This window comes from Desmodus rotundus, chromosome 5 (genome assembly GCF_022682495.2).
Source record: "Desmodus rotundus isolate HL8 chromosome 5, HLdesRot8A.1, whole genome shotgun sequence".
In the NCBI taxonomy this organism is placed as follows: Eukaryota; Metazoa; Chordata; class Mammalia; order Chiroptera; family Phyllostomidae; genus Desmodus; species Desmodus rotundus.
In genome coordinates, this window is record NC_071391.1 from 147,572,862 (window position 1) to 147,644,950 (window position 72,089).

The window sequence follows — 72,089 nt, forward strand, 5'->3', positions numbered from 1 at the left end:
ACAACCTATTGTCCAGAACTCAGTCTGATTAGTCATACAGCAGCTAAACATAGATGATTTCATTTCTGGGAGAAAGAAGCAGAGAATAGGCATTGAGGGACAAATGTTGATCTCTATTAATTTCCATTTTTACTAGAAAGTGGTTTGTAGGTATGCGTATTTCTAGTTTCCAGAAATTCAAGGGAGATATAGAGGAAACCAAGATAGAAGTATGGCTTGAAAATTCCCACTGCTGTGTACGATGGAGACTTCAGTCATTGACTCCTAAGACATCTACTCCTAGTAGGTGCTCATCCTTAGCTGTCAGGAATCATTGACGTGGTCCTAATTACCGCTAGTGCTCCGATAAAACACTATTTTGCTTTGTCCCCCAAAGCTGCCATTTTTTTATTTTTTCTATTCACTGTTACAGAGAATGGCACTTTTGAGTTCTTTATGGTTCTCACGGAAGGGGGATATGTGTTTCCTCCTCCAGAGGCATTCCCTGTGGCTACTTGTTTCCTTACTGGAATTTTTCCATTTAATTATTTTCTTTCCTCTTACAACTAATGTCTCTCCACCCCACCTCTCTCTCTCTCTCTCACACACACACACACACACACACACAGACAGACATACCTCTAGTTAGTAGAAGTATCAAATAGTTACAATTTTTACTTTTATGTTATTGAATAAACCTGGATAGAAAAGAGAGAGAAATAGAGAGATAGAATTATTAGCCATTTATAATTCAAGAAGCCTCGCATGAGTCCTGGAGTTGCCTACAAGTGAAATGTTTAGTGATGAGAAGTCAATTTTCTGCATCCCCACCTTCTTCTGTGCATTCGTAATAACCTTAAGCATTCTTTTAGTCCATTCAATGTAGTGAGAAGGTACTAGAGTGATAGTTTAAAAGATGTCCATGTTTATAAAGTTTTTAACCTTAAATAAATATAGGCCTATACATTAGAAAAATTGGCCAGCAAAATATGTCATAGAAAAATATCCAGGGTTAACCCAGTTCTAATTTATAGACACCACAGCGTGGAGAAAGAACTCCAAGTACTTTGAACATTTAAGAAGAACCTACCACAAGCAAGAAACCTTGAATCTGTACCTGCAATTGTACAGAACAATCCATCTTCAAAGTGTCCCACAGAAAAGCTGGTGTATTCTACATCTTTTTCAGAGAAAACTGCAAGAAGTATAGACTGTTCTCAATATCAAAATCAGTTTCAAGCTTCTAGGTATGGCTTCTGGACAGTGATTTCAATTCAACAATATCTACTTGGGATATTTTTAGTATACCCAAGAACACGCGATATCAACTTCTGAAAGAAAAATGTTATATGCTTTTAAGAGATATGGCTTTATAAGTATATTTCCAACTTATAAAATAGTTAAATTACAATGATTCACTGTATCTACTACAAACAGCTATGACCCAAGCCAATACTGTAATTCATACGGGGTTGAAGACTTGGTTTTCTATAGGCGGAACTTGAGTCAGGATCCAAGTTCACAGGACTTAGTGAGGAAGTGCATTTTGGGAACGTCCTTCAACAAAGTGAGGCAAGAGCAAGAATGAGATCTCGTGTAAAGTATAGCTTTGACGTGATCTCTGAAGGACTCAGCACTCTAACAGTTCTTGCTCTGTAGGTCAATGGATGAGTGGGAAGGTTTAGAAATGCTAAGTATATTGCAATTGTACATGTAGGCAACCAGGAAATGACCATTGGATGTGTCCACACACCCAGCGGACCTACAGTGAGATGAACCTGAGTCATGAGTCTATCCCCTGACTCATCTGTGCTTGCTCTAGCAGAGGAGTTTTGAAGATGGTGTTTCGGGTCCCTGAGTATCACAGTCAATTTAGAACCCATACCCAACGACTCTTGAAAGGTCCAGTTAGCCCTCTTCTCTTAGTGTGAGACTTTTTGGCAAGGACGGGGTGAATCGTCAGCATGTACACCTGCCTTGTTGCTTCATGATCTGTCCTCCTGTGTCCCGGCCAGTCCTTTAGGTGGTGGTCTCTGGGTCTGAAATCAGAATCAGTCTTTAAAACCAGCCAAGAGTTAGTGACTTTCCATTGAGGTAGCTGACCTCAGCCTTCTGCTCTCCATTGATCTATTCCTGAATTCTTTTACCTATATATTTATATTAAGCAATATCCTTATTGGCTGATGATGGGTTTTCCCTTGCAACACCATTCTCTATTTATTATCTATTGCCACAAAGTCTTGTGACTTCCATTCCAGCCTTTCTTCCCATTTTCTTACCATTATGGTAATTGTGGCCACCTTGCTTCAGAATTTAAAAGTTGTTGATCAGCCTCTACTACCATCAACTGTGCCTACAGAGAACAGGCACAGTCCACTCCTAGGTGTCCGTGCCCCCACCAGAGCATCACGCATTGCTGAAGTAAATGGGGTGTTCCCTGGGGACCAGCTCAGGTCCACAGTCAGCTGTTAGGTCTACCAGGCTTACGTAGTAGACCGCAACCACATCATGCATGTTTCCCTGAGCCTTTTGATTCCATTCCTCGCCGTCTGCCATGGCAGGATACTAGAATCCTTTTTCCAAGAATCCGTGAGATCTCACAGTAGCATACTAAAACTGGCCCTCAGGGGCCTGGTCAGGGTGTTAAGTCATGTGTCACAGGAGATTTTTTCCATTTTGACAAACTTCTCCTTACCAGCTATATTCTGCCTTTCTTGACTTGGCACCCTCAGGTTTTAGCATCTACAAGTTTAATTGCTGTCGGTGCCTGAATCACCCATGACGTTTTCATTCAGTCAGCTTTCATTCAGTGGTACCTAGAAGTGTGAGGACTATGCTAAACATAACCTTGGTAAGAGCTGGCAGAGTAGCATCAGATCATATGCACGTTGCTGTGAGGGTTTCTGTGCCCTCAAAAGACTGTTCAGTAGTTTACTTTGTATTCACAATGGATAGTCAGTTTATCACAGCTATTAATGCAAACCCCTTTTCTATTAAGTTTAGCATATAAATCTTATTTTTCTATTTACAAACCTAGCAAATTTAATTAATTACTTTCAAGGGACCTTGAATAATCTTTGACTTCTTTCACAAATTTTATTGCATACTCTCAAATATTTCAATCACATTTCTACATTTAATTAAGTGAATTTCTAGTTTAAAGTACTTTAATTGTATGATTTACCCCCAAAAACAGGTTATAGTATTGTATGATCCACATAATTTAAACAAACTTTATAAGTACTGTAAATATAAATACTCCAAAGTAGTGCATAAACTTAGTAAAATTTCAACTTGAAATTATGAATCCACAATTATAATTTTTACTCAAATATATAATTTATACTTTGAATTGGCATTATACAATTATCACACTAATATATTAAATTACCTTAAAATTTTTAATGACAAATACCTATTACATATCTTCCTAAACCTTAAAAAAATAATGCTAACATGCCCTGGCTGGTGTGGATCAGTGGACTGAGTGCTGGCCTACGAACCAACGGGTTGCCAGTTTGATTCCAGGTGTACAACACATACCTGGGTTGCAGGCCAGGTCCCCAGTGGGGGACACGCAAGAGGTAACCACACATTGATGTTTCTCTCCCTGTCTTTCTCCCTCCCTTCCCCTCTATAAAAAGAAATAAATAAAATATTTTTAAAAATAAAATTAAAATGCTAACAATTTTATTTGTACTTAATACTAAATACCCTGCCATTGAAACATGTATACCCAGTAAGGAAGATGATTATCTCACTTAGGAGGTTATCTAGCCTCTTGAACATGAGACATAGAACTTTCAGCCTCCTGAGAGATTTGTCTCAAAGCCTAGATAATGAGGCTGAGCCCTTTTTAATACTTCAAACTTCTCAAAATTTCAAACTTCTAAATACTTTGAAACAGTATAATCTTGTAGCTCACGCAGCTTGCTTTTTTATTTTAACTCTCACTCAGGCTGATCACTTGATTGACTTTTGCTTTTGGGGTGGGAGGTAAAAAGATCTAAATGTTTTCCTGCCTAACGCTAAAATCATTTGAAGTTAATGAAATCCTAGGTTATAGGTATATGTTTGTCATTTTTCTTTTAATTTAAAGATCTTGGCTGAGTCTTGGAAGCCTGCAGTCCTCTGTGTCCTCAAGACCACACAACTTGTTTATATATTACAATACTTCCTAATGTATTTTGGATATTTCACGTAAGTTTTACACGATTGTAGATGTAACTTACACAGTCCTTCTACTGACAAGTAATCGTGCATCACTGCGCACTCAGAAAGCAATATTTCTTGATCTGACAATCCTGGTCCTGCCAATTTGTCCAACTATCTATCCCTTCATCCATCCAATGAACACTGACCAAAGCCTTATTGCTGTGGAATGCCACTGCTGAGAATGAAATCAAGTAACTGAGAATTTACGGCCTCTTGTGGAGGAGGAATATGTAAGAAAAGAAGCAGTCTAAGTCCCCTCATCTATCCAGTAAGAATAATAGTGAATATAAAACTCTGCACAAGGATGAGAAATGTGGCCAGCCTTGTAAAAACACTGGGGCAGGCACACCAGTGCCCTGAGGATAGAACCGAACTCTGTGTTGGGAGGTGTACACCTGGGAAATGTGCCTGAGGATCACGCTGCCTTTTAATGAACACTCAGGAATGTGCTGAAGTTGTCTGTTACTTTGGTGATGGGAGTAAACGTAAGGCGTGGTAATTCACTCTCAGCAGTTTTCTAAATGACAGTGGAGCTTAGGGCACCGCGGCGTCGAGCTGCGGCCTGAGACAGAAGAAAAGTATTCCTTAACAAATACCCACTGAGCATCCACTAGCCATCCATTACTCAGCACCGTTCTGCACGGCTGAGGATGCAGGAGTGAACACAACAGACAGACCAAATCCCTGCTTCCATGGAGGTCACATTCTGGTGGCTGCAGCCTCCAGACAACTAGCGTAGACAGGGAGCCAGGAGCATCAAAAAGCTGTCTGCCAGAAGTGGAGAGGGAGCTTGTGGTGTCCGGCACAACCCACTTTGTGTGGCGGTCTCAGGAGTAGCCACGTGTCCCTACAGCGACCTCCGGGGCAACTGGGAGTACCCCATGTTGTTTCTCATTTCGCTCTGTTTTAGCAATTCCAATTAATTTGTATTCATTTTTCTTTAAAGAAAATGTATAAGAGTTTCTTTTGGCACCTTTCCCTTACTAGGCCATGATAACCACAGAGCTCATATGTGAGAAAAAAATTAATTGTGCTTTATCACAAATTATTACTATGCTATAATTGGTGTTGAATTGCACATTATAGTAAAGTGCAATTCAAAACTTGATGCACTTTCGGGCATCTTGAACTGATTTCTTTGAATTTTTTAGTTTCTTTTAACATTTTATGTGAATCGTTAAAGGCATATGATACAAAGTGACTTGAACTAGAATTTATTTAATATTTAGTTAAGTGATGGGATTTATTCTAATGGATTACGAGAGTCATAGTCTAGCATCGGACTCTCCTCACGTCACGTCATCATTTTGTCGGTAAACAGAGTGTTTCTATAATCCTCCTCGGCAGACAGCTGAGCTACGAGGCTGATCTCTACCTCTTCTAGAAGTCGCATCTCTCTTTCCCCAGACAGTTCATACAGCCTCTATATGGTGGGTGCCACCCATTGTAGATTTTCACTTTTAATTTCTGTACGGAAGAGTGATTCAGCCTGGTTGCCCATGGTCATTGCATAGGGGATTTTATTTTAAGTTTTCGGTGAGAACATTTAAGTTCTACTCTCTCCACAGATGATTTCAAATTTCAAATGTAAGTCAGTGAAGAAGCTTAATACCAAGTGTTATCACGGACTCCAGATGCGACGTTCTTCCTGGCACACAGAGCTAAGGAACTTCCAAACTCGTAGAATTAGCAGAACTATTAGAGCTCTGCATCGTAAGCAGGTGGTTCCATCTGTGAATTTTAAGTTCACATATGTGAATAAAATTGATTTCGTTTCAGGAGAAACCACTTGTGAATGTTCATGGCAGCATTACTTTCAATTACCAAAAGCTGGAAAAAACACAAATGCCCACCATCAGGTGAACAGAAAAACAAAGTGTTGCATATGCAGAATGAAAAGGAATTTGGCGGCGAAAATGAATGTGAACTACTGTTACCACAGATGACCTGCAAAAATGTTATGCTGAGTGAAAGAAGCTAGTGAAAACCAGAATACATACTCCATGATTCAATCGATGTAAGATGCAGATTAATCAACAACAACACAAAGCAGATGAGTGGTCACCTGGGGCAAGGGTGGGAGGAGAGATCACCTGCACAGGGATAGGAGGGATATTTTGGAGGCAGTAGGGAGGTCACGTTCTGTGGTGTGGTGATGGTTCCACAAGTATATACAATTGACGACACTCACCAAGTTGTATACTTCAGATGAATACATTTACTGCATGTAAATTACTCCTCAAAAAAACTGATGAAGAGAATAATGTTTTGAGAGAGTAGGAAAAAGAGAAATCACATAGTTTAACACTAGAATGATTTTCAACATTAAATTCTCAAATTCATTAGTACTTCCTCAAAATGATGAAGAACAGGGAATTTAGCTTATTGCAGAAGTCCTATTGAAACGCCTCTCTCTTTTACATTACACACATGTACATACACACAGCATTTCAAAATTCAAATGCAAAGATAAGCACTTCTGCTATTTCCTTTACAGTATTAACCCAGGTTCTAAAACCAGAATATTAAGTCAATTTATGAGACAACTGAAAATATGGGAAGTTAACAAAGAATAGAAAATTTGGTTCCCCTAAATTTTCCACCCCCACACATAGCACTGCACCCCTTTCTGTTTTATATTGTATTTGTTCTTCTATCATATGATGAAGTTTGTATTTTACTCATTTATTCATTTTCCTTATTCTCCTTTCTCCTCATCATGTGCCACAAGACTTTTTTTCTCTTTTTTTTTTTTTCTGATTTGTTCACTACTATATTCTGAGGTCCAGAGGAGTATCTGGAACACAGTGGACACTAATTAGTTAGTGATGAATGAATGAATGAGTGAATGAGTGAATACAATACAGGGAAGGGAGGATATGTCCAACACAGAGATCAGAGTCCAATTTCTTAACACACTGGTAGGAGTAAGCAATAGCTTGCCTTATGTTTTGATAGGAAACCTCCGTGAGCCCCCATGCACAGAGCATCTAGAATTCAAACCTGAAGAATTTTCCAGACCATTCCAATCATTGTTGCATGAGATCTTGATATGTGTTCATTATTAAAGTGTCTGAATAATTATATTTTAGCAATATACATTATATTGATATCTCAGAGAGGCATAAAGCACATTTTATTCAGAGCTCTGAGAAGTGCTGCAATAAAAATCAAATAATAAAAACATATCAAGAAAATAGTTTCCTTTTTTAACCCACTTTCTTAAATTTACTTGACAATAATATCCCCTTTCCCTTTGAAACATGTTAACATCTTATTGAGCAGTAGTATCCAGTGAAGCAAAATTTATGAAATTCTGCCATATTCAAGCTATTCTTTATCTCTGAGAAAAATGAAAAACTCTACCAGTTATTTATGGAATCAGTAGGTATAACATCAATACCTACCTTCTTAAAAACATTGTTAAAGAGTTAATTTAACCAAACAATAAGTGAATCATAATAATGAATCAAAAGGAGGGCAAATATTTTCTAGAAACAGTGTTCACTATGTATTTATTGTTAAGGCTTAGCAATGAAATGCTATTGCTTGGAGCTAAGTCCATGTAATTGCTGATTAATTTTTTGAAGATTAGCACAGTGTAGAAAGGATTTTGAAATACAATCTGAAATACAAAAATAAAATTTGTAATACATAAGATAAGAATTTAGAAAATAATAAAAGTTACACTTACAAATATTGGGTATATTCTTCATTAAATTTTGGAGCAATTAACCTTCCATTTGGTGTGGGGGGATGCCCACCATGCACACAAAAAAGTTAACTACTGATTAATTATAGGTTAAATTTAACATCAAAAAATCATGACAAGATAAATAAGAAAGAGGGCTTCTGGTCAAGATGGAGGTATAGGTAGATACAGCTTACCTTCTCACATAACCACAGCAAAAATTAGAACTAAACTACAAAACAGTTATCACCCAGAATGGCCAGAAAATCAAGCTGTATAAGTCTGAAAACCAAGGAATTAAAGAAGTCACATATATCCAAATGGATAGAAGGGGCAGAGATGTAGAGATGGGAGACACAGAATCAGCAGTCCCACGTGTGGAACTGCTGATTAAAATAAAATAAAATAAAATAATTGGTAAATAAATGTGGTAAATAAAAATTGGGAGGGACACCTCAGGAGTGAGAGATTCCATCCCCACACCAGACCACCCAGCCCCGGGTTCTGGTGCCAGGAAGATAAGTTCCCATAACTTCAGACTATAACAACCAGTGGGGGTTGGGGTGGCAGAAGAAACTGCAGGATTCTCAATTGTCTCCTATTAAAGAGCCCACAACAAAATTAGGACATACACAGACTCAAAGACTCTGGGCTCTAGCACCAGGGGGAGCAGCTGCAAGGACACCAGTGGCATATGAAACTGAAGTGGCTGGCATCAGGGTGAGTGCCAGGGGACAGCTTCCTCCAGGGCAAAACTCCAGAGGCCCAACAGCAGACATTGTCTGTTTTCTGAGCCCTATCCCACACAGATCCACAGAGTGATGACACTATATCTGAGACTCCATTACCTGGTTCCCATGGGTTGTGCCACCTGGCAATCACCTAAGACTCTGCCCACTCCACCTTACCAGTGTGCTTTTCTACAATAGCCCTGCTACTAAGACAGGGAGTTGAAGCAGCTGTACCTAATACGTAGAAACAAACACAGAGAGGCTGCCAAAATGAGGAGCCGAAGAAATATGGTGCAAATGAAAGAAAAGACCAAAACTCCATAAAAAGAACTTAAAAAAAAGGGAGATAATCTATCAGATATAGAGTTCAAAATACTGGTTATAAGAATTCTCAAGGAACTCATTAGGTACTTCAACAGCATAAAATAAACCCAGGTAGAAATGAAGGTTACACTAAGTGAAATGGAGAAAAATTTATAGGGAATCAACAGTGAAATAGATAAAGATGAGAATCAAATCAATGGTTTGGAACATAAAGAAGAAAAAAACACTCAATCAGAACAACAAGGAAACAGAATCCAAAAAAGCAAAGAATCCAAAGAGTTAAGGAGCCTCTGGGACAACTTCAAAAGTACCAATATTTGATTCACAGGGGTACCAGAAAGAGAAGAGAAAAAGCAAGAAATTAAAAACTTATTTGAAAAAATAATGAAAGAAAACGTCCTTAATTTGGTGAAGGAAATAGACATACAAGTCCCAGAAGCACAGAAAGTCCCAAACCAGTTTGACACAAAGAAGGTCACACCAAGATACATCGTAATTAAAATGCCAAAGATTAAAGAAAAGGAAAGAATCTTAAAAGCAGCAAGAGAAAAGCAGAGTTACCTACAAAAGAGTTCCCATAAGATTGTCAGCTGATTTCTCAAAAGAAACTTTGTAGGTAAGAAGGGACTGGCAAGAAGTCCTTAAAGTGATGAAAAGCAAAGACCTACAACCTAGACGACTCTATCCAGCAAAGCTATCATTTAGAATGGAAGGGCAGATAAAGTGCTTCCCAGACAAGGTAAAACTGAAGGAGTTCATCATCTCAAGCCATTATTATATGAAATGTTAAAGGAATTTATTTAAAAAAAGATCAAAACTATGAACATTAAAATGACAATAAATTCACAACTATCAACAATTGAATCTAAAAAACAAACTAAGCAAACAAGCAGAGAAAAAGGGAATCATAGATATAGAGATCATTTGGAGGGTTATTAGTTGGCAGGGAGAACAGGGAGAATGGGGAAAAAAGTGCAGGGATTAAGAAGTACAAACTGGGCCCTGGCTGTTGTGGTTCAGTGGATTGTGTGCCAGACTGCAAAGCAACGTACCGCTGGTTCAATTCCCAGTCAGGGCACATGCCCGGGTTGCAGTCCCACTCTCAAGTAGGGGGTGCACGAGAGGCAACCACACATTGATGTTTCCCTCCCTCTTTTTCTCCCTCCCTTCCCCTCTCTCTAAAAATAAATAAATAAATTCTTTTAATAAAAGAAGTACAAATTAGTGGGTACAGAATAGACAGGGAAATGTAAAGAACAATATAGGAAATGGGGTATCCAAAGAACTTACATGCATGACCCATGGACATGAACTAAAGAGGGGGAATTGCTTGAGGGAATGAGAGGTACTGGGTAGAAAGGGGCAAAGGGGGAGAAATTGGGGCAACTCTAATAGCATAATTAATAAAATATATTAAAAATAAAAAGATGAATAAGAAAGGGAACATTTCAATAATTGAGCTAAAATCTTTCTAAGCAGAATGCCATGGTCAGAGGACAAATAAAAAATAAGTCACAGGTATGTCTCCATTATACTTAAACATTGTGCTGACTTTGAAAAGAGGCTTGAATTCCTTTAACTAGCACCTAAAACTTTACCAAAATTAACAAGATCAATAATTCTTAGAATCAGCAAGTGTTTGGGGAACAGGCACTCTCAAACCTACCATCGGTAGGAGGGCTTTTGTCTCCTAGTAAGAATCAGAATTGAAACATTCTTTCACCTCAACAACTCTACTTCTAGAAATTTATCCAAAGAAAGGAACTGAAAATGTGCAAAACAACATGTTTATATTCAATGGAGATTTTTCCCCTTTTTTTTTCTTTTTTTATTGTTGTTTGATTACAGTTATCCTCATTTTTCCCCCATTGCTCTCCTCTGCCAACCCTCCCCACGTCCAATCATCCCCCCTTTGTTGATAAATTAACAATTAAAATGTGGGAGCATCTGTAGCATAATTTTAAATATGTGAGCTATGGAATCAGGACCCATCTATACTCATATTTTGAGCAGTCTCAATTATCTTAAATCTTAATTTCTCATGGAATACACACATGCACCCCTCAATATACTGATTCATAGGACTACTGCTCAGCTCTTCAAACGAGTAACAAAAGTTACACCTTGGCATGAAACATGTTCATGATACATTGTTAAGTCAAAGAAACCAGGTCCAGTGTACACCTATTTCTGCATAAGCCCAACTATATTTCATTCAGTACATCATGAAAAAATATATATTAAACTATGAGTGATGATTATCTCAGAGGACAGGGATATAGTAGGTCAGGGAAAAGGACTAGGTATAAAAGGAGACTTTGGTTTTCTAACTTTATATACCCTATAATCTTTAAATATATTTCCAACAAACAAGTATTGCTTTTATAAATCAGCAGCAACAACAAAACTACCTCCAAAAATGTCAGCACCAAACAAGACTATTTGATGCAGCTTCATAACTCTCGCTTACGCTTTCCCCATGAAGGCAGTACATGGGCAATGTTATTCAGTGTCTTCTTACATTAACGTCAAAAAGTCTGCCCCTGAGCTCAGAGGCATGTATACCTGGGAGGCATAGAATCTTCACCTACTATTTATTTTTTAATTTTTAAAATAAACTTCCAAGAATTTATTTTTGAATCCTAAGAATTGAATTCTCCACCAGTTAATTAACCCTATTATAGGATTAGAATTAAGATTTAACAGTGAACTCAGGGAATGCCATTTAAAAATCATTCTTAAACTCTTGTCGACTTGAAAGTGAGGTAAGACACTGAATTGAGACACATAGAGCAAGCTAATCTCAAAATTAGAGGTTAATCCTAGGATTATGAATTTCAGCAGTTACATATATAACTTCACCTGAATGAAAAGTCTTAACTGCTGATTTCATGTTTGCTTAAATAATCTCTCACCACAGCAATTCCCTGAAATTTAATTACAGCCTGGATGGCGATCCTCCTGCCAGACCTGGAACACTGGAATAGACTCATCCGGTGTTCATTTCACACTGGAACGCAACTCCTAGGGTATCTGGAGCTGTGCTCTGGGTGGGGAAAGAACGCTGCGTTGTAGGAAAGACACCTGGGGACTTCATTACTCTACAAAGAGTAGGTCTGTAAAAACACCTTCCGGGGATAATTTTCCAGCTAAAAACAGCTAGTTCACCATCCACTTAGTAAAATAAACTTATTCTGGAGCTACACCAGTATTTCTGCAGTTCATAGAATCAGAAACCCATCATCTTCAGAAAGCCTTTTTATAATTTTTTGAGGAAAATCTTTGTAACGCTGTGAAAATTCTCACTGATTTAAAACAGATCATCATTCAAAGCAAATAATATATTGGAAATGTACTATGGGAATATATTGTGAATTTAAAAAAAAAAAACTGTTTTATACCTGAAGAGGGGACCTATTGTGCTTTACTACACAGTATAAATAATCAGAAGCCATGAAATTAAGATACATTTTTAGAACTCCTAAAGGTCACTTAGGGGTAAAGTTACCCCTAACCTTTTACACTTTAATTCAATTTCTATTTCAGGAGAGATGTCAAAATACTCTGCATACTATTAATCCTTTTCAGATAGTGGAAATACACAGCAAATCCTCTCACAAAGGACACCAGTAGCTGCAGGGCAAACCAATACCTCCCTCCCTTCCTCATCCAGCACTTCCTGTGGTCTGTTCTCCTAACAGCAGCCAAAGGGAATCTTTCAAAATGTAACTCTCATCATAGCACTCTCCTGCACAAAACCTTCCAGTGATCCCCGCCCTCCCCGCCACTCCCAGTCATTGACTAAATCCTACCTCAAAAGGTGTATTTAACAACTAAATGAGTTTATTTATGTAAAGTTTTTTAACCTGAGTCCTGCTAGGTAGAAAGTGCTCAATAAATGTTAGCGACTCTCATCTCTAAATTTAAAATGAATCTGCAAAATTAGCGTCCTTCCCATTTTTCAAAGGAGTATATTCAGTCACGATAAGTAACTTTTCACAAATTACAAAATAAGTCGCAAGCCTGCAAATGAAGCTAAGTGTGTCAGGTTCCAAGAGTTGTAGGGTATTCCTGTCGTGACAATGATCCCATTTTATCTGAGCCAATGGCCTCGTTCCACATTCGACAGAGGCCCAGATCATAACACTGAATACGTAAGTTCCTCCCTCCAGCACCCAAACTCTGTTTAATGTTATCCTTTCTCTTCTCTCTTTATTTCCTTAACTACATCATGTGTCTTCGTTTTTACTACTTTCCTTCTCTGTTGGATTCCCTCTCTTCATAAATGCATTTGTCCTCTCCATTATAAAATAATGAAGAAAATAGACACAGAAATAAACTCTTTTACTCCTTCATGAAACTGTCTAATTTCTCTCCTTTTTATATCCAGTTTTTTAAAAAAATTAATCTTACTTCCCTAAAACACCCATCCACTAGTAAATCCTTATAATTTATCTTCCATTCCTACGATGGGAACTGCCCTCTTAAGCCTAAATTTCCAAATCAGTTGTTGTTGCTCCATTATTTATCAACGACCTTCCTGAAAAATGTGCTGGCTCACATTCCCCTATGAACAATTCTGTTGCTTCTTGTGGTTTTGAACTATCGAAGATGCCTAGCTTTTTCAATTATTTTGTATTATATAACCTTTTTTGAGATTTTCAAATATTCCACCATCCTCTAACTGATGGAACTTGGCCTTGCTCTCTGAACTAATCATTCTCTCTCTCTGAATTTGTGGTCACGTGCACTCCTAAACCTTTGCTATACGACATGTAGGTATTTCTAAAACCTTACCTTTGGACCTTTGTCTCTACCAAATCCAGTCACATGTTCGACTGCTTAGAGAATTCTTCAATTATGTGTTCTTCCAATCTTTAACCTCAACGTAAGTCTTTTAGTTTACAAACTATTATTAATAAGTGGAAGTAGAATCTAAGCTTTCTTATTCCAACAACATTCATTCTGTCTTGCTCAAAGCTTCCTGTCAACTTTGTTAACTCTGCGGGAACTCAGACACACAGAGCCAGGACTTGAGGTAATGTATATTGTCTATGTGAGAGAGCTTTAAAGATTATAAGGATATCTCCTTACTCCTTATGTTCTTAAATTTGCCACTATTTAAGGCAGATTTCCTCTTTCTGTTTTGATATCAGCACAGAAGAAAAATCACCACCATGTAATTTTAGATGATGATTTTCCACAACTTACCAAGTCACCCTCTGTTTCCCTTTCTACTCCAACGAGTGGTAAACTGTCAAACATTTAACAACAAGCTCTCTGGAAGTGGGAGATCCGGCATAGATTATGTGGTAGGTAAACTTAGAGTATGGGGAACACCTATCAGAAGACAAACAAAATGCTGCTCCAAAAAGCTTATATTCTCCTTGGGGGAGACATATACGAAAGAATGCAACATAAATGAACAAAGATTTTTCTTATGATAAAATTGTGTAAGCAGGAAATGAAGAGACTTATGAAATTAGAGTCATAGTGGTTTATATATGAGAAAATTTCAATCCATTTTCTGTCTTAAATGTCTCATTTAGTAAGGACCCAATGCCCTGACTTACTTTGTATAATTATAAAAAATAAGTCATTTTTTTCACTTGTTCCATGAAGTTTGATGTCATTTTCAGAACTTCCAGTAATCAACTGACCATAATAAAACATGGTAGAATTTAGTGGCATATACAGAGTAACCGGCCGTATTCTCCCTTTCCCCCCCTTGTACAGTGCCAGAAGGGAAGGAGTATTTTCAGAGGCACGTGATCATTGACCTTTAATACTGAAAGGAAATGAAAGGTGGTCAAGTGGAGAGAAAGTAATTTCTTTTATGGCTTAAGGATGCCTTAGGCTTTGTGTGTGTGTGTGTGTGTGTGCCTTTTAAAGGAATTATTTCTTAAGAGCTTTGCAGAAATATTCATTATGCCATTGACAAGACTTGAATTAGTAATAGAACCATAATTTATTATTGAGCAACATTTAGCAATTAGGTTGAAACGACCACCAATTAGCTTCCATATAATATCATCTCCAAGAAATGATTACAGTCTTTAGTCCTTGATCTAATAACTATATACAAACAGTAAAAGAGTTACTTATCTAAGCAATACATATTTATAAATGCATTACAAATCCACAGTCGTGGGCTATGTTTATACTTTGTATTTCAGATATTTTCCATCATGACTTAAGTGGGAGGGTATGAAAATATTTTCTTATTTAGATAGCTACATTTTGTACAGCTTTCCTTCGACTTCAACACCTAATTCAGGCAACTGGCTTGGGGATGTCAGTGCATGCATTATTATTTTCATTACCACATTATTCATTTACATAGCACCTCTCCTCCTCAAGGATCTCCAGGTGATTTACAAGTATTAATTGCCAAATATCCACTGTGTTCCTTCGAGATATGTAAGCCTGAAGTTGGACTAATTAAAAAAAATTACAATCAAATCCCCATCTTACACACACACTCCACATCTTATTTTCTGATTTACAAAATAACCCCTCCTAGGCTGTGGAAGTGTAACTTTAAGGGTGAACAATAGGGAAACAGTGGCAGCAAGCTGCTACAACCAGATGGCAGCTGGACTCGTAAGAATCTGGTCCTTCTCTTCAAAGTGACTGGCCTACGTGGGAAACCAAAAATAAGAGGATATGAAGCTAAGTCCATGAAAATGTTGCTTATACCAACACAGTTCTAACTCCAAGGTTGCATTTCTGGGAGGGAAAGAAAATTCCATCTCAGTCATTATTGAAGTCCCTTCCCCATTCTGGTTTGCATGAGAATCTCAAAGACCCATGAGATTTGTCAGAAGAGGGACTCTAGTATCTAACCTCTCTGCGCTGCCCTGATGTCCTTTCTAACGCTGGATCATTGCAGTCTAGGGGCCCTACTTCCAAGCTCTGCTCCTGGCACTCCGCGCCCCTCATCGTACTCTGAAGCCAGCCTCCCTAAGTCCGGCCACCTTATTAGAATAGTGCTGTAGAGAATAGCAACAAAACCAAAAACTGATTTTTGAACAAAGTTGATAAATCTGATGAAACTCCAAAGAGACTTGATCAAGGTAAAAAAAAAAAAAACAAAAACCCACACACATCAAGCCAAATAACCAATATCAAGAATAAAAAGGAAACATCACTATAGATCAGACATTAAAAAAGAAGAACATAAACAACTCTGTTGATAAATAAAATTTAGATGAACTAAATTCCCACAAAGTGCTACTCATAAAATTGTGAAAGAAAAAAATAGAAAAACATATATATATTTTTTAACTATTAAAGACATTCTCAATAATTTCAGGTTTATGAGGTAAGTAAACACTTAGGGCTGTCATATACTAAGTATATTCCTCTTGTCCCTGGCTTTATTTTTTCTTTTTCTGTAAATAAGGAGATTGCACTGTGTTATCATTCCACAAAGAAAATGACAGACCAATAACATTTCAGTGAATTCTGCCAAACATATAAGGAAAAATAACCCTAATGTTCCACACACTCTTTCAGAGAATAGGAAAAGCGGGTACCCTCTTCAGCTCTTTATGAGACCATTACCTTGTTACTAAATCACAAAAATAGCAGTATATAAAACGAAAAACCTAGTGGATTGGGCGCTTGTCTGCAAACCAAAAGGTCCCTGACTTGATTCCCAGTCAGGGCACATGTGGGGGTTGTGGCCCAGTTGTGCAAGAATGTGCAAGAAACTGATGGCTGTTTTTCTCTTACACATGGATGTTTCTATCCCTCTCTTCCTCCTTCCTTTCCCCTCTTTCTAAAAGTAAATAAATAAAATCAAAAAGAAAAACATAAACCAAACTCTCTCATGAACACAGAGGCAAAAAAAATTCTAAAGAACAATTTGGTGATTACCAGAGGGAAAAGGGAGCGGGGAGAGTGGAAGAGAGTATGGGGGGGATAGAGGGTGATGGAAGGAGACTTGACTTGGGTGGTAAACACACGATACAACTACAGAGGATGTACATCCAAAACCTATATAATTTTATGAACCAATATCACCCCAATAAATTCAATAAAAAAGAAAAATATTAGCAAAACTATTTCAATGATAAATGTAATATATAATAATAAAGTAGCATATTTTGGATCAACATAGAAATGCAATGTTGACTTAACATTAGAAAATCAAAGTTTAATGAAATTGAATGTTGATCCATGATTTGAAAATTAAATCCTGGCATATTCAAAATGGAAGGGATATTTCTTAATCATCTATAGGGTATTTACCAAAAGCCTATAGTAAACATTATATTGAACCAATAGTCATATTTTCTCTTTGAGATTAGGAACAAGACAAGGATGCCTACTCTCACCACTTGAATTAGGTACTTTTTAAAAAAGCTAGATACCAATCAAACATACAAACCAAAAGTAAAAAATAATAGTTGCCTTCAGGAAGGTAGAAAGATATCAAAGAAAAATTGATAAGGTGGCTCATGTCTATTTAAAACTATCTATATTAATGGAACAGCAGTATAATTGAGATCATATCAATCAGTACATTGTAATGGATTTAGAAGTCAATCCAGGAAACCTGAATTTCAGGCAAAGGGGATGGAGACAAGGTAAGGGTGCCAAAAAAGTCTTACCTGACTGAGAGAATTCTAATCAGATGGGTAAATTCTGTGTGGCTCATGTCTATGGCTGGTCCTTTCACCTCGGCTGCTTTCGTGAACCTTTCATCCCCTATGCCTGGTGGGAAGCCCCAGGTGAGAGAGGCCTTCTTAAGTGTCACTATAAATAATCATCACCCTCGGTGACCCAGAAAAGACACAAGTATGCAACCTGGCTTCACCAACCCGGGAAGTGTAGCTCCCTCCCAACGTGTAAACTTCTCTCTCTGGAGCCGTGAGAAAGTTACCTTATCTCTGGAGGTCTCCAGTTTCCTTATCTGGAAAACGGAGATATTAATTACTCCTAATTCAGAGAGTTGCCGTGAGTGTAACAGTTGGCATACGTAAAGCACTTAGAACATTGCTTGGCATGTAGTAAGTGATCATTAATACCTGCCACACGGAGAACTTACCCTTTGGCCCCAAACAACAATTATATCCGTATATTCTCAAGACACTGGGTTATTTGTTCCTCTGTGTCAGCACGAACAGCGTATGTGCTGGCCAAGCCATGGGAGGTTACACCAGGCTGAGGCTGATCCTCCCTCATAGTCTTGCTTTCCCACAGATGAATGAACACCAATCCCGAAGACCTTCCTACTCATTTCCCGCCTCATGCCCTAACATTTCAGGTGAAGAACTGCTCAAACCAGAGATGTCTGTTCTCCCCCTCCCCCCTCCGCTCCCTCTCCCTCTCCCAGGTGCTCACTTGCACAGACAGAAGCATCTACACAAGCTTCGCAAGGCAAAATTTACAGACACAAGCAGTTTGTACCAGGAAAAGGAAATCTCCCCACACATTCCCCTCAAAAATCTTAGAGCCACAGCTCTGTCCCAGCCTCCCACAGAATTTCATTTAGACTCTCGGGCTACAAAAGCTACATTTTAAAATTAGTTTCTCTTAAAGAAAATTGAGGGGTGTGTCTACATTATAAGATAGTTCTTAAAGGATACATTCAGATGTGGTTTTTTTCCCCCCAAACAAAGGGACAGCCTGCTCCAAAAGGAAATTCAAGTGTCAATCTCTTAGAAAGCAGAAAATGCTTTCAGCTATGAGTAACAATTAATTTTTAAAAAACAGAACTTTCGTGCCAAGTTTCACATAGGACTATAAAGTTAGGAAGCTCATTAGGATATTCTTCAGGATCTCTTTTGGGTAGTTGTATGCTTCTGTGCTTCAAATATTTTCCCCCAAAATATTAAAGCATGAGAAATAAGCAGAAGACTGTGGATGTTTACCATAATTTGAGCTTCTGTTCTTTGGGATTCTTACTACCTTGGAATCCTTGAGGCTGTGGCCAGGAGTAATTACCTGAGAAGCCCTGTGTGACAGCAGCTGCACCAAAGGGTCTGGAAGCATGTCTCTTCTGCTGTACCGATGGGCGCTGCATTGCCGGTGTGGGTGGTATCGAGCATCGTCCTGAGGCTTTGATGAACAAGAAACAGTTGAAGATGAATTGTTGGATGAACCAGCATTGCAAAGTAAACAGCCAGGTTTGGTGCAAATGGAGAAGAGTGGTGGCTTGACATGAGTAGTTTTCACCAGGGAATTAAGTTACTCACTGAGTGTGCCCTCGGTGCCTTTGTGCTCACGAACCACGCCGGCTGAGCTCCAGAGTAACTGACACGGAGCAGTGCTGCTGGCTCCTCGGCACTAACGTACTTCGCAGGGAACGTACTCCAGTTAGGGGTGATTACGTGGGGTCCTGATTAAATGCAGCAATAGTGTGCATACGCCTTTCTCACTGTTATTCCCCACGTGCGCTTCAGGGTAAATTTACCAACCCCAGAAAAAAAATAGAAGATAAAACTCACCATCTCACAAATGGGACGAAGAATTTGCAAAGACTGAAAAGAACTCTTACTTTCTTGCTCACACATTCTAGACCAACTCCAGGGCACATGTACTTCCAAAATGCTGTCTCCTCTTTCTCTCCCTTTTTGTATCTTACTCGCACAGCATTTTGTATAGACTAATTCATAGAACGATAAATACTTTCCCAGGTGCAAGACTTTTAAAAGTGGATAATTATTCTAACGCCACTAGCATTGTGTAATGAAATTGCTGATGAAAATATTCATTTGAACGTAAATCATATAAATGTATGAGAACATATAAATGCATATATCTCTACCTCCATAATCCCTCTTATGTAACAGATGACAGCTGATATGTATCCTGAAGGTTTTATTTGGCTCAGGCTGGAGACAAAATCCAGTCCGTAGAAAATTCCTTAGCGGCACCGCTAAGCCTCATTTGGCAACAATAGTGATGTGTGACAGCCTTTAATGAAATATATCTTTTCAATTAAAATTTTACATACTGGAGGTTTACTTAAATTATACCAAATAATTTTCAAATCTAGAGCTTAATGAGGCATCAGAGAATGAACTGTGGATGATTTTGAAGCATTCATGTGAGCACTGTATTATTTTTCCTCATTAAAAAACCACTTTCCCCCCCAAATAATAACTATTGAGAGAAATGAGTGTCCTATACTACATCTATTTTTATTTTAAATGATTTAGCCATATCTGAAGAGACAAAAGAAAATTAAGCTTCATCAAAAGTCTTATTCATGCTTTCCAAACCAGAATTAATAGCCTGTCATTTTGCTTACGCGGTTCTTTCAGTCTGGGGTTATGGAACAGTGGTTTTCTGATCTGTTCCTTTCAGTGTGAGCAGCTGATTGTACACCGTGCTTAGCTGATATATGGCAGGAAGGGAAGTTCTCGCCAGTGCATTGTGGGATGTCGTGGTCCAGAATCCTTGCCAGTGTCTCTCTCTGAGAACCAGGACTGAGGCAAAATACATACGGCATCTCCTTTTGGCTGCAATTATAAAAGCTGCAAATATACACATTTTATGAGATTGACAAATGCTCCAAACAATCCCCTTAGATGGAATTGGTAGATGCCATATTGTCATTTTGGGGCTATCCAAAAAAGAAAAAGGCAGTTTTAGAAGAAAGGAACGTTTTTAATTTATTTTTTATTATGTGTGTACATTTGTACATATGACAAGCTAATGGCCCTAGAAATTATCAAATTAATATATTTTGCATCTGTTGATGTCTGTATTTCTCAATCTCATAGTTAATTTATTTTACTGCTTCCTCATCAGGAGTTCATAGCAAATAATATCACCATTTAATTGGGTAGGCTTTATATGACTGGCAAAATCCTTCCAAATGTATACCATATTACTCGATATTCAAATGCTTTTAGTTAAATGGAGCTGATATCATTTTACCAGTAAAGAACCTGAAATTCAGAGAAGGTATATGACTTACCTCAAGTGTACACTGCCTTTTGAAAAGCTGCAACTAAATAGAATTTCCTCGTTCCTGGTAGGATTCTCTTTCTGCTCTACCATATAGCCACTCATAATGATATTTCCTCATGAATTGTGCAATTGGTCCTGGAAACAAAAGTAAAAGAGAAATCACTTATTTTGTATCATTTGATATGGGTTGTCCTATGTGCCAACAGTTCCAAATAATAGATTCACCATCAAATTATTATAATTTTTAAAGAGGCTCAAAAAATAAATGGTTGTTGCTAAACGCTAGCCAGCTGATGGACTAGTTGGGATACATTCACAGAGAGGATTTAAGAAAAGCCAAGGCTGGAATGCAACTGATGACCCTTCTCTTCGGCTATACATCACCCAACTCATCTAATTAAACTGTCGTTCCAGGGCCCATAATTATTCTGAATATTAAAGGGGGGTAGATGAGGTGCTTTCTTCCTCCATCACACAATTTGTTTTGTCCCTACTACAAAGTAAAATATCAATAACAACTTAAACCAGTACAATTTTGCTCATGTCAATGTATTTAGCATATATTATCTCATTTAACCCTAAGGATATTTTTGTGAAATGAGCAATGATTAAAAGCAACGTTTGCAAGAGAGACCACTGACACTCATCAAAGTAAGATGATTTATTTCCTCGAGGTCCCACAGCTAATAAGAGGCAGGTCGAAAACAGTACAAATACTTTGACTCCATATACAGCACTTTTTGAACCACATCTGTGAGACCAGAAAACCTAAAAACTTTTCTGGAAATATTCTTTTTTGCTCCAGGAATATTGCATAAAGGGTTTCTTGCCCCTCTCTGGTGGGCACAAGAGAAATGCCAGGACCTTCTATCCATTTCCTTTTCCAGCAACAGAAATGATAATATGCAGGTTCTATTACAGAAATGCAAAAGCAAGGCCAGGTGGGACAGGAAACAGATTTTTGTGCTGCATGAAGCTTATACAATTTGGGTCGCCCTTTAAAAAGATAATACAAAATTATAAATACAAAATTAGACATAAAAGCAAATGTTTAAAACAAGTACAAAAATTTCAAACCAATTACAAATTTTAAAAAAAACTGACAAATTGCAATATGCAGAAAGTTAATATGTCATTATTTCTTTACTAATTAACTAACATGTCAAAAATACTGTTTTCTTATATTTCTAGCTAAATATCATGTGCCTCTTCAGATAACAAGGATTTTGCCATATATTTTTCAATAAAGAAAGCAGAAAAGGTGATTGTCATTCCTGTGGCATATTTTTCCTTCCCAAACCAAAACCTTGAAAGTCAAACATCATAAGGCACATTTATATTGAAATAGGACCTCTGGCCTCCATCTTGGAATAGGAGGCCTATGGATGGGTAGGAAGAGTAGTGTAGGAAGACATTTCTGCACCAGGAAGGTTTCAATGAAGGCTACTCAGTGTTGCATAGAGAAGCTCAGCAACACCAGCTTAGGAACCCTTCCAGGTAACCATCTAGCCAGAACTAATAGTGCAGAACACACCACAGACAAGTTGGAAAATACCCCTGCTGCCAAACATATGATACATGGTTCCTTCCTAGCTTGAAAAAAAAAGTATAGCACAGGGAAGATTTTTCCTACAGATCTAGAGAAAAAAGCAGTCTGCTCTCGGGAGTAGTCCTAATAACACTTTCTCTGAACCTCCTTTTCATTCATTTATTCAAAACACACACACACACACACCTTCAGTGTGCCAGGCACTATGTTAAGCACTGGACACGTAACAGAGAACAAAGCAGCATTCCCTCTGGGCTACCTTAGAGCTCACCTTTCCCTGCTGAGCACATGGGCACTTTCGGGGAATTTCTATTCTCAGGTGGACATAAGATGCTGGGGTGGAGAAACTGAGTTCCCTGGGAAACCATGAGCAATTATTTTCTCAGTAATTTTATGGAATTCTTGACTCTCGATTCCAGGTTGAAGTCACTGGAACGTTACCTACGTCAAACCATCACAAGCATTGGTCCAATGCAGGCACATTTCCCTTGCTGCCGTTTGGCATCCCAGGTCCTTGTCATCCAAATGAACTCTCTGTAGCAGTAATGGTGATTGCCACATAAAATTACAGAAGAAATTTCAGCCAGAAAAGAAAAATCTCCTCACATGAACTCTCTGACAGGGTCACGTGAGCTACTCTATTATTTTTAAATCCACATCACAGCAGAAAAGTTTTTCAAAGATACTAGAAATCCCTTCTGCAGATTTAGACAAACACATGATGGTGAAATTTGGGGCACATTTTTGTTATCACACATTGTGTTTGTCACAAACATTTGATATTATAAATAAGACTCTTCTTTTTAAGAACCTCATTTTCTGCATCCAATTATCCTCCCAAAGCTAAAATGCTTTGTTTGTGAAATCACAATTTGTTCTTATGGAAATATGGTTATGACTTCAGGTAAGGAAATAAATAGGAGAAACAGATGAAACTTTTTAAAGTATCCTTTTATGCAAATCCCTCCAGCAATAAAGAATTAAAAAACAGAAAATGCATGATGAGCTGGTAAAATTGTGGCTAAATATACTCTTTCTAAAATTGCCTCAGCACCTGGTGCTTCAAAGTACACGACTTACTTAGCATGACTGCAAGTGCTAAATTTTCTTTTTTCCACTTTGATTTGGGGATACTTTCAATATTTTGCAAAATTTTGACTTTACTTAATTCTTAAATTTCACTCTTCCTACAAATATTTTTAACTTTTCCAAATTCCAATTTCATTCAAATGGCTAAAATTTCGAAAGGCCATATATATGTCAGCAGCTGTCAGGAGAGTCTATAAATTTATTTGTAGGTCACTGGCTTTCTAACCCTGTATAGTTAAAACAGCAGAAAGTCTTAATGTAGAATCTTACATATAATATGCTTATCTACTGATAGTGGTAAATACACTGTGATTAACTTATTCAATCTGAATTATTTTACCCAAATTCCATTGGTTATATTATTATCATATCCAATGGTGTATTTATTCTAAATTCTTTTTTAATTAAAAAATTAATTACAGTTTATATTCAATATTTTGTATTAGTGTTAGGTATACAGCATATTTTTATTTTTTAATTTTTTTCAATTGCACTTTACATTCAATATTATTTTTTATTAGTTTTGGGTAAACAGCATATTTTTTAATTTTTTCAAAATTTTTTTCAATTACAGTTCACATTCAATATTTTTTGTGTTAGTAAATTCTTACTTTGAACTCTAGTTTTTAAAACTGACTCTGCAACTGCTTGACTCCCTCCCTCCTTTTCTGGGGTCACTGACACACCCCTCCCCAGGTTCTCCAACCACCCCTTGGTCTTGCTTCGGTGCCTCGTTCCATGCCTCTTTTAGCACCTGGACGAAGGCATATCCACGTGCTTCCTGTTTTTAACGTTTACTTTTATTCCTCTCTTCCATCCCTCATGCTCTTGTGTTTACTCCAAATCCAATGGCATCAAATGCCATGGCTTGTCAGTGTGTCCTGGATCAAACCCTCCTCACTTCACTTTCCAACTACCCCTTGGGATCTCTCCTCATGGATATCCTCCTCAGAGGCGATATCACATCACAGCCAATGAGCTGAGGAAAATCTTTTTCTGGAATATATTCCTTTACTTTACCATCTTTTGCTTCCAGAGGCCACATTCTTTTTACCTCCTAGACTAGTAAATGTGAGGTCATCGTGTTTAAATTGTCCTTTTGCTGCATCTTCTGAATCCAGCTTGACAATATCAAACACTCACTTAAATGCCTCATTGTTCTCCATTCTTACACCTGTCCCATAACTGGATCAACTATACACTTCCTAACTGATCTCTTTGCCTCACTATTACTCACCCTGCCAAACAAAAATAGATTGATGATCCCCAAACAGCCCATTGAACATGCTAGTCCCTATTTCAAGAACATAATATAGTTTCCTATTTCATGCCTCTTACTTTGAAATTGTCTCCATCTTATTGAGCTAACCTGATTAAACAGTTTGTAACCCAGTAGTCCCCTCTTCCCAAATATTCTCCTCATGATTTTTCAGTATCTTTGCTCATGCTGCCCCTCTGTCCAGTAAAACACAATTCTTGTCTCCACCTCCTTCAAAGTCCACCAAACTTCCCTGACTCTGAGTAATTAATTCCACCCACAATAACCTCTCCCTTCTCTAACGTGCTATCACGTTGAAGTTCTAAGTCGCTTAGTACAACTCTAATAAATGGCTGAGGTTGCCTGGGTACCACTTCTCAGCCAGATCTCACAGGATCTCTGCACTCTTGTGAATTTGCCATCCTTCCAGCTGTGATTGCCATCTTCACACTTTCAAGAACTCAAATTCTTCTGATTACTCATGTATGATTAGGCCCTAAGTAGTGAAAGAAAGAAAGAAAAAAGAAGGCTGGACCAGCTCTAATTCTAGCTCAACGATCCACAGCCACATAAACTCAGGAAAGCGACTCAAACTTCCTCAATCTTCAATTCCTCATGGTTAAAATTGGGGCATTAATATCAACACTACCTGACACACTACACTGTTATGGAAATTAAGTAGGATAATTTATGTGGAAGAACAACGTGAAGAATTATACAATTTTATAGAATTATTATTAATTCATGATAACAAGATTCATGAGATACTTATTTCAAAGCCACAACGTTAATTTAATAATTTATGAAGAGTAATAAATATTTCTATTGTCTAGAGAAATGTGTATACTCTTCAGGTAAAACTATACTTGGATTAAAGGACCTAAGGAACTGAGTAAATAACTATAAGATGTTGGAGAAATAAATCCTAAGGAACCTGAATGATCTTGAATATCAACCTGCAATAATTCTTGATCTTTTAGGGGGCAGTGGGTAAGTAGTGGAAATAAGGGTCATGAACTCTTTTCAGTAGCATCCAAAAAGAGTTCGGTACCAACCTTGCTTTGCATGGGAATTGTGTTAGCTTTGAGAACAGAGGATGGTTGTATTTTCTGAATTTATGTATCTCTCATGCAGTGGCCCAGTTGTTCTTATCAGTAATAATTAACTCCCAATAATAATCTGGTTTATAATGTTTTCAAGTCCCTTGGCATCAATGATCTCTAAGAATAAATTAATTCTTCCTCTGCATTTCATTATAACTCAATGTGAAGAATGTGGAAACCAGGCAGCCTGAGATCATACTCAAACATACTCAGTCATACTCTGTCATGTAAAAGTTATGTTATCTTGAGCAAGTTATTTCACACACTTTTATGTCTCAGTTTTCTCATCTGTAAAATGGAGATAATAATGTACTTACACCATAAGTTGTGTTGATGAATAAATGAGTGAATGGATGGCATATAGTAAGTGCTCAATAAACTCTATGTGTTGCTTTAACAGCCACTCCATTCTGCTTCATATCATAACTATTTCTTTGTATATCTCACTATGCTACCACACTGCAAGCATCTTCGGGATATAGGTTCTGTTATTTTTCTTTGTTAGCCCCTCCGAACTCCCATAATACTTTGCTCACTGGAAGCATTCAGTGTATTCAGGAGATAAATCCAGGGTTGTTCTGCATAGGTATCTTGGTTTCCCAACTAATATTCTCAATTGATATGGAAAATTTTGTAAGCATTCCTTCAAGGCTAAAGTCATACTTGCTACTCTTTTTTATTTCTCCCAACCAGGCACTTCATAAATATTGATGATTGACTGTACATAAAATGGGTTCTAACATCCTCATGAAACCTGAGTAATAAAGCATGTTGGTCCAGGACTTTCATCCTACAAGTTCCTTTATCTTCCCTTTATCATATACCCTCAGTTCCTATAGTATCAACCAGCGCTAGCAATGACTATAATAGTGCCAAGTATGTGCAAAGCCAGCTGTAGAAGAATTACAAATCTGACCACAAAAATAAGCACTTCAGAGAAAGAACTGAGAGGCACAAACAAGAATTAATAACTAGGCAATGTTTTCAATATGGCAGAAAATAAAGCCATAAGGGCAGGCCCTTGATGCATAGAAAGAATTGAAAGGATAGAACTCAACGGTGAACCTTTTTGCAAAAACGTGAAATAATTTCTTCCCTCCACCAATAGCATGGGCAATTACTGATAGCATCACCTTGTGATGAGCAGCATTATCACAAAATTACTATTATGTTTTCTTATTTTACATAAAGTTGTTTTGTGACACTTAATTTTCTAGAGAATGATTTCTACTAATATGTTGAATGATTCAATTAAATTACAATTTTTAATCACCAGTAGTACAGTGCTCTCTTTGACTCTTCAAGAGAAATGCCTTTCTCTAATTTCCTCTTTTGTTCTTGGTAGATATGAATTTTATTGTTTTTAAGAATTCATTTATGCATCTATTCAACAAAATATAGCACATCTCCAATTAGGTAATGAACTAATATGAGCAGAATTCCTCTGTTAATTATCCTTAAAAGGACTTAGTACTGTACCTGGCATATGGCAGGTATTCAGTAAAAATTTGTGGAATAAATTAATGAATTAACAAAGAGACAAACATATGCCTATAGGGAACCTGTCTGAGTGGAATGGCAAATGTAGCCCAGCCCTATTGGAAAGCCCATAGGCACGTGAGGCATGCAGGACACCAAACCCATGGATCAGCTCTCCCTTGGGAAACCAGGCCTGCATTGTACCTAGGCTGCTTTGAGGCTTGCTCTTGCTAAAACTCCCTCACCCTGAGTTGAAGCAGCAAATGCTTACTGCATATCTTTAAAGTAACTTCCTGAAGTCTGTGCTAATTCTCCCAAGGATTGAAGTGTAACCAGACCAATTACTCTTATCATTCCCTTGCATTTGCAACATTTTTTCTTTGTTAATCTGTAGGAAGTAATCTCCAACCACCCCTTGGTCTTGCTTCGGTGCCTCGTTCCATGCCTCTTTTAGCACCTGGACGAAGGCATATCCACGTGCTTCCTGTTTTGAACGTTTACTTTTATTCCTCTCTTCCATCCCTCCTTTCCTTTGTTATCTGTAAAAAGTAATTACCTAAAGCAAACCTAAGCATAATGAATGAGAACCTTTTTTGATGTATGCTATTAGAAAGCCAATAAAGGCCTGTCCAGGCAAGGGTTGAGGTGCTCTCCCCTTGAGAGAGTGGCCTCACGGTCCCTTTTTCTCCACAGGACTTCAGGAGTCAGTGTGAATTTGTTTCATCTCATCCACAACACCGTGGACACTGCTGGCCAGAGTCCGCATCATATGCCCACCAAATTCCAAGGTCCTAGTAGTTTTAAATAAAATATGAGTACTGATGCTAGCCTGTAAAGAGACTTGCAATAAAACTGAGGACAAAATATAATCAATTAAATATCAGGGGGATTACTTTGTAAGTTATATAAATGTCTAGCCACCATGCTGTACATCTGAAATGAATATAAAATCGAATGTCAACTGTAATTGAAAAACAAAAAGTATTAACATAATAATATAACATTAAATTTCAACTTGTAGTTGAACTTGACTGATATAGTCTTCCCACCATGAACAAGTATAAAATTGGGCAAAATTAGGGAGAGAAGTGGGCCCATGTTTTCTCTCCCTCCATCTATGGAGACACTTTCCCAAGAACAGCGCAGATATATGGAGCTGAGGAAGGACACAGCAGTTCTGCTGTGATGAAGAGACAGATATCAGAGCTTGGAGTTGCAGAAGGGACATAAATCTTCAGGGAAGGGTACCAGAAGGGATTCACTTGGGCTCAGAATGGATTCCAGAAGTCTGTGTGGAAGTTCTCCTGAGTCCCTAGCCAAAGTCTGGGTACACGAAGCACAGGTTGATGCTGTGGAGATTTAGTAAATGACTTATGAGGATGAGAGGACAGCAGAGACTAGAGAGGGCCAGCAGCTGTGGGAGACTTCAGAGTTTTGTACCAGCCGGAGTGGATGGATCTGGTTCACACCTTGGGCCGCTAGGTGGAACACAAAAAGTGCATGCCTTAGAAGTTAAAACTACACTGTACAGTAAAACGTCCCCTAGATCCACCTTAACAATACCTAAAAAATGAGCATCGGCAAGATTAACAAAAAGGCAACGTGTGGAGATGAAGTCTCAGCATGAGTAGAGGGGCTGTTTGGACACTTTGAACTTCCCAGTCACACACCCTGACAAAAATTATTACACAAGCTCAGGGCGCTTGTCCAGTAAAATAAAGACTTCCTGTTAGAAAAAGAAACTACATTTTTCAGAAGAATATAATGGGACAGAGTCCCTTTAAAGTACCATTCAAAATGTTCAATAAACAATCAAAAAAATTTTTTTAAATAGTAGGTATGCAAAGAAATAAGAAAATGAGAACCATATTTGAGAAAAAAATTAACAAACAAGAAAAGCTGACTCAAGATAATCCAGATGTTGAATTTATCAGACAGTATTAAACAGTAAATATATTATATATTAAAATGCAAGATAGCAGATACTGAGGCTATAAGAGTTGAATAAACAGAAATACATCAAGCATAATTCCACATTCACCCAAATAATTTTAAAAATAAATATAAAGACATTTTTCAGATGAATAAAAAATTTTAAAAGTGTCGATAGCAGATATGCACTACATATATTGCAACATGATTATCCAGCTATATTTAAAATTGGTTAATGTTCTCCTTTCCCTGTCTGACACAAGAGGAATTTCTTTCTCTGATCTTCGTTATAAAAACCTTGTGGGACTATTGCAGGTAATTCTTATGAAAGTATGGGGACTTCCCTAAAACTGGGCACCCAATGTTTTAATGCTCGAGGGCTGCTACACACAGACTAGCAATGCCTCACGGCTGCCATGCAAGTGTCTGCACCTTTCGGCTCAGAGGCCTGCTTTGCTTGAGCTGTTCTCAGCTGTGCTTCTCTGCGTTCGGTTCGCTTGTCTCTCCAGCTTTCAGGGTGATGGTTTACAGTGTGACCTCAAATCTCTGAGAGATCTAAGTCATTAATTTTGTTTAATTGTGAGGACAAGTGTAATAACTTCCAAGCTCTTTACATGTCAGAGCTTAAACCAGAAGTCATTGCCCCAAGAGAGTTGCATTTCATCACTATCAATATAGAAGAAAAAATTATCCCTTCACTATCTTAACCCTGCTTTATTTTTCATTAGAGTTTCATGTCTCCATGAAAGCATGTTACTTGGATAGTTGCTTGCTGGCTGATTGTCTGGATCTTTCTCAACCTATAGATTCTAAGCTCCATGAAGACAGGGCTCTCATTCACTAGTGATCCCCCAAAGTCTTTTTTAAGGGAATGAATAGATCAGAAAAGCTCAGCCCTAACACTTACTAGCTATGTGAACTTGGAAAAATTACTTAAATTTTCTAACTCCAGAGTCATCATTCCTTTAATAAAGATAAAAATGGAGACCACTGTTATCCAGGGTTTTATGGAAATTAGTCGGACAATATATTTGAGGACCCAATATAGTGCGAGCCCAGAGTAAGCAATAAATAAATGATAGTTGCCACAGATTAGACATATCAAATGCATTCCAGCACCTTAAAAGATGATAAATTATGTGGTTCTTCCATTTCTAACATAGAGGGAAAATACTTCCCACGATGGTAAAGGCTTTGCTCTTCAGAGTCCCCATTTGTGTAGCCACTTAAGACTCTGGGAAAGCCCACATGAAAAATTATTAGCCAAGTTCCAGGGCACAAAGCTCATTTGTTCTCATTTGTTCAATTTTTAAAACAGACTCTGCTCACACATGCTATCTGTAGAACAATCACTCATAAATCTCACTGTTACTGTGATTCCTTCAGGCACCCTGACTATAAACGTGTTTAAGAGACAATGAAAAAAAAGTCTCACCTTTCATTTTTGCACAAGTTATTGGAGATTGGGTTCCAACATGATTCCAGGCACATGAAAATTCAATCTGGAGTGAAGACATTTATAACACAGTGGGTGACTGCACCAAGAAGAGATAAAACATCACATGACCAGGTGCAACATTACAGCTCCTCAAACCAGGTCACCAGGTGAGTAAGTGTGTATCATACCCACCACGACAGAAAAGTGAGTTTCCAGAACCATTCCGCTGGGCCCTGACATACTAAATCTGTGTTTACTCTTTATTGTAAAGACACTCTTTAGCTTCAGGAAATAGCTTGGAAGACTATGAGGAGGAAAGACCATTCTATTGAAGCTTTATGATTTTTAAATATTTACCTCAGAACCATGTAAGTCAGCCCTGGTTTCTGAAAACAGTTTTTTGTGGCCACAAGTCCATCAGAGAAATTTTCTACTTTAGTCCAGTTAGCCTCCCAACTAGTTTCACCACCATTACATGAATCTGTCTCACACACTGCTAGTAGACGGATGTGTCCAAAATGCACTATTTTACTGCCAGTCCTTTCCACACGCACTTACTGGATTCCCCATGGTTTACGGTTTGAAGCTCAAACTCCTGAGGTTAACGTTTGGCTCTGAATTGTCTTTCTAATTATCTTATCTCCTACTACCCCCTTTCAGAAAAAGGTGACCCTTGAACAACATAGATTTGAACTGTGTAGGTCTACTTATATTATAAATGTTTTTTCTCTTTCTTATGATTTTTGTAATAACACATTCTTTTCTCTGGCTTACTTTATTGTGAGAATACAGCAAACAATATATATGATATTCAAGATATCTGCTAATCAACTGTTTATGTTATCAGTAAGGGTTCCTGTCAAGAGTAGGCCATTAGCAAATTTGGGGGAGTCAGAAGTTATATGCAGATGTTAACTGTGTAGTCCTTGGTGCCCTGACCCCTGAGTTGGTCAGGTGTCAACTAGACTCTCACGTCTTGATAAGTACAATTTTTCAATTGGTGCTTTTCTATCCCTGGGCTTTCCCCACCTCATTTTCTCTTCTAGATGGATGATTAGACTTTTTCCTTTCTGTTCCAATTCCTGTGAAATCCTTACCTACCTTGAAAATCTCTTGGTTTTATTTTTGTATTTTACCTCTACTCCTTGTAACACTACATTTTAGTACTATTTTTGTGTCTATAGCATAACTCCAGCCCATCTATTTTATTCATTTCATAGGCACTACATGTATTACGAATATTTTCACACCATACATCATACTAACCACTGGACCTTCAGTGTTGAACAAAAGCAGACTTGGTTTCTGATCTCACGGTGTTTTTTCTTAGCGAGCCTTTAGACGTTAACTAAGTAATGACAGAAATAAATGTACTACTATAACCACAACAATGCATAAGAGGTACAGATGCTATGAGATCCTAAAATAGTAAATTCAACCCACTCAAGAAGGTTAGGGAAGGCCTGCCTAAGGAAATGCCAACTGAGTTGATAAAATCTGAAAAATGACTTCAAGTTTACTGGTCAAAGAGGGTAGGAAAGAGACTTTCTGGCAGACTGACCTGTACCGGAATGGAAGATGGTAAGAAAAGGGACTAAGAAGTCAAGGTTGCTGGAGAAGAAAAGGAGAGGTATAGGGTGGAGAAAGGTAACTTTGGGAAGTTAGGTAGTGGTCAGGCCATGGCTGGCCATGTACGCCAATGGTTCTCAAACATCTTAGTCTCAGGAATCCTTTGCTCTCTTAAAGTTACTGAGAACTTCAAAGAGCTTTTGCTTATAGGTGCCTTATATCTATTAACACTTGCTGTTTTATAAATTAAACCTGAGAAATTTTTAAGCATTTTTATTCATTTAAAAGAATAAAAATAAGCTTATTGCATCTTAACATGAATAACATGATTTTTATGTTAAAGTAATTGTGTATCTCAAAATGAAAAAAATTGTTGAGAATGTGAGATGTGTTTTATGCTTTTGCAAGTCCCTCTACTATTTGCCATAATAGAAGACAACTGGATTCTCACATCAGCCTCGGTGTTTGTTCTGTTGCAATATCACAGTCTGGTTGCTATGGAAAACTCCAGCCCACAGAGAGAGAATGAAAATGAAAACGTTGTAACAATATTAAGAAAATAATCTTGATATTGTGGAAACTCTTGGATAGACTCCCAAGTAACACTTTAGGAATAGGTGTTCCACATCACGTTAGTAGATTTATGCCCTATGCCAAGTGGAGAAAGAATTAAAAGTAAAAGGAAATATAGGTAGATGAATACAATAGCATTTTGTAATATCTCAATAAGATGGGTAGCTTGGACTAGGATATTTCACACATATAGAGAAGATGGGTGATTCAGGTCCTAGTCAGGAGATCCAATGGACAACACTTGGTAATAGGTTTAAAGAAAGAAAGAGTTGAAAAGGAGTTCTTTTCATTTTCTTGTTTGTACTAGAAAGTGGGTAATTCAGCTCTTCCCTGAAATAGGAAACACAGAAATAGGAGAGTTTGGGGGAACACAATCATGAGTTTAGTTTGAGCAAGTTGAGTTTGAAGTGTCTTTGAGTCATTCCCCCACAAATAGCAAGCAATCAGTTGCCCTATGTGCCCATAGTAGAGATTAGATGTTTTGGCGGATATTTACACATGTGAGCCATGTGCCTATGGTGGTTAATAAAATTATCAGTGTGTATAAGTCTGCTTAGAAGAAAATATAAAGAAATGAGAGTATGGAACCAAGCCTTAAGGAATTCAATTCCTAAACGTAATGTGTGAAATGAGGAAGCCATATTAGTAATGCGAGAAAGACACAGGTTAGTCACTGAGACAGAAGGAAAACCAGGACAGTGCAGACGCTCCTCAAATTCTGATGGCATTATGTTCCAATAAACCCATCATACGATATAAATATGGTAAGTAAAAAATGCATTTAATATGCCTAACCTACAGAATATCGTAGCTTAGCCCAGCCTACTTCAGAACATCCAGAAGTGCTGGCGAACACTACCCTGTAGAGTACTGACTGTTCATCCTCGTGACTGAGTGGCTAATCAGAGCTGTGGCTCACTGCTGTTGTCCAGCCCTGCAAGGAGCCATTGTACTGCATCTCGGCAGACCAGGAAATGATCAAACTCAACATATGGCTTCTACTGAATGTGTATCACATTTGTACCATCATAATGTCAAAAAATCATAAGTTGAACTGTCATAATTTGGGCAGCACCTGACCTACATGTGCAATGTGCTACTGGGGCAAATGTGAGAGCCACAAAATTATTACAAAGAGGGTAGCCCAACAAGGAAATGCTTGGACTGTTTTAAACACTGAACAGATATTTTCCTAGAGAAAAATGAGCAAGGTAGGCTAGGTAGAGAGACAAAATAATCAAAGGCACAGTGAGGTAGAAGAACATGGTATATATGTGAACCAACAACCTTCTGACATTGACGAACTAAGATATTTGGATTTAGGCTGGAAGAACATGAACCTGGAAAAGGCTGAATGGAAAACACCAGATGGTGGAAGTCCTCATATGACATACAAGTGAGTTTGGGCTTTATGCTACACTTTTGCAAAGGGAAGATTGTGACACTGTTTCTATTTTTTTTAAATGATATAACTGATGAAACTTTAATATATAACAATGAATACAAGTGAGCAAGGAGTGGGGCACCCAGACCACATTTAGTGTCCTCCTCAACTCCAGAGGGGATGGAGACGATTGGGAGCCGAGACTCAAGCAACCCTGAGGGGGTAGAATAGAATTGTCCCATCCTTCAGACACACCTACGTAGCAAAACCACAAGCACAGAACCTGTAAGTCTTCTTCCTGTGGGAGGAAAGGTGAGGCTTCCATGACCACTCTTTATCTAGATCTTCCTTCTACCTATCTGTATTGCCTATCAGTAGTCACCACAGCCTTCTCTTCATCCATTGGTCCTTTACCAGTTGGTTGATAGGGTCCTACCTTAAACCATTTCTTATTCTACATACTTCCTGTGAGATCTCATCCTCTCTTATGGTTTAACTATGACCCACATGCCAATGACTCTCCAAAACATATCTGTAATGGTGAGATCACACCTGAGATTCCATCTGGGCTTTTCTACTTGGCTGTCTCACACATCTCCAACACGGAATGCTAAAAATATGTTATTAGTAAGAATGTGATGGCCCTGGCTGGCGTGACTCCGTGGATTGAGCCCCTGCCTGCAAACCAAAGGGTCACTGGTTAGATTTCCAGTCAGGACACATGCCTGTGTTGTACACCAGATCCCCAGTAGGGGGTGCTCAGGAGGCAACGACACATTGATATTTCTCTCCCTCTCTTTCTCCCTCCCTTGCCCTCTTTAAAAATAAATAAATAAAATCTTTTTTAAAAAGAAAGAATATGATAGATCTTCCCTTCTTATGTCCACATTTTCCAGATGAGAAACAAAGCCCAGGGATATTTATTGCTCTCTCCAGTTTTCTTTCTCCTCAGTGTCTGCAATAAGAAAAGAACCGAAAAGCTCCAACATATTTCTTCTTTCCCCTATTATTTAATTTGATACATGCATTAACTCCAATGAGAGTCCATGGTATCGCAAAAGCACTGAGCTGGGCTCCTTAGGAAATATAAAGACATTTCAAGCAGCTTATAATCAAATACAGAAAATAAATATGCTATAACACAAGGGAAATATAAATGTTCCATGGGAGCCATAAAGCAAGAGGTATAGGAATTTAAATGAGGAACAGTTTGTATCTTGTTCTGTTCTGTTTGTTTGTTTTTAAATATGTGATATACATTTGCATGTTTCTGGAATGAATTTGGCTATACTCAGTTTACTTTTATATAGCAAACGTAGTTCGCATGCATATATTCCCTCCTCAAAGGAATGCCACAAATTAACTTTAGGATCATAGCTGGGACTTGTGTATTTTCTGCCCCAAAAGGAGCACGAAGTCATTAACATCTGAGGCTGGGGAAATACTGGGGTGGAGACAGAGACAGAGAGGAAAGCAATTCAAGCCCGGAGTAATTGGCGTGCTGCAGAAACTACACAGCAGATCATGAGACCAGCTATCGGGATGGCTTCCCACGCTGCTGCAACATTTCAACAGAGCCTTAGATTCTGAAAACAACCTGTTTGTTTATTTCAAATGCAGGAGCTATGAGCCAGCCTCAGTCTTGGAATTGCAAGAACTCTACAAGAGTTCTTTCTGTCTTTTCTTAAAGTTCTCCAGGCTCAGATCTCATTAGGGAAGCAGAGAGAAATGTAAGGCTCAGTAAAGTGAAATGCATATCACTAGGAACCTTTTCAACTGAAGTCTGTAGAGAGAATACCTATTAGGAAAAGTGTGACTGCATGGGATCCCTGAAGTCCTCTTATGAACTCTGAGCAATGATAATAAGGAACAAGAGTTTGGCAAGACCCACTGAGAATCTAAATTTTAATAGGAGTCTGATTGGCATTTTGCTAGGTTATACCCTCTGGCTCAGAAAAGAAGGAAAATTATGACAGTTTAAAAAAAGCAACATCAAACCTCCCAGGGTCCTCAATAGCTCTTGTACCTGCAAAATTCAAAGCAGCAGAAAATGATCAGAGATTCATTTCCAGGCCAGTATGAGAGCTAGAGGAAAAATGCCTCAAGTCATAGTGAAAAGACTAGAAAATAAACTTCACAGGGGAAACTACAGGTAAAGGTTCTGGAAAATTGTCCCTCGTGACATCAATATATGCAACATGTTTATTTGAACACACCGCAAAATATAGGACTAAAAATTCCAAGAGGCAGCAGGGAATAAGGAAGGAATTTCAAAGCTTAATGAGAATCTGAATCCCCTTGATAATTGTTAAAATGCAGCTTCTGATTTGGCATGTCTGGGTGGGGACTGGGATTCTGCATTTTAACAAGCTTCTGGGTGATTATTTAGATCCTATGGACCAGGGACCACAATATGAATAACAAAGGCAGGAAAAATCCACCAAATCAGCAAAATATAACCATAGACACTGAAATTAAGAGCAAACTGACAGTAAACAGAGGGGAGGTGAGAGGGGGAAATAGGGGGAGAAGGGGAAGGGTTTTCAAGAACATTTATAAAGGACACATGGACAAAATCAAATGGGGGGTGGGATCAGGGGAGGGGGGTGGGGATGACTGGGGTGGGGGGGGGTGGAGGGAAATGCAGACAACTGTACTTGAACAACAATAAAAAAAAATATCGATCATGTTAAAAAAAAGAAGTCAGAAAACCTGGATTGCGCTCTTCTCTCACCTTCCCCGCTCCACACACACACAATGTACAAACTTCATAATCTGCAGCCAGAACTCTAACCTCTCTGGGCCTCCATTACTGTAAAATGAGATGTAATCATATGTCTCAACTAGAGTACAGCTGGGAATCCTTTAATTATAAAGCAATATATAAATGAAATTTATTCTATTGTTATTTGAATAAACTGAAAATGAAACCATTTATCTTAAAAGAAAACCCACTGAGGGTAATAATGGTTAGTACATAAAGGTTTCATCTTTAGAAAATTGAAATTGAATTGCTCTCCATCTCTGGAGATCACAGCTCTAAGTTATCTACCGCCCTGGTTCTCAAACCTTGCTGCCTGTTACAAATCATCCAAAAGCTTTAGAAATACGCACCACTGCCTGGGCACTTCCCATCTTGCAATGCTGTTGCAATTGGTCTAAAGAAGGACTCAGACACAAAGTAGTATTTTTTTTTAAACCCTCTTTGGGTAATTCTAACACGTAGACAGTGTTGAGCACCACGGGACCCTTGAGAGGGATGCTCATTGCACAGAGCCAGCTGGGAAAGTCAGAGACAGTTGCCTGGGTGGCCATGGAAAAGGGCAATGAGATCTGGAAAGGTATCTGGTTCTTTCCCCCTGTTGTACCTGCCCCCTGTTGGAAAAATGATTCCTCCACTGAAAAGATATTCAAAGAGGAGCAGCCAATGAAGGTGATAAGAAGGCTTATCTCACCGCTGGTTGTGAGGATCAAGTGAGATAGTGTCTGTGAAGGCACTTGAATGTCTGTTAAGTGTTACAAAAACATGTAGTGCTGTTATTACTAGATTTATCAAACAACTCACGCCTACAAGACACTGTGGTGTAACTGTTGGAGAGGACGCCGTTAAAGCAGTCTCCTTCTGAACTCACCTCCTAACACAGTATCTGGCCACTCACAAAAAAGTACAGAGGAAACTCTGTGGGATAAGCTAAGCAGGATCTCTCGTTATTGTCTGCATTTTTGTTGTTTTTCTGGGCCCTAAAGATTATTGAACAGCTTATTTACTGAGTATTCTTGAAATTTCAGTTTGGAAACAAAAACAAGGTTTTTGGCAGCTTCTTAAACGTAGAGAAAACTTTAAGTGGTTTGCAAAGAAAAAAATTAGAGGCCAGCAGATGTGTCACAGGGACAAATTTACATAACAAGCAGGTGTTGAAAATAAAAATACAGTAGAAGAGACAGCACCCACCCAGAGGAAGAATGTAATTAGGAGATGAGCAGGTTCTCTGGCAAAAAGATCCGTAGCCCTCTGCCCAAGGCTGTCTAGGAAACATGGCAGAAACGGTCTTGGGTGAAGAGTCTCCCAGGGGTGTCAGGCACTCTGAAGCATGGAGAATGGAATACTGTTGAGAAACAAACCAACTGGAAGGGTAAGTCATAATGAGAGAGAAGCAAAAACTCAAAAATGTAAAACGATGTAAATATACTTTTATAAAGCTCCATGTGTGTTGCTTTCTGGCTTGTGGAATTCCACGATATGTGTCTGGTAGTGTGGAATAAATTGTGAGCAGTTCACATTTATTGAGTGTTCACTATATGCTAAACATGTTGTTTGACTCTTTACATTATAATAACTCTTTGGATTCTCATAATAATAAGGTATTATTGTTGTTATTATTACCCTTATTTTACAGATGAGTAAATTGAGGCAAAACCAAACGCTTGTCCAATAGACAGCATAGGCCAGGACTGGAAACCAGGTAGCTTGAGTGAAAGACTGTAATTTAACAGTGCATTAATGACTCTCTACATTGATGAGACGTTCCTAGTGGAACCTGTATTCACTAGTAGAATAGAAAGTCTTTCCATCTTCATATTTGTAGACTTGATTGGAAGGGCCGGTTCTTATTAACAAAGTGGAACATGACATACTCTCAGTTAATGGTCTTTGTTACAAATAACAACAAAGTTTTCTGTTTCCTGTTCCTGGTTCAAGTTGTGCAACCCATGTAGTATTTTTTCTAGTAAATTTAATTTTTACCTATTTGCCATCATCGAACTATAAACTATCAGACTATGAACGCCACTGTTCTAAGAACTGTCTTGTTCATCTTTGCAGCACGTGGGCCTGGCACGATAAAAATTGCAGAATAATTAGTGCCAAATGGGCCATCAGGAATAACTAGCTAAGTGAGCTTAAAGAAATTATAAAGAGAGAGTAGTCAAGAGCAGAGATTTAGATTTGAGCATTAACCCAAAACGTATTGCATCCCCTGAGGAAAAAAGTGTAAAGACAAATTAGAAAAGAACCAGGGTCAGGGTGTATATTTACATAGTTTGACTAACTTGTTTATCTTATCCCCAGTATTTGTTTAGAAGGAAATAATTTGAATAAAATGTTTTTATAATGAAAAATTAGGGAGAAAGGAGGAAAGGAAAGGACAGGAAAGGAAGGAAGGGAGGGAGGGAGGGAGGAAAAGAGGCCAAATAAAAGAAAAAGAGACTAATGGTTGATTTATGTATCTATTAATATTTATTGAGAATTTCTGCATCTCACCTGTTTCTCTAGGTTGTGAATAAAACAATTATCAAGATGGAAAGATGAGAGATATCCTTATTCTAAAGGATACTACATAAAAATGAGAAAATTGGGAAGTGCTACAAAGACAAGTGAAAAGGTTACCGTGAAGATAATGCAATAAATTACAGAGAAGGAGTGCCATGTAGAGTGTAAAAAAACAGCCCCACTAAGAAAGTGACATTGAGCAGAGACGTGTATGCTAAGAAGAAAATGGCCAGGTGAAAATCTTAAGCAGAGCATTCTAGGCAAGGGAATGTCCAGGACAAAGCCCCTGAGGCATGAAAAAGCATGTCTTTGAAGAACAGGACAGGCCACTGGACCTGAACACAGAACACAGGAGACAATTCAGGGCAATCACAGCAGAGGGCCACTGGAAATCAAAGAAGGTGACACTTCAGTTGCTGATGAGAATGTTAGCATGGGGTGGAGCTAAGGCTCCTATTTGGGTAACTAGGATACAACAGTTGTCTTTAAGAGTAGAATTTTAGTAGAATTGTTGGAATAGGTGACTTTCTGATTCCAAGGATCCAACAAATGAATTAGATAAGAAAATGAAGACATCCAAGGATTCTAGCAGATAAGGAAAGAAGAGAAACTGCAGTAAATGGAAATGCAATCGTGAGCGAAAATCATCAGTGAAGATCTCAAAGGATTTAGATAAAATGACTCAGGATATAGAGAGGAGAAGTTATATTTGGAAGAAGAGAAGCCTTTGCTGACTGAGAGTCTCAGTACAGGCTATGAAAAGAAGGAGCAGAGTGGGTCCTGGCCAGGTAGCTCAAGAAAAAAAGAAAGGGAAGAGCGATAAAAATACAGTACCTGGAAAATCTGAGGTGAAAAGGAAGAAATTAGAGGTAACTCATGACATCTAGTCCCTTTTTTAATCTCTCTAAAGCAGGTAGTAAAGTCATCTGTTAAGAATGGAATCAGGGGAGGATTGGTCATTTGGGGGAAATGGTGAATACAGGTAAGACAGAAGAATGGGATTTTATAATCCCCGGCTCTATATAAAAATGTCTTTCACAGGAACGCTGCTTAGTTCTCATTGCCTAAAAAAAAATAATGTTTTGAGTTTACAGAGGAAGAATGGGGAATCTAAATTTGGGAACTCTGACTACGTCATTCTTCTCTCTGCAGGATCAAGTCTAAAACCCTTAGCATGAAGCACAATGCCTCTCGCGATCTGACCACAACCTAACTTTTGAGTCTTCCTTCTTGCATCTTCTCCCACAAGCCCATACCCCTAACCCAACTAAACTGCACTCTATTCTGTCACAGGCGTGCTTGAGATGTGTAAGTCTTTGTACATGCTGTCCCTCCTATGCAGAATACCACATTCCATCAGAAATGTCTGCTCACCCCCAGTTCATCGCCTAAGCTTCAGACTAAATGTCTCCACCTCTGAAACATTGCTGTTCCTGGGACAGAATATTCTCTGACTTCTCTGGTTTCCTTTAGCATTTTATACATTCCCTTTTCATAATATTTATCACATTTTATTTTCATCACTTGTTTGCATGTCCAAGTAGCTCAGAATCATGGGCCATGTTTTATGCAATTTTAAACACTCAGGATTGGCCCTGACTGGGTTGTTCAGTTGGATAGAACATGGCCCCAATACACCAAGGTTGCAGGCTCGATCCCTGGCCTGGGCACATACAAGAATCAACCAATGAGTGCATGGATAAGTGGAACAACTTATGTCTGTCTGTCTGTCTGTCTCTCTCTCTCTCTCTCTCTTCTCTCCCCTTACTTCCTCTCTAAAATCAATAAAACATATTTAAAAAACACTCAGTGTCTATCATTATAATGCCTGGAGTATATATATTAGGCCCTGAATATGCTTTTACTATATGAATGGATTGTCAGCACATCAAATACGCTGCCTTTTTCCAATGCTATTTATGGAGCAAAGTTTTATTAGCTAGTAGATCTACTAAGGTCACAACTTTAAAGATATTACAAATAGGTTAGGACAAGTATTCTATGTTATATGCTACAGAGAAGAATGTTAGCTTTAGCAACCATACTTTAAAAGGTTCAAAGTATCATTTTTGTAGAAAAAATATGTGAAACATAACTGAAAACTTTGTCCATGTGCCATGTCAATCAACCTCAAAAGAGACGGAGAAAGAAGTGACGTCAGCAGAATGGCAGCGTTAGCAGTTACCAACCCCTGCCGCTCAAAAGAAATGAGAAAACGAGCAGACACTATCAGAGTCAACCTCGTCAGAACCACAGAAAATAGGAAACAGTTTATAGTAACCAAGAAAATGCTGCTTCAAGAAAAATTGAAAATGGTAGGAAAGCTATGTGGTGTTTTTACTTGCCCCTGTCCTACTCCCTGCCCAGGCTAACAGTCATCTTGAAGAGGGCAGCCTCTCAGTGTGGGAGCCCAGTGCCTGGCTCCATAGGGAGCAGAGCAGAACTCAGTTGAAACTATTGTGTTCCTATGTTCTAATCTATATGAGAGCAACTTGAAGGATGGATGCAGTACACTCATCTCTGTTTCACCTAATGGAATCACAGGAAAAAAGGGGCAGGTGTTCCTGGAAAACATTGTAAGATGAATGAAAAATTCACAGCCACGTGGGATAAAAAAATTATGGTCAAAACATACAATATATAACCTCAAGCCCGGCGGGGGAAAGCTGGGGATAATCTTTCTTTGGGAAACTGGCACCCTCAAAACCACCCATGTGTACTCAGGAATTTAGGGAACCAGGCTCATGCTCAAGGAAGAATCTGTGCTCATAAAATACCTGAGAAGACCCTAAGCATCCACCTTTGGCTCATCTTTAGGCTCGGTGCAAGCATGAGCGAAGGCTAAAGCCACGTCATAAATGACTGGCTAGGCATCAAAGAAGTGCCAAAGCACAGGGCCAACCTGGAGAAACTAAGATAGTTATGCGTTATGCTTTGTTTGTTTGCTTTGCGTTTAAAAAAAATCCCTGTCATAAAACTGCTTGAATACCGCTAAGGAAACAGAGACCTTACTGAACACGGATGACAAGGAATGCAGTCGCAGTCGCAGTCACTGTTGGAAAAGAAACTAAACAGACTATTGCCACCTTCTATGATCAAGAATAGCAAACCCTGAAGAAGGAGAGTAATCTTGCTTTTAAATTTTTCACATCGTAACATTCAATTGTCTAGTTTTCAGCAAAAAAAAAAAAAAAATCACCAATCATGCAAAGAAGCAGGAAAGTATGGTCCATTCAAAGAAAAACATAAATGAATGGAAACAATCTCTGAGGAATTCCAGACATTGGATATACCAAACAGACTTTAAATCGATGTCAAAAGAGATAGAGGATGCTATAAATGTAAGGTAATGTTTCAGCATTATTTCTAGACAAGAGCTTTGAATATTTTTGAGCCAGTAATTGATTGAGAATTTTAGATTCTACATCATTTTAACATAAAAGTGCCAACCAAGTTCTGAGATAAAAGTGTTTGGGGTGAATGTTACCAGCTGAACTGACCATCTCTAAAGAACTTCTAGCTAGATAACTTTTGAAAAGTATGAACATCTTTTTTTAATTGTTGTTCAATTACAGTTGTCCCAATTTTTCCCGTTATTCTCTCCTGCCCCGCCCCCACTCCCTCAGTCAATCCCCACCCTCTTGTCCATTACCATGGGTCCTTTATACATGTTCCTTGACTAAACCCTTTCCTTTCTCTCCCCTGTTATCCTTCTCCCCTCTGCCCTCTAGCTGTTAATTTCTTATTTCCATTTCTCTCATTCTATTTTGCTCACTTGTTTTGTAGATTAGGTTCCACTCATAGGTGAGATCATATGGTATTTGTCTTTCACCCTTTGGCTTATTTCACTTAGCATAATGCTCTCCAGTTCCATCCATGCTGTCACAAAGGGTAGGAGCTCCTTCTTTCTTTCTGCTGCATAGAATTCCATTGTGTAAATGTGCCACCATTTTTTGATCCACTCATTTACTGATGGGCACTTAGGCTATTTCCAGCACTTGGCTATTGTAAATTGTGCTGCTATGAACATTGGGGTGCACAGGTTCTTTTGAATTGATGTTTCAGGATTCTGAAGGGTATAATCCAAGCAGTGGTATCACTGGACCAAAAGGCAGTTCCATTTTTAGTTTTCTGAGTAGAAAAATACAAACATCTTAAAGAACCACTCTCATGTGTCTGCTTTGATGAGCGATGACTTATAAAATGTTTCCCTAAAGTCCTGAATTAATTTGAGTGTGGAAAGTTGTAGTACAAAATAATTCTCATTCTGCCTATCAGGAGAAATAACTGTATTTTTCAAGGCCTTAGTATGTGCAAGGCAATGTGTTAAACACTTTACATGGAAATTTTCATGAGAACACTCTGAAATAAGTATAATTATCATTCCCATTTTACTAATAATAGGAAACAAGCTTAAATAAATTTAACAATTAACCAAAATGCTCAGAGGGAGAGCTAGCAAAAAACAAATGGAGACTTGAACAGCGGATGACTCACTCCAGAGCTTATCTACACTTATTCACCTATGCTGTCTCCTGTAGGTTGCAGATGACAGCTGCCCAGATAAGTCAGAGTACTTTTTAAATTTTATCTGTGATTGGCAATAAAGTAAAACTCAGTTTTCCTGTATTTGCTTACTCAGTGTAAATATTATAGGTCAGTAATTTAGAGCAGTCCTCTGGATTTAGCATCTACCATCTAATGCAAATTAATATTGGACACATTTAATAATAAAGAACCATGGATGTTTGCCAACTTAACTATTTTAAACTTACAAATGTGTGACTCTCTTACTAATCAAGCAGATTTTACCATATACATATGACCTCTAGAATTAAAGAAAACCCAAACTGGCCACTGTAGTAAATCCCTTGCCTTCCATTTTAAAAGAAAAAGAAAACAAACCTCTCTATCTGCAATAAACTTCTGGTAGTGATGGGGGAACTCAAGAGTTAGAAAATTTTAGTTTCAGATAATAGCAAATAAGCCTAGTAGTTAATGCAATTAAAAGGCTATTGTTTCACGAGCTTCAGGTAAGGCCCACCCCAACTACAGGCGACCCCAAGCGATTGATCTTTATGTTCCAGAAAAGATCATAACCCATCAAAGTGGTATCCAACCCATTGTGTTCCAGGGAGAGACAGTCCACCACCCAGGACAGAGATAAAGAAAGTCACCCAGGACACAGAGGAAGAAAATCAGGGAAATTGCCAGACGGCAGCTTTTATGTGATTAACCTCTTTCTTGAATTCCAAATCCCTTACCTACAGTTTCTCTCCCTTATAAAAAAGGCTGGCTTGAAAGAAAATGTAACATGGCCTGTTAGAGTACATACCTGCTGTCTTCTCAGATCGTGGGCTATCTGAAGAAAGCGCCCATAAAGATCCAGTCCCTGTCTCTGCTTATTGGTTTTAGCAGTGTCGGGCAGCACAAACGCCCACTTTTCCGCTTTCAGTACTACAGTGCCATTTCGATAGGTTGGTTCAGCTGAAAACTTGAATGACCTTTCAGTCATTGACATAATAAAAGTAAAATAAAAGATATAAAAATATATGGTACATGTATATATCTGAAGCATAGTAATTGAAAAAGTAGAATAGCACAATGAGTAATAAAAACAAGTAATTGTTATACTTCAGTGGTTTGGAAAACTCCGGATAAGGACTTAGGTGATAATACATCTAAGGTTTTCATTCTGAGACTCATTATTCTTGCTTTTCACCTTGATGATTTAAGTCCTAAGTGAGAGGTTGGGCAAGGATGACTGTGGGGAAAACCAGAGAAGGAAGTGGGCGCAGGGAGAGAAGACAGAAGAACTGCTGAGAGGATAAACAGACGCTTACTTTGCAGGGGGAACTCCAGCTCAGCAGAGTGAGGGAGACCAATTGGACAGAGCACACTGAACACCAGGGAAGAACAGAGGTGGTTAATAGTCAGAATGACGCACCTGATGTTGGATTTTTCTAGCAAACAGCATTTCTAAACCAGGCATCTTTTGTTATGAGCATCAAGGGAATTCAAAGACAGTTTAAATCCAACAAAGGAAATTCTTGATTCAAAAAGGATGTGAGAAAACCCATTCATAATGAGCCCAGAGCAATGAAACCTCAAACATATGTGGCAGCACACTCTGAATGTGATTCAGCACCTTAGGGAATATCATGCCCTACGATTTGTCTAGGATTTTATTATTGTTAGCAAACTCTCTTTCATTAGGATGACTTTTATTTAGTCCTAAGGTCACATTCTAGAACTTCATCCTGCCTGGAGAGAAGGTCAGTGTACTGAGGGGCCACTCCTGGTGTCTAGTCATGGCTTTGGAAGGTTCTGCACACATCTGACATTCAACACAACTTCCAAACATGTCACATTGCTTCGGTTGTACCCATTCTTGTTACCCAAGGGCATTTGGGCAAACTTCTGAATAACCACCTATTAGATTAATCCATCTACTGTGCTATAAAGAACTTACAGTTTTATAGTACTGATGAGTTTTCAACTTAATTTAGGAGTTTATAATTTGGATGTTTTCATCTGAACATGGACTCCTGCTTTCATCATTTATAACACAAAGAAGGTTTTCAGGTTTTGAGAAATGCAAAATGTGTGAATTCAAGTCATCTCCTTCTCCTTTCCACCCTTTTGTCCACCAGCCTGGAGTGAAAAATTGCTTATGTTCTTCAGGGTGTTTGAGGGAGTACGTAGGAGAAGGAATCACGCTGGACAGAACACTTACATGGGGCTGTTTACTCTGGAACACAAGCAGAGCAAGAGTCGGCCAGGGCTGTGCTCGGGCTGCCCATGCCGTCGTATTCCATTCCATTGTGAAGTGCACATCGGCGCATTCCATAACGGCAGTGCAGTGGTGAAGAAGGTGGGCAGGCACCAAGAAAGAAGGAACGAAGGCACTGCTTCTTCACTGTCTTCTAAAAACAAAGACAAGCAAACAAGCCAACTGCAGTTTTTCTTGTCCTGCAGATATTCGCTTTCCCATTTCTTTTAAGTAGTCTAAATTTGACTTCAGGCGGAACATTTTAATTTCCCCAAATTAGCCAATTACTGTTCCCTGCCAAAAATCTTGGACATATAAAATTCTATACAGGAAATTCATTGTTGAAAGATGACCACCAGTGCTTGTTCTTGGTTGTCTAGACTGCAGGCGTCTGAGACCCAAGGCTCTTCCCTCTCCCAGCAGGAAGAGGCTACACCCAAACTCGGCTTCCCAAGACCCCAAACCAGTGAAGCTGGTTTGTCTGACAACTTCTCTGAACAGTTAATACCTAACCCAAACTCTCCAGTGCCCTATAATCTGATAATCTTCTCATCAGCAAAAGTGTTTTCGTAAGCATCATATGAGAGAATGCAATGGGCAAGGTCCCTTCCCTGGAATGCCAACTGCAGTCAAGAGTGGATTCAGTGGGTCTGGGATGTTGAATCATGCATATGCCAAAGAAAGGTCTGAACTTCTTCTGACTTCTGGAAGGTAACCTCTAAGCCCTTGGAATATCCTGCCTGATAAAAGTGCCTTTGTTTACCTAGGGCCTTGGATCACGCCAGATAGCCTATGCGAACAATGCGATTTATGGTTGGAGCCATGGGCCATGTGGTACCAATTCAACTTGACCTCTGGAGTGTAAGAAACTGAGTAACTATGGTCAGCTACTAGGGTTCTATATGCCTACATGACAAACCATCAATAAAACGGGGCACAAAGGATTGTGCAAGCTACTCTGGCAGACAGTGCTCCATATGTATTGTCACACATGCTGGAAGAACTACACACTGTCTGCACAACTCCCTAGGAGAGATGACTGGAATCTCATGCCTGGTATCTCCTTAAGTCTGTCCCAGGTGCCTTTTCCCTTTGCTAAGTTTAATCTGGATCCTTTAACCATAATAAACCTTAACCGTGAGTGTAACTGCTTTCGTGAATTCTCTAGCAAATCATTGAACCTGAGGCTGGTCTTGAGGACCAGCCACACTGACCCCTAATGCATGTCCAGCAGTCTGTTGCCCCATGTTCATGAGAACAGCAGGAATATTGTGGGACCTTCTTCTCCGCTTTCCAGCCCTTGACTGGGAATTGCCCCAGTGTCACGTGTTCCTTACTCTACTCCACACCATAGAATTCATTGACAGCAAGTGGAAGACTCATGAGTTCTTACTCATTACATCACACATTAAGACATTTATGAACAATGATGAAAGGAATTTTATGCTTTTCTTGATTCATTATTTTTTAATTTTTAATGTGAAAATTTGAGCCTGCAACAAAATTCACTTTGATTTCTTTTAGGATTCCACTATCATTGAGTTACATAAGAGGCTTTTATTTGCTATGTAGTAACAAATTCTCATACCCACTGTTAATTAAAAATACCAGAAATAATTAAGAAAGGAAAGCTATAGAGTATCATAAGAGCTAAAATAATAAAAAAAAATAGGCATGTCAAAACCTAAATTTTCTTATGTGTTTATTCCAGTAATTTTGGAAACTTATGAAGTTTTTAAGTACACCATTGTCAGATTCCAAGAAGTTATCACTATCCATATGTATATTTTCCATAACAGGTCACTATTTAAAAATACAGATAAATCTCACCTCTCAGATATAATTACACTGATAGATTCACTCAATTGCAATATATACTATGATTAATCCATGAAGAACCTCAGCCAACCACCTCTGCCACAGACGATGCAAAGATCACTTTATCAGGAGTGAGGTGGGAAATTGCCAGCAGCACAGACCAAGGCCCAATAATGAACTCTGCAGGCTTGTCTCTGCCTCCAGTCTTATCTTCATTCTTTGTCCCACTTCCTTACTACCTAACCACCACTCCACTCTCCCAGCCTTCCACGTATCTGCTCACAGACGTGCACTGCACGCACACTGAACCCACTGTTCTCCAGGTGTGAACGGCTGCCACGGCCGCCACAGACCTTGCCATGTTGGAGACACTCAGTGTTGGTCAAAAGAACAACGCAGTAGTTTTATTTCTATACACAACACACACACACACACACACACACATGCACGCACACCTCCCAGGAAGGCATTCCTTTTACAACTCAAGATTTAAGATCCTAATCAGATAACTGCACATCCCATTGTCCAGTTTTAACCTTTCAAGGCAAATAAGTAAATTTTGTGTCTTCTATGAGGTTCCAATATTTTTGTATCTTAAGTATCAAAATAGACTCATTTGACTCATTTTTGTCAATTTTTTTAAGAAAGAGACTCTTGTTTTTGTCACAGTTGGAATGGGATAGTCACGTATTAACGTGAGAGTACAACAGACAGCTAAGGTAGTTTGCACCTAACAGAATAAAACCTATTTTTCTTTTATTGCAAGAACTGTTGTTAGTGTTTTAAATAAATCCTCCAGGAGAAATCTCTCATTCCATGATACTTTATTTATTTTTACCCTTGTAACACCATACTCTATTATGCTAAAATAATTCATAATAATTTATCTCTTCCAGTGGATTGTAAATTACTTGAGGTCAACAACCTCATTTATGTAAGATCCTGGAACAGTTACAACAGTACTTAGAAGATAGTAGTTGCTCATTAAGCAACTACTATAAGTATTGGTTAAACATACAAATAAATAAGTTGTCCCTATGGGAACCCTGCCCTGGTGTGTGTGTTTTCCTGTATAGAAGCTCGGTTTGAGCATAACTGAAAATTAAGGCAAAGCTATGTGATAGAAATAAGTTCTAGCTTATGGTTTTTGTAGATAAAGCCAACCTGTCCCTCAACTACTCACTCTACTGTGTAAGGAGTTACCACTGGCAGGTGCAACCAGAGATGACCTGCTGCAAAAGCATCTTCCATCTCCCACTTAGTCACCTTGTAATCACATTGCATTCTTGACTGATGCCCAAACTTCTGGATCATCGCCCACCATCTGGACTTCGGTCCTCCTCCAAGGACACTGTCTGCGCTGGGCCACTGCTCAGCTGCTAATTAGTGACACTGACTACAGCAAAATGTCCTCTTCATAAGTGTTGAACTTTTTTTGAACAGCAATATTGCCAAACATCCTTCATTCTAATTCTTTATCCTAATTCTGAGTTTAACAGTAGTATGTTATTTGTGCATTAATAATAACTTTTGTTAGAGGTTTGCCCAGAGAAATAGTCCTTCTCTAAATTTTTAGGAATTACAGTTTTAAAAAGGAGATATTGAAAGAGAAACAAAATCACTGAATGGTTAAGGTTGGAGCTGGAATGTTCCAGACTTGCCAGCTGGACCCAGCCAGCTGCCTGTGACTTTCCACACATCAGCAAGTTTCCCTCATCAAAGGTTTACAGCTCCAGCCAGGCTGGCTGCGGACAGAGTTAAACCAACACAGTGCAAAGAAGTGAGGGAGGAACAGTGTGAGCCCAATTAAAACAAATTGGTAATGAAAGCAACAGCTGGATGCCAACATGGTCTGCTCTGGTAATGGCATGTCAACGGGGTGATTTTCAGAGAAACTCGTGCTGTCTGAAGGAAAAGAGAGACCAGCACCCTAATGGGACCAAATAGGCCTGCACCTCATCAGAGGCATCCCTGCCCACTCGCTTGGGAGGCCACCTGCGCAGATGAAAACCCAAGCAGGAAACTTCCCTCTTCTAAAGCCTCCCTCCAAAGGGATGCCACAGAGAAAAACACTCTTTCTCCTCAGCGCAGAGCTCATTTGACAAATGAAGCCATGACAGAGGAGGACAGCCGGCACGGTCTGGAGAGCACTGGGAAGACACATGACCTGGGTTCTGAGTCCAGCCACTGTCCTATGACCTTCGTCCCTGCTACAACACAGCTTATCTGAAAAGAGGAATACGACACTCTTTCTTGTCTGCCTTCCAGGGGTATCTCAAAGACGACATGAGATATTATACACAGAAGCCATTTGGAAATTGCAAACATTGTCCACCAAATAAAGAACTCTTCTTAAATGGCTGGCTGGAGTGTTTTTGAAAACTGGTTTCGGAACTGTTCCAGAGCATGTAAGGGGAACTGCACACCTGCTTCCTCTCATAGTGCAGGGTTAGTGCAGGACCACGTCATTGCGACAGACTGTCGGTCAGATGTAATATCACATGTTGGTTGAGTGCATATGTGTTAGCTATCTTAATCATTCTACCCTCATAACAAGTCTCTGAATGAGGTATTATCATTCCACTTCACAGGGAAAGAAATTGAGGCCCAGAGAGGTTAAGTTGCTCAAAGTCACACAGCTATTTAGTAGCAGAACCAGGACTTGAACCACAAAGTCTTTGCTTTTAACCACTATGCTACATACCTGCCTTCATTTTCTCCATTCTAATGCAACACAATGTTGAAATGAAATTAAATCCCAAAGGCCAAGAGCAAAATTGTATGTGCCAAGGGCCTAAATATAAACCGCTAACCGGGATCGAGCCTGGGTAATTAGAGTTTCCGCACAAGAACACTGTTTTAACTTAAGTGGTCAAGCCAAAGAGATATAAGGGCTCTCCATCAGCGGGCCTCCTGCATCCACCATGGGGGACTGCGTCACCACCGTGGATATTTTATGCACAACATTGAAAGAAGAGCAAGTCCAAAGTCCTTAGCATGACATTGAAGACTGAACCCAATCTCATACAAACAATCTCTCCAGCATCATCTCCTACTCTTTTTAACACATCTTGTATTTAAGTCCCTTGACCTGGCACTAGTCTTCAATATATCTGATTCCCGAGCCTGTACTCATTTGAATGTACTGTTTGTTTTGTCTGGAAAAGAAGCCCTCTCTTCCCCTCTCTCACTGGCTACTCAGTCCTCAACTCAGAACTTCCTGTTTCCTCCATTCTACCTCCTCTGCCCAGAGGCTCTCCTTCTTCCTGTTCCCACAGCTCTTCTCCTATTGTCATATCACCCTTATCTTTATGTCCTTGAATCATCCCATGGCACCTGATAGAATGTGTGTTGAATGAATGAATGCATGGACTATGAGTACATCCACTCCACAGTTTTCTCTACTCTTCATCACTCCGTCTCAGGTTGGTTCATTTCTAGTCCATCAGAGAACTATTACAGGCGGACTCTTAGCATGTAGATTTAAAATTAATAGCATCAACTACATGCAAGTGACCCAAAATATCCATGACATTTACTAGTCTATAACTTTGTGATTTTTTATGACCTAAATTTTAATAATTTGGTGAGGCTTCTCTGTAGGAAATACTTAGCTGGTAAGTAACATTGAATGTATCCTCAGCACCCGCATCTAAATGTCATTTGTGGTTTTCCACTTACTGTTACATACCAAGTAACTATATTTAAGATATACCAGCAGATCATTTTAAGATAAAGCAAAATCAAAATTAAAAAATCAAACAAGCCAAAAATCTCCATGTCTTTATCAACACAGCTCTCAAAAGAAGCTAATTGCTAATTTGAGGGATGGCGGTATAAAACTTTACTAGGGCTGCCAAAGTACTGTACCACAAACTGGAGGCTTATCCAATGGAAATTTATTGTCTCACAGTTCTGGTGATAGGAAGTCTGAAATCTAGGTGTTATTCAGCAAGGCTGATTCCTTCAGAGGACGGGGAGAGAAAGATCTGCTCCAGGACTCTCTTCTCGCTTTTAGAAGGAATTGTCTCCCTGAGTCTCTTCACACAGTGTTCCCTCCGTGCATATCTCTGAGTCCAAGTTTCTCCTTTTTATAAGATACCGGTGACACAGGATTAGGGCCCACCCTAATGATGGCACCTGAACCGATTGCATCTGGATAATTAATTATATCTGGGTAACTTAATGCCCAACCTATTTCTGAAAAGGGGCCACAGTCTGAGGTCTAAAGTACTGGGAATGAGGACTTCAATATATGAATTTGGGAAGGCATCAATTCAACCCATAACAGAACACACACGAACACACACAAATAATTTTTAGTAAAAGACAGAGTTGAAAATCAGTTTTGGCAGTGGTTCTAAGTAGGATACGAAGCAACTCACCATCAGCTTCATTAAAAATAAGAAAAAGTGATCTGGAAAGCTATTGCAGTGAATCTGTGAACCAGAATTTACTTTAATAACTTAATAGTCATTTAGTATGGCCGATGTATAAGGTCATGTGAGTGAGCAGAAGCAGATGAGAGAGCGCTTAGACAGACCTGGAAAACCTGCTGTGCCAGGCAAAGGACTTGAGACTTTATTCTTAACTGTGCTCCTCAAGTATTCCCTCCAGGTAGAGGAAGGTTACAGGACACCTTCATCAGGTCTAGGGATATAGCCTTAAAGGGCCTGCCAGGGAACACAGTGTCTTTGATGTCTTGAGGTTCATCCTAAAATTTCACCAGCATCTTGCCTCCAGCTCTGTAATTAGTTGCATTTTATTCTGGTAGTGTCCTCCTCATTTCCAAGTAAAATTTTTCTCTGGAAAATCACTGTGTGCTCTCTAGCCTCCAGGGGTTACCCTTAGGCATAAGTGCGAAAGCTTACAACCCCTATAAAAGCCAACTGGGAAATATCAATCAAGCTTCCAAACTCATGTACCCTTGTTCCAGAAGCCCCACTTCAGAAAATGTATTCATACATATGCCTGCATCTATTTAAAATATTTACAAGGTTATTTATCAGAGGATGTTTTCAAAAGCCAAAAATTGTATCTATCCAAATTGTCACCTATGGAGACACAGTTAAATACGGTATAGCTCTGCAATAGAATACTATAAAGCTCCCCCCCCCAAAAAAGAGGATGCAGAAATTCTGTTCTAGTTTCTACTGCCACACAACATGCCATCCCAAACCTAGTGATGTAATACAACAATTATTTTATTATGTTTATGTATTCTCTGGGTCAAGAATTCAGAAAGGGCACAGTAGGAGCAGTTTACAAGGTCTGTATAGAAAGTTCCAGTCATGTATTCATTGAAGAAGATACAAGATACAAGAAACATTGTACACAGGACAATGATGCCTCAGTCCCCTTCAAACTAGGCACATTGGGACCTCACACAGTTCTCCCAATTTCTATCTTCCTGAATCTCATCAATGGTCTGAAATCTCTTCCCTTTCAAAGGTGACTTTAGTTTTGGGAAAAGCCAGAAGTCACAGGGCACCAAATCTAGGGTGTAGGGGCACTGAGTCACCTGGGTGACTTGACGTTTCACAAAAAAACTCTGCATGAGACATGATGCATGAGCGAGCACATTGTTGTGATGAAGCTGCCAATCACCAGTTGTCCGTAGCTTGACCTTCTAAATCATCCCAATAGTTTCCACAGAGGAATGTTCAAGCTTACCAAAAAATTTGATGCAGATTCGTTGCTCTACTCATTCAGTCATTTTGAATGTGATGGCCACACAGAACACATGCTCACTCAAAGGCGTCTACCACCCCCACTGACTAGTACAGTGAAGTTGTCATTGTTCACACATGCTCACTCCAGTCCACTCTCCTTGGCTGCCAGGTTACATCTGTGTCACACAAACTGTTCTTGTTGTATTAACAGTGGCTGGACTTTTTCCAGACAGACCTCATGTTTCTCTTCCACCTTTTATGGGGCTTCAACTGGGAAGACTTGAAGCGTGGGAGTTCACTCCACTGCAGGAGGCTGAAATACTGTGAAGGCCTGCTCACCCATAAGTGTGGTTCTGAATGCTGGATTTGGGAACCTCAGCTGGGGCTGCTGCTGCAATGCCTACACATGGCCTCTCCACGTGATTGCTTAGGCTTCCTTACAGCATGGTGGCTGGGTTCCAACAGCAGCATCCTACGAAGAAAACCAGAAGAAAGCTCTATTGCCTCTCTTTGTCCTTCTCCCATCATACAGTATATCTTCCTTTATGGTCACAATCCCATTCAAATTCAAAGAGAAGGAACATCAAATCATCTCTTGAGAAGAAGACTGTCAGTCACATCAGAAGAAGAGCAGGTGAGATGGGAAGCAATTGTTGCTGCCATTTTTTTAAAAAAAATACAATCTTCCCACTATGTGGAAAAATTTATGGATTATAAAGTTAAGTCCAAAAGGAAGACATAGAGAGGCATAGGACATAGGATATGCTACCTTTTATGAAAACAAAAGGAAGAATTAAGCCTGAATTTTTAAAAAAACTGGAAATACACATAAGAAATGAATAAGAGTAGCTAGCTACATTTTATAGGGGATGTTTGAGGGGATTGTAGAGTAATATGTAAATGAAATCAGTATAGAGAGATATTTCACTTCTATTCTTTTTTCAAACTTTGGAATGTGCATCATTTGAAAGATATTTAAAAATATAACTCATAAACACACTGATAAACACATCTACACACACATGTCACTAATTCTTCCAGTAGAATAATTATGTGAGTTTATGATATTTTAAAGTTTTAAAAAAACACTGACATATGTAAGCCTGTCCCGGTACCCCTAAGCAAAAAGCATTTTTGGTCCAAAGAAAAATCACCTTTAAATATTCTATATGCTTAGAAATAGAAAATTGAATTTCCTGTACTCATGCTTTGCAGGGAGGTCCGTGATCTCACCAGTATAAGGCTTGGAATCAATTTTTTCATTGAATTTCGTTTCTCACTGTGAAGGTTAAAGTGTCAGTTGATCTTGAATGTTTGGTAAAGATCTCTCTCTTTCCCTGTCTCTTCCTCCTAATAAACAATATTTATTCAGTGTTACCCTGAGCCTATTTGCTAATCATTTCAAATGCAACATATAATTTAATCTTCACAATAACATTATAATAGGAAGTAACTATTATTTTGGCAATTTGACAGATAAGCTTGCAAAATACCAAAATATACACATTTTATGTAGTGGAGATAGTGACTGGGAAGGTTTGCTTGGCTCCAAAACTTAATCTCTAAAGTCAATTTAAGACCTCACATTCTAACACCGGGAGTTAACACTCATCTGGAAAACCCTGTAACAAACAGGTCATTTAGTTGGAGGTAACTGTAACGAGTGCTGAAAGCAACATCTGCCATTACAGAAAAGGAAATTAAGGTCAGAGAAACAAGTCATTGTGCAACCCCACACAGCTTCCACAGGTAGAATCTAGGCCTCCTGACTCCTAGTGCAGTGTGCTTCCCACTGCAGCAAAAGCTGTCCTTCTTCAGTAATGACAACTTCACTTGTCGCCTCATAACCCTGCCACAACTTCCTGAGAAAGACTGTGTTCAAATCTAGTCCATTTTGAGATACTCTCACAGGAGAGCTGCAATAGCTGAGTGGGCGGTGATCAGCCTCACAAAGGGAGAGAAAAGGCCCACTTCCCTTGGCTATAAAAAAGAGTTCTAATTATGTTAATGTATTTATAAAATATTATTTATAGATGATGCCAGGAGGCTGCCAACAAACAACCATGGAATTTGCATGCTCCCTAACCCAGGAATTCCTTTCCATTATGCAGATGAAGGCCTGGCCCAGGGGAAGGCATCTCAGGCCATGCCACTGTCTGTGGACTTTGGGCAGGACTTTGCCAGGAGCCATTGTGACTTACTAAGGCTAACTTTGAACTTGCTTACTGCCCAGTTCGCGTGTGTGAAATGAAGAGTGTGCTCCAGGAAGAGCACTGCATTGACATTCAACATCCATCCATGCACACAGCAGTGACTTGAGTGCCTTCTGTATGCACAGCACCCTGTCTCTCGGCCAGGCTGTGGGAGGCAGAGATGAATCAAGCACAGTCACTGGCAGTTAATGAACCCCCAGCACAGTGTGTGGGGATCAGCTCACTTCCCTGGTCAATGCCAATGCCAAATGTTAGCTACCTTCTAATCCCTTGATTATGTAATTGTAAAATGTTAGGGGTTTTTTAATCTTTATTTGGGTAAATAGAAAATGATGTTTTTAAACCTCCATCTATGAGCCTAATATTCTACATGCATTTTTGTTTCCATACATTAATCATTACTGTTGCTGAGCAGGTAAGGAAGGGGCAGACTTCCCCAAATTAGCTTCATGCTAAAATCCCTTAGTTGGAGCAACTAGTGTTTCACCCAGCCAAAGCCAAGTTTAGGGCCATAGTGGAAGCCATAAAAAAGCACCACAGGAGAAGGCAATAGGAACTGGAAGATACTTTAGTGGAAATTAACTTCTGTTAGGACAAATTCATGGTGTTTGAATAACGAATGTTTACCTTGTTTCATCATCCCTCTCCGGTTTCACCAAGCCAAGGTAAGTCTGTGACTTTTTCAAAGATGGCTACCTTAAAAGAACTGTAGCCAAGGTGCTAGTTTCCCACCTGAAGGATCAACACCTGGCCAAGCTATGTGAGCAATAGAAGAGCCTGATAGTCTACATATTTCCAATAAAATATTCCTGAGTATTCCTGGTTTGCAAGACCTTAAAACATTACTGTGTTTGATTCTCTGTTTCCAACAGACCACATAAGGCTGAAGCACAGGAAAGAAAAAAAACCTCTCTACCCTCCTAAACCGATACAAGAAAGTACGCAGGGCTGTCCTGTCGGGGCATTAGAAGTAGCCCTCTCTGTGAGCATGAACTGATACTCCCCTGTAAAACTTGTACGTTTTCTTTGTAACGGTTTCCTCCCACAACAAAACATACATACACAGCTTCTGCCATCACACGATATTCTCATATGCTCCAAGATACAGCAACATATCATAAAAGATAGTACCACGTCATGAAGAAGGAAATCTGGGTACCAAATACGGTGCCGTCACGGCGCAGCTGATTTTCACTAAGTAATCAACTCAGGACAATGCTTTATAAATTGACACAATGAAGTTATTTGTACTCCGCCCTAATTTTCTGTCAAAGTTTTATAAACCCCAAATGGGCAAATTCCTGGCCCAGGCCTTTGAAAACAATAAATCACAGGAAATTTATAGAGCATTATCTAAAATAAAGATTAAAGTTGTAATAAAAGTGATTGATTAACACAACCTATCACTTCATTAGTAATGGTTCCCACTTGTACTACAGAGAGTGAATGGGTGAGGGCTCTCCAGGGGAACAGAACAGCAGGATGTCCACGTGTGTGAATTTAGGTGTGTGTATATGCAAAGACAAACAAACAAAAAAGCTCTCAAGGAACTGGCTCGCAGGACCGCCGAGGCTGACGGGTCCAGAATCTGCAGAACGAGCCAGCAGGCGGAAGTGCTGCAGCTGAGGTACAAAGGCAGCTGCTTGCGGGCAGAATTCCTTCTTCTTCCAGGAAGATTAACTGTTTCTGATGAAGACCTTTCAACTGCTTGGGGGAGCCCCACCCCCAGTGTAAGGGTAACCTGCTTCACGCAGAGTCTACTAATTTAATTGTTGATTTCATCTCAAAAATAGCGTCACAGAAATAGTCAGACCAGTGTTTGACCAAGTATCTGGGAAATAGTCAGACCAGTGTTTGACCAAATATCTGGGTACTGCAGCCTAGCCAAGTTGACACATAAAATTAACCCCAGCAGAGAATTACTATTCTGAATTTCTAGATAGAAAGTTCACTGAAGAATAATGACTTTTTCACCTCCTAGCCCACATCTAGAAGAGAATGAATAAATAAATGTACCGGAAGTGTTTCTTTAAAAAGTGGATTAAAAACTAGAAACGTGTCTAGGACAACAAGGTTTCATGGTCCCTTGCGTCTTTCTGAATTAATCTGTAAATATCAATACTAAGAGAAAACATCCAAAAGGCCAAACTATAGCTATTCCAACAGGTTGCCATCCAAAATAGTCAAGACAGACCGTGGAGAACACCTGGTTTTTCCTTTTCACACCTGCTTCTCAGACTTCAGAGTCACCATCCAATCCAATGATATCCCTCTTTGGGGTCCCCCTTCACTAGCTTTCAAAACTTATTCAGCCTTTCCCTAATTTATTAACCACACATCTCTTGTATTCAGCATCGCAGCCACAACTCAAATCAGCCTCACACCCTCCCCCTGCAACAGATAACCTACCTCAGATTAGAACTTAGGGGAGCCCACCTCCCTCCCCCCTCTCCCCCCTCCCCCTTGGTTTTGTCCATGTGTCCTTTATAGTAGTTCCTGTAATCCCCTCTACCCACTGTCCCTGCCCCCACCCCCCACCCCCGCCCTGGCTATTGTTAGATTGTTCTTAACTTCAATGTCTCTGGTTATATTTTGTTTGCTTTTCCCTTCTATTGCTTATGTTCCAGTTAAAGGTGAGATCATATGGTATTTGTCCCTCACTTCCTGGCTTATTTCACTTAGCATAATGCTCTCCAGTTTCTCCAGTACATTTTGAAAACAAGCCAAGTAAAAATTATGAAAAAAAAATGGTTAAGATGGAAAAAAAAAAAAGAAAAAAAGAACTTAGGGGAGCTACAATCTTTAAAAGCACAATAAAACTCCATGCGTTTTATAATATTCCTATAAACACCATTGGCCTTGGAGAGGAAGTAAATAGAATTTTGTGATCTCCCTCTGTGGCTCCCACTGCCTGTCTAGCACAACAACATTGGCTGATCTGTGTAAATAATTAACCATACCACACTTTGCGACCCAACTAGTTTGGGAAAATTGTAATTTATCAGACACAATTAATAAACAGTTTAGGCTAGCAGTAATATGATTGAAAAACCTAGTATTGCCATATGTTGTTTTTTCTTTTCTTTTCTTTCTTTTTTTTTTATTATTGTTCAAGTACAGTTGTCGTTTTTAAAGTTCAGAATCGAAAAGGGAATAATTACCTAGAAAACAATCAAACATTCACTGCATTTCCATGGTAAACTGATAAACAAAGAAGTGGTTAGAACAGGCAAGTCCAACGTGCTGGAATGGCATTTAGGGTCCGTCAGCCCCACGGCTGGGGGTTGCAAACTTGCCCTTCGATAACTCAATGCTAGATAAGTAGGCGGAAAAACTGCCAAGAAAAAAATAGATATTTCTCTCCTTGCCTTGGTTGATGTTGTAGAGTAAGAAGCATATTTAGACTCACAATACCCAACTATAAGTTCCTCTTCAGCCATATACTGGCTGCGTGACTTGGCCTTGAAATAAAGAAATGCTTCAATACTGTGATGTATCTATGACCAATAAAGATATAAGAAATGTCAGCACCTGTTGCAGAGGAACAGTAGTACCATGAGGCGTTCCCAAGGGAGGACCTCCTGTCATAAAGATATACGATTTTTAATTACCCTAAAAAAAGGTTCGGAGCTTAAACACTGAAAACCTCACAAAACAAACTAGGTTTCATCACGACGTTAGGGAAACTATTCGAATTTCCTGAGCCTTTTTGATCACTAATTGTTTTTGAAACTCTAAAAAAATAATAAATATTTACATTAATTTGAAACTCATTCTAAACTGTGTATATATTAATCACCCCAAATTTCCCTTATAGCTTAAAATAGCTTTCTAAATTGACAAATGACATCTGAATCTCATTGACAACCCTAAAACTAATGCATAGAAATAAACACCAAATATGATTAATTCTATCTTACCTCCCCACTTAGAATCTTTGCTGTCTTACGTATGGAAATCTCATCGCTGAATACTTTGTAACACTTTGCTTTTTATTTGTACCTATTCACTCATAATATCTATCAACATATAATGAATAATATATATATATCTTGACACATTAGTAGATATATCAAGATGATATATACCAGATATATAAAGTTACTAAATTATATAAATCAAGATAACTAAATAGAAACAGTCTCTGCCTTCATGGATCTTATGTTCTAGGATGTTAAAAATGCAGAGTAGAGAGTTTTACAGAACATATTGTAAATGTACAAGGTCTTTCCAGAAAGTATCCAGCCATGTAATATGAAAATAGAGACATTTATTGAAGAAGATATAAGAAACATTGTATATAAGACAATGACACCTCAGTCACTTTCAAATTAGGCACCGTGGGACCTCACACAGTTCTCCCATGTCTCTTTCACTGTTCAAAATATTCTGCAAAATCCTTTGTGGAATCACTATCAGCTGCCCTGTTGTGTTTTCCTGAATATCATTGACAGTCTGAAATCTCTTCCCTTCAAAGATGATTTTAGTTTTGGGAAAAGCCAGAAGTAGGAGGGCACCAAATATGGGCTGCAGTGGGGCTGAGTCATCTGGCTGATTTGATGTTTCACAAAAAAATTTCTGCATAAGACATGATGCATGAGTGGGTATGTTGTTGTGATGAAGCTGCCAATCACCAGTTCCCATAGCTGCAGCCATTTTCAGTGTTTTGCATCTCTCAATTGACAAAGAACATTGAGATAGTCCTCCTTATTAATTGTTTGACCTGGAAGGGAGTACTCATGATGGATAACGCCTTCCCAATCAAAAAACACAGTTAACATGGTTGATGATTGATCTTACTGTGACTTTGCTGCACCTTCTTTGGGAGAGGAGAACCAGGCAACTTCCATTGGGATGACTGGGCCTTCATTTCCGGATCACAGCCATGCAACCACCACTCATCTCCAGTAATGACCTTCTTGAGAAACTGTAGTTCATTGGTAGCAGGTTGAATCAAATCATTAGCAACTGCAGCACGATGTTCCTTCTGCTCTGGTAGCAGAAGACACACAATGAATTTTGCCTTGGCGTTTCATGCCAAGAATCTGCATCGAAGTCTTGGACACAGGAGTTTTTGGAATCCCCAGATCAGCTTCTAATTCTCACACTGTTAGTCACCGATCTTTGTTGATTCCAGCCTGTACATGTTCAACATTCTCAGGTGTTTTGCTTGCTGCAGGCCTTCCAGAATGTGGATCACCCTCAACAGATTCTCAACCATCTTTGAAGTGTTTGTGCCACACTTTTATTTGTGCTGCACTCGTTGCATCATCCCCAAAAGCCTTCTGAATCATCCAAATACTTTCTGCAAAAGAATGTTTGAGCTTAATGCAAATTTTGATGCAGATTCATTGTTCTACTTGCTCAGTCATTTTGAATGCAGTGGCCACACAGTACACATGCTCACTCAATGGCATCTACTGTCCCCACTGACTGGTACAGTGAAGTTATCAGTGTTCATGACTGGTACAGTGAAGTTATCAGTGTTCATGTATGTACATTCCAGTCCACCCTCCTTGGCTGCCAGGTTACATCTATGTCATGCAAACCATTCCCATTATATTAACAATGGCTGGACTTTCTTCAGACAGATCTTCAACACCTGGTTTAAAAGCTGCCTTCTAATCGAGTCAAACTCTTCTCTGATATCTGATCCAATTGAAAGGGACTTTTTCTTCTTTCCAACTCCCATAACAGTTCATTATTCATTTATCTATGTCTTCACTATGTCATCAACATATACTTAATTAAAATGTACTTCATGAACAGAATAACCACTCAAGAGAAAGTTGCTCAATAAATAAACCAATGAATGCCTGAATGTTAGACGACAAAGTAATATTTATTGCCCACTTAATAAAGAACTGAATGGATGCTAAGTGCACTTTTTTATTCCAAAGTAGTCCAATGTGATAGTGAATGTTCAAAAGGCTGAGTTTATAGCAATTTAAAAAAACAAAGAAAGCTCCTTGAAGCTTATTTTCTAGTAGAAAAGTCAGACAAGGAAAAATAAACATATATGTGCCAAGTTTAAATAAGACATTAAAACTTAGTGTTAAGTGCCATGAGAATATGTAAAGTGTGGTATGAGATGGGGGTGACAGTAGTATAATTTTAAATAAGGGGTGGAATTTGAGTGGAGTTCTGAATGAAGAGAAAGAGTGGAATAAAGGGCATAGCTAAGGGAAAAGCATTCCAGGCAGAGGCCAAAGTTCATGTAAAGTCTCTGAGGCAGAATATGAGTGTGGCTGAACAGGGCTGAATGGGAAAGAGAGAGAAAATAAAGTCAGAAAGAGAGCTAGGAGAAAGATTCACAATGGTGGAGGAGTAAGTGGAAGCTACACTAGCTTCCTCCTAGGACCAGTCTGGAATTACAACAAAGTTGTGGAGAAATCATCTGGAACCACAGCTGCAGAGAAGATTTATAACCATAGACACACAGAAGAAACCACTTCACCATAGCATGACTGGTATGGAGTGTGGAGGAGATGCAAGAGGGCTGGCTAGACTCCCATGTGTGGCAGCTGAAATGCCAGAGGGAAGTTTCAGCAGTGGGGGAGAAGGGGACTCCCCTGAGAAATGGGGTATAAATCCCAAGCTGGGCAACCAGCCTATGGCATCAGGGCCAGAAATGAACCCAGATAATATCCAGCTGTGAAAAGCAGCAGGGTTTCTTTCTTCCAGGGAGAGACAGCAGGAGTCACAGAGAGCCTTTTAAAGGGCCAACACAAAAAATTTCATTTGCAGACATTTACCCTGCCCTCAGGCAAAGGCGGGACAGAGAAGACTAAAGATGCTTGAGGAATTTGGGGACAGTGGCTTTGGGGAGAGGACTGAGGGAGCAGCCACCAGAATCCTGGTGCTGAGTCATCCCCCATACTGCAAGAGCCATCTTGCTCAGGCAGACCACTCCCCTCCAAGAGGCATCAGCTTAAGGGGAAGCAATAGCCACACCCCCTCAGGAATTGGTCTTCCCCACCCTGTGGTGCTTAAACCAGAAAATCTTGAAAATCTTGGAGGATTTCAAGATATAGACAGCAACACATTCACAGTAGATTTTAACACCTCATTGTCAAAAATAGATAGATCTTCCAAACAAAGTATCAAAAAGGATATTGTGGCAATGAACAACACTCCAGATAAAATGGACTTAATTGATATATACCAGGGGCATCAAACTCATTTTCACCAGGGTCCACAACAGCCTCATGGTTGCCTTCAAAGGGCCGAATGTAATTTTAAGACTGTATAAATATAACTACTCCTTAACAGTTAAGTGAGAGCTCAGTGCTGCCGCCAGGTAGAAACAAGGTGCTGTGCCGGATAAAATAAAGTGGAGGGCTGGATTCAGCCTGTGGGTTTTGTGTTTGCCATCTTTGATACATATAGAACCTTTTACCCCAAAGAAGAAAATATACAGTGAAATCATATGAAGCATCTTCTTGGATCACAAAGGCTTGAAACTAGAAACCAACCTCAAGGAAAAAACTCAAACACATTCAAATTCATGGAGACTGAATAACATGTTATTAAAAATGAGTGGGTTAAACAATGAAATCAAGAAAGAAATCAAAAAGTTTCTGGAAACAAATGAAAATGACCACACAACAGTCCAAAACTTATAGGACACAGTGTAGGCAGTCCTGAGAGAGAAGTTCATAGCAACACCAACCTACCTAAAAAAAGAGAAATGTTTCAAGTAAACAACCTAACCCTACATCTACAAGAACTGGAGGGACAACAACAAAGACAGCCCAGAGCAAGTAGAAGGAAGGAAATAACCAAGATCAGAGAAGAATTAAATGACACAGAGACTAAAAGAACAATTCAAAGGATCAATAATAAATTCAGGAGCTGGTTCTTTGGAAAGATAAATGAAATTGAGAAGCCTTTAAGCAGACTCACCAAGAAAAAAAGAGAGAGGACCCAAATAAACACAATCAGAAATGAAAGAGGAGAGATTATAACTGATACCACAGAAATACAAAGGATTTTAAGAAATTACTATAAACTACATGCCAAGAAATTTAAAAACCTGGGTGAAATGGACAAATTTCTAGAAAAATATAATCTTCCAAAACTGAATGAAGAAGAAGCAGAAAGCCTAAACAGACTGATAACAGCTGGTGAAATCGAAGCAGCAATCAAAAAACTCCTGGCACACAAAAGCCCTGCACCAGACGGTTTCACAGGAGAATTTTACAAAACATTTAAGGAAGAGCTAACCCCTACCCTTCACAAACTATTCCAAAAAACCCAAGAAAGACAAATCCCAAACTCTTTGTATGAAGCCAGCATCATCCTAATCCCAAAACGAGATAAAGACACAACATAGAAAGAAAACTACAGGCCAATATCACTGATGAACATAGATGCTAAAATCCTCAACACAATATAGGCAAACTGCATCCAGCAATACATTGAAAAGATCATACACCATGATCAAATAGGATTCATCCCAAGGATGCAAGGATGGCACAATATTGCAAATCAATAAACTTAATACATTATATAAACAAAAGCTAAGACAAAAATCACATGATCATATCAATAGATGTGGAAAAAGCATTTGATAAGGTACAGCACCCATTTATGATAAAAACACTCAGCAAAGTGGGAATAGAGGGAGCATTCCTCAACATAATAGAGGCCATATACACAAACCCTAAGGCCAACATCATACTCAGTGGGCAAAAGCTAAAAGCTTTCCCACTAAAATCAGGAACAAGACAAGGTTGTCCACTTTCACCACTTATATTCAACATAGTATTGGAAGTCCTAGCTACCACAATCATATCAGGCAAGAAAAAGAAATAAAAGGCCTCCAAATTGGAAAGGAGGAGACAAAACTGTCATTGTTTGCAGATGACATGATAGTGTACATAGAAAATCCTATAGACTCCACCAAAAAACTATTCAACCTAGTAAGTGAATTTGGAAAAACTGCAGACACAAAGTCAATATTCAGAAAGTAAAGGCATTTTTACACCAACAATGAAATATCAGAAACAGAAATCAGGAGGGAAAATCCTATTTGATATAGCAACAAGAAAAATAAAGTACCTAGGAATAAACCTAACCAAGGAGGTAAAAGACCTGTACTGAGAAAACTACACAACAGTGAGACAGAAATTAAGGAGTACACAAACAAATGGTAGCATGTACCATGTCCATAGATTGTAAGAATTAACATCATCAAAATGGCCATACCACCGAAAGCAATTTATACGTTCAACGCATCCCTATTAAAATAGCGATGTCATATTTCACAGATATGGAACAAACATTTCAAAAATTTATATGGAACCATAAATGATCCCGAATAGATGCAGCAATTCTGAGAAGGAAGAACAAAGCAGGAGGGATCACAATACCTGCCATCCAACTCTATTACAAGGCCACTGTAATCAAAACAGTTTGGTACTGGCATATGAATACACACTTAAATCAATGGAACAGAATAGAGAGCCCAGAAATAAACCCAAGTCTCTATGGTCAATTAATATTTGACAAAGGGAGAAGAAACATAAAATGGAGTAAAAATAGCCTCTGGAACAAATGGTGTTGGGAGAGTTGGACAGCTATATGCAAAAAAAAAAAAAAAATGAAACTTGACCACCAACTTACACCACACACAAAAATATGCTCAAGATGAATAAAAGACTTAAATATAAGTCGTGACACCATAAAAGTCCTAGAGGAGAACATAGGCAAGAAAATCTCAGATATTCCATGCAGCAATATTTTCACCGATATATCCCCTAGAGCAAGGGACATAAAGGAAAGAATAAACAAATGGGATCTCATCAAATTAAAAAGCTTCTGCACAGCTAAAGAAAACAGCATTAAAATGAAAAGAGAACCAACAGTATGGGAAAACATATTTGCCAATGATACCTCAGACAAGGGTCTGATCTCCAAAATATATAAAGAACTCACACGACTCCACTCCAGGAAGACAAACAATCCACTTAAAAAATGGGCAAAGGACTTGAACAGACACTTCTCCAAGGAGGACATACAAAGGGTCCAGAGACATATGAAAAGATGTTCAGCATCACTAGCCATCAGAGACATGCAAATTAAAACCACAATGAGATACCACCTCACACCAGTCACAATGGCCATCATAACCAAAACAACAAGTGCTGGCAAGGATGTGGAGAAAAAGCAACCCTAGTGCAGTGTTGGTGGGAATGCGGACTAGTGCAGCCACTGTGGAGAACAGTATGGAATTTCCTCAAAAAACTAAAGATGCAACTGCCTTTTCATTCAGTGATCACAATGCTGGGATTATACCCTAAGAACCCTGAAACACCAATTCAAAAGAACCTATGCACCCCAATGTTCTCAGCAGTGCTACTTACAGTAGCCAAATTCTGGAAACAGCCTAAATGTCCATCAGTAAATGAGTGGATCAAAAAAGTGGTACATTTACACAATGGAATACTATGCAGCAGAAAGAAAGAAGGAACTCCTACCCTTCATGACAGCGTGGATGGAACTGGAGAGCGTCATGCTAAGTGAAATAAGCCAGGCAGTGAAAGACAAACACCATATGATCTCACCTATAACAGGAACCTAATGAATAAAAGAAACGAACAAGCAAAATAGAACCAGAGGCATGGAAACATGGAATAAACTTACAGCAACCAGAGGGGAGAGGGTAGCAGGATAAAGGGGAAAACATGGAGAAGTGTCTAGTTAAAGCACATGTATAAATGACCCATGGACATGGACGACAGGGTGGGGATTGACTGTGGGAGCCAGGGATGGGTGGGCAGGGGAGAGCAACGGGGGAAAATTGGGATACCTATAATAAATAAATACATAAATAAATAAACATAACATGATAAAAAAAGGAAAAAGAAAGAACTAAGAGCTTAGAAAGCTAAGATTCTGTGTTATTTTGTAGGTCAAGTCAAGGTGTTTGGTAGGAAATTAATATGATCCTATCTTATAGTAAAAAAAAGTGTTTAAATTTCTTAAATTTCAAGAAGGGTATAATAGATAATAATATATAATAATAATTATATAATAATAATTTCAAGTAGTAGAGTATAATAGAATAGGAAGAAGAAATTGTGTACACACTTGCATACAAAGAAACAAAAACCCTGAGGAAGAGTTAATGTGGCTTCCTTCCACAGACCGAGTTATTAAAATTCCCTGAGCCTGTTTTCTGTTTTGTAAAGTGAAGACGGCACTGCCTGAAGGCAGTCCCAAAGGCTAAGACTTAAACCTTAAAACTGGCACAAGTTATATGAAATCCCTTTTGTATGAAAAGCGGCTAAAGGAAGAAAGAGTGGTCCCTTTGCCAGAAGCAGAAAAGAATCTGGCTGTTACTGTACTGATAAACATCACGTGTCTCAAGAAAGAACGAGTCCATCTTTGACAGAAGCTGAATCAGTCGGCAAGGAGCACGAGAGAAAAGAAGGTATGAATTATCAGGAAGCCTCCAGCCCTGACTGGGGAACCAAGTGTGTTAGGAAGATAAACTGATGCAAACGTGCACACTTCTCCTTATTGTCGGGACAGATCTATCACACCAGCAGAGCCTGATGCCGTTAAACACCTGGGTTCTCCAGCCAGCCTTCCTTGTCCTGATTTCATGCTCACAAGCTATCTTCTGATAACCTGGCTCCCCAGGATGTTTTTCCACAGTGAGGGAATGGACTGGTATACTGGAAAGTTACATTCTCTCTATAAATTACAGCATTGGAATTCTATGGTCTCTACTTTATTTTCCTGTGGATTTGGTTGATATGAATCAGCATGCCTAAATCCAATAAAGCTCTGAGAAACTGAGAGTTTGTTTGCTGAAGCTTAGGGGTCAGACCCTGGGTTGTGATGTGCTCAGCAGGCAACGCACCTCCAGGTGTGCGGGTAACTAGCCAGCCACACACTAATTCAAAGGGGTTGTGGGGCTCAGATGAAACAATGTATTTGAAAGGGTTCAGAAAGCTGTAAAGTTCTCTAGAGGAATACTGAAAAGTATCTACCGCATGGTAAAAGAATCAAAGTATGTACTATCGACCTTTGCCCATCTGGCTATTTGGGGCCATCTGTGATACAAAAGAAAAACTTTTCCAATCTAGGGGCAATGGGTATATCAGCTCCATGAAGAATGCAGGGACAACGTCAGCCATTGTGTTAGCCCTCCTTGCTTGTTGGAATAATTTTCTTCCAGGGGTAAAAATTCTGGATTTTCCTTGTAAGAATATATAGCATCCCAATACAAAAATCCGGAACAAACACTGATTCTTTTGTGAGATACATATATCTCAATCACACACACACACATACATACATATAGACGTAAATATATAGCACTTATGATGTGTCTGGCAATTAGTCCAGCTATATAATTTGTAAGGCCCTGTGCAAAATGTAGAGCCTTTTGTTCAAAAAGCAAGAAAAAGTGCTATAAAAGGTGTTAAAGTATAAGTATTTTCCCCTTGTTTTCATGGTCTCTTCACTTGTTATATTGGTTTTTATTTGCTATTTAATGTCATCCTAAGAAAAATTAATTTAAAAATTATTAGCATGAATTTTATTGCCCATCTGTATATCATCTAACACCAGCTCTAGATGAAAGTGGAAGAGCACTTACCTTGTGTGCACAATCGTCAAAACCACACAATTTGTACTTCTCACAGGTCAGGCATGCATATGCATTTCTTTCTTGCTAGAACAGAAGAAACATTGCATAAAAATAATTCAGCTGTTTTTATTCCCATCCTGATACATGCACATTCTCCTAACACTCTCTCCCTTCTGCTTACTAATGAATAAGGACAGACTGACAGGAAAACAACCTTGACTTCTTTCCCTTTCCTTCTATGTCATCATATCAACATAAGTGTTTGGCCAATACAAGGAAGTAACATAAGAAAGAAAGAATTGGTTATTGTGTTTCTCAGACTGTTACTGGCTTCTTTCTGCCTTTGAAGAAAATTCTGTTTTGAACCAAAATGATGGACGCTTGGGGCTATCAGCACTCTCACGTAACCAGTCATAGACATAACACACCTTTGTGTCCCCTGGAATTCTGTGCTCGTGGGGCATCACTAACGAACGGTACATGCTAATGTGGCAGCAAGTGACAAAGGCATCATGCATATTGTACGTATCTCCTCTGCTCACGTGCATGGTTACAATTATTAGGAATAATAAGAAATTATGAAGAATTTTAAGACAGCAGCAGCAGAACTTTAAACCAAGCACAGAATGCGCTGAGCATGGTGGCTCGTGCAAAGAGGACAAGTCACAGCAAATGGGGCCAGCTTGGCAGGCACTGCACTAAGAACATATAATTAAATTTTTATAACAACTGCATGAGGTTAGCACTATAATTATCTCCCACTTCAGAATGAGGAAACAGGCACAGACAGGCTAAATAGACCATTTAAGTGCTAATAAGAGCTAACAAGTGGCAGAGCTGGGATTTGAACCCAGGATTTGAAACTTAAGAAACCATGAACTTAACCCATTCATAGTGTTGCTTCTCCTAAAGGCATTGATTCTAAATTTAATCCTTACTTTCTGTGGCTCTTCCTACTTCCTTACCCTCTAAATATCTAAAAAATAATTCATATTCATCATAAAGAAATGCACAGATATTGTGGGTATTTACTGTAATTTACAGTTTACTTTGGCAGCTATAATGAATAATGATAATAGTCAAGACGATGCTTCCTATGGGCCCAGCAATTTGATGAGGTTGCTACACTTACTATCTGTGCTTATAGACTTAGAAGTTTAGAGAAATTATGTAACCCTTGGCAGACACAGTGGAAGAGTCAAGATTTGGCCTGAGATAATTTGCCATCAGCATTTACGGGCTTACCTAGTTTGTTCTAACACTATAATATTCCCATTGTTCATAATGATGCCAAGGGTGAGCAGCTGGGACCAGACTTATATAGATATAGTTTATTCTGCCAGCTTTCTGTTCAATCCCATATGCTCAAAAATTAGAGGTATAATTTAATTGCAAGAATAAAGTATTTGACATTTAAAATATGTACCCCAGTGCAAGCTCAATGTTCTCCTTTAAGAGTTTCTTTCTCCGTTTGAAGCAAGTTCAAATAGAATTAGCTTAAAGTGAAATGCCAGAAATATAAAGAAGCCACAAAAGTTTAGAATGCTGCCCTTGTGGAAAATGTTATCCCTAGCTGATAACCTATAAGCAAATAGAGGTAGTAACTGGATGAGCTCTCTTAATTAAATCCAATAGAGGGAGAAATTGCAAGTCCTGGCCTTGCTTCTAATGTCCACTAACAGTACATAATTCTTTGGACAAACGAGATCGGAAGGGACAGGCATGAAACGGGAAAGCTCCCAGATCAGTCTCAAAAAAGTTTTCTACTCAGAAGCTGCTTTCAGAATAGCACAATTGTTACAGGTGATCACATAATTAATAACAAAAGCATAACAAGAATAACCGTCTCCAAAATCTTACTAAATTAGGTGACATTAAAAAAAAAGAAAGCCTAAAAAAGTAATTTTGGTTCAGGACATAAAATTAACTTAGGACTAAGGGACTGGTAAAAGTCCAGAAACATTGTGTGATGAAGGAAGACTTTTAAATTCCTGGCAAATTTTCAAGGCACATAAAAAAAAACTAAGACTCCTCTTCCTAACAGATTTTAATTATAAGAGCATTTTATTCAAAAGTAGCTGAATTTTTTTTACACTCCATTGTATATCCTGCAATTAGTTGAAGATCCTTCACAGAACAATTGTTCTATTGCTGTTCACCTAAGGAAATCCGCATATCAAACACATTTTTAAAATAGCTAAAAACCTAAATTCATTTTAAAAAGCAGGAAATAACAGAAAACAGAAGCACACTTTCCAGTGGGGGAAAAAATGTATTCCATTCCCTATTCCTTCATTGGCTCACACCAGCTCCTGCATTTTCTATTTTTTAAACAGAAGCTGACTTAGCTTGAGTTCCTCCCCAAAATAGAGCCCAAAGATTAAGTGCAATAAGTTGGCGAGAAGTTTGATTGAGGTGTTGGGAATGAGCAATAGGGGACTGAAACAGAGAAGAAAGAATGCAAGGGCAGCTGCCCAGGGCTACCTGGAGGAAACATGCTCCAAATGAAAGGATCACAAGAGAAGTCACATGAAACAGACCTTAGGACAGGTGTCAGCCTGGGAAAAAGAAAGGGGGCATTTATCCACTGGCCCCTATTCGCTGGTCAAAGGACCCCCTCCCAACACATTCATATGCACATACACACGCACACATATGTGTGAATGCCAACCGGGCTCCTGTGCATGTCTCTCACCCCGGGACAGAGAAGCGGCAGGTCAGGCAGACAGAGACATGCGCCGGGCAGACCAGTGACCGGTGTTGTCGAGGTGCACCTGCGTGAAGCTGAGGGAGGCCAGCAGGGAACGGGCCACTGCAGCTGAGCTGCAGGAAGAGGTGTGGCGGGGGGGATGTGAGTGGTTCCCCAGAGCAGCCTGACAGATAGGACATGTTCACCTCAAACCCACTCATGAGTGTGAGCAGCTGCCTTACACACATTTTGGTGGCAGGGATAAATTCCACTACCATCTAGGTAATGATAATGATGTTACAAAGGATTCACAAACATACCTTCAAGTGGATTTAAATTTTCTCCGTTCCCAAACCCACATCCTCTTGAACCCCTCTGTGCCTCTCCTGAAGGGTGAGCCCCCCCAGCATCTATGTTAGCCTCCACAGGTGCTGCCACATTGTTCACTCACACCCCAGGAATTGCCAACTCTAGCCGTCCTCTCTCAGTCTCGAATATTCTCTCCTTTCCATGGCACTGGCAGGGTTAGGCAGCCTCTCTCTAGAGATGAATATTTTTGCTTCCAACAGCGTATTTCTTCAACTTATTCTACATCTCTGCATTGACTGCCATCATCCTCACTTTCTCTTTCTTCTCTCTAATGGTGAGATTTCCTCAAGATTCTGATCTTCACCTTCAAAATTCCCTCAGTGATCGCATCTGCTTCCCACCACAGAAAGCCCTTTTCCCCCACTCCCAAACTTCCAACTGCTCCTTCAGCTGGTGCCTCTCTGAGGCCCAGCTGTAAGTGTGGACACCACTGTCTCAAAT

The 72,089-nt window shown here is 39.0% G+C and overlaps 1 long non-coding RNA gene across 1 annotated transcript; it reads right to left on the reverse strand.

Moving 5' to 3' along the window:
• Window positions 1–20,209: 20,209 nt before the first annotated feature.
• LOC123478987 (uncharacterized) lies at window positions 20,210–46,289 on the reverse strand. Its single transcript, XR_006654423.2, has 4 exons — window positions 46,248–46,289; window positions 30,714–30,780; window positions 20,876–21,003; window positions 20,210–20,368 (listed from the first exon to the last, which is right to left on the reverse strand). It is a non-coding gene; the product is annotated as an uncharacterized lncRNA (long non-coding RNA).
• Window positions 46,290–72,089: the final 25,800 nt, after the last annotated feature.